The sequence below is a fragment of the Phyllobates terribilis genome, unplaced genomic scaffold (assembly GCF_046119375.1).
Source record: "Phyllobates terribilis strain yellow unplaced genomic scaffold, ASM4611937v1 Scaffold_5__5_contigs__length_657084704, whole genome shotgun sequence".
Taxonomy (NCBI): Eukaryota; Metazoa; Chordata; class Amphibia; order Anura; family Dendrobatidae; genus Phyllobates; species Phyllobates terribilis.
The window spans coordinates 83,760,142-83,821,089 of NW_027362765.1; the positions used below are offsets into that span (position 1 = coordinate 83,760,142).

The 60,948-nt window shown below is 44.4% G+C and overlaps 2 protein-coding genes across 4 annotated transcripts; both read left to right on the forward strand.

Moving 5' to 3' along the window:
* The first annotated feature begins 13,445 nt into the window (after nt 1-13,445).
* Nucleotides 13,446-23,120, forward strand: MFSD6L (major facilitator superfamily domain containing 6 like). Its single transcript, XM_073680983.1, has 2 exons — nt 13,446-13,720; nt 21,162-23,120. Exon 2 carries the CDS (start codon nt 21,195-21,197, stop codon nt 23,019-23,021), a length of 1,827 nt encoding a protein of 608 aa, XP_073537084.1. The 5' UTR covers nt 13,446-13,720; nt 21,162-21,194; the 3' UTR covers nt 23,022-23,120.
* A 6,369-nt stretch (nt 23,121-29,489) lies between these two features.
* LOC141272126 (bMERB domain-containing protein 1-like) lies at nt 29,490-60,426 on the forward strand. Of its 3 annotated transcripts, none has more exons than XM_073682472.1 (7): nt 29,490-29,597; nt 29,680-29,831; nt 34,914-35,034; nt 40,673-40,746; nt 40,952-41,066; nt 54,028-54,101; nt 56,620-60,426. In XM_073682472.1, the coding sequence occupies exons 2-7, from the start codon at nt 29,750-29,752 to the stop codon at nt 56,691-56,693; spliced, it is 540 nt and encodes a 179-aa protein (XP_073538573.1). In that variant the 5' UTR covers nt 29,490-29,597; nt 29,680-29,749; the 3' UTR covers nt 56,694-60,426. The 3 variants fall into 3 exon arrangements, with proteins under 3 accessions (XP_073538573.1, XP_073538571.1, XP_073538572.1); XM_073682470.1 differs by having other exon boundaries at nt 56,613-60,422; XM_073682471.1 differs by lacking the exon at nt 29,490-29,597 and having other exon boundaries at nt 29,604-29,831; nt 56,613-60,421.
* Nucleotides 60,427-60,948: the final 522 nt, after the last annotated feature.

Genomic DNA, 60,948 nt, shown 5'->3' on the forward strand with positions numbered 1-60,948 from the left:
ATAGGGTATTGTCAAGAGGAAGATGAGAGACACCAGACCCAACAATGCAGACGAGCTGAATGCTGCTATCAAAGCAACCTGGGCTTCCATAACACCTCAGCAGTGCCACAGGCTGATTGCCTTCATGCCACGCCGCATTAATGCAGTAATTGATGCAAAAGGAGCCCCGACCAAGTATTGAGTGCATCTACTGAACATACATTTCAGGAGGCCAACATTTCGGATTTAAAAAAAACATTTTTCAAGCTGTTGTTATAAAGTATTCTAATTTACTGAGATAATGACTTGTGTTTTCATTGGCTTTAAGCCATAATCATCAACATTAACTGAAATAAACACTTGAAATTGATCACTCTGTTTGTAATGACTCTATATAATATATGAGTTTCACTTTTTGTATTGAAGAACTGAAATAAATTAACTTTTTGATGGTATTCTAAGTTAGTGAGATGCACCTGTATATATGTGTGTATATATATATATATGTGTATACTATTTCAAGTATAGTATATTTTCAATATACATGGTGGTCCAAAAGTAGGTGGACAGAAAACGTAATAAGGTTATGAAGGGTGAGATTTATCAAACATGGTGTAAAGTGAAACTGGCTCAGTTGCCCTTAGCAACCAATCAGATTCCACTTTTCATTCCTCACAGACTCTTTGGAAAATGAAAGGTGGAATCTGATTGGTTGCTAAGGGCAACTGAGCCAGTTTCACAGATCTAGTTTTCACAGATAGATCTCCCCCAAATCTGTTTTTTCTTTTCAGATAATTCCGATAACACATAATGGCAAATAATTTAAATACAGATCAAAGAAAATGGATTTTAACAGAGTATTGGAAATGTCAAAATGCTGAAACCGTCAGAGCAAATTGGGTTGAAACATTTGGTACTCAAGTCCCAAAGAGACAAACCATTTACCGCATTCGTGACAAATTCAATGCCACTGGCTCAATCCTTAATGTTCCAAAAACTGGTCGACCCAAAACCGCCTGTACAGAAGATAATAAACAACTTGTTGCTGAAACATTTGTTCAGAGTCCAAAAAAGTCCACCAGAAGAGCCTCTTTGGAATTGGGAATTTCACGAGCTTCTATCATGCGAATCCTGAAATCTATTGGATGGAAAGCTTATCGTCCACATCTAATTCATGGTTTATTGTAGGATGATCCAGGCAGGCGGCTGCAATTTAGTGAGATTATGCTTAACGAAATTAAAGAAAATCCAGTAATTTTAGATAACATTATGTGGAGTGATGAAGCTTCTTTCAAATTATCCGGCCATATTAACAGACATAATTGTATTTACTGGCATAATGAGAACATGCATTTAACATTAGAGCAACAACTAAATGAGCCATGTGTCAATGTTTGGGGTGGTATTTCAAGTTTTGGTGTTTTAGGACCAATATCTTTTGATGGAACAGTCACAGGAGATAAGTATCTCAAAATTCTAATGAATCAAGTTGTTCCCCAGTTACAGCAACCGCCTAATTCAAATGACCTTTATTTCCAACAAGATGGGGCCCCTCCACATTATTGAAGAGTAGTCCGCGAGTATCTTGATGAAACATTTCCTAATAAAGGGATTGGCCGAAGAGGCCCACTTGATTGGCTAGCACATTCACCAGATTTGACCCCAATGGATTTTTTCTTTTGGGGAGTACTCTAGGACAAAGTTTATAGTCGAAAACCAAAAAGTGTCAGTGATTTGAAAAATTACATAAGAGATGCATTTCAAGAAATTAATACCCAAAGAGACTTGTGCAAAAAAGTTTGTCGAAGCATAAGAGGCGACTTCAAAGCTGTGCAAATTGTTATGGAAAACAGTTTGAGCACCTGCGTTGATAAAATTTAAGGGCTTTTGTATTATTGTTCAGAATAAAATTTAATTGTCAATGTTATGCTTGTGTTAGTAAATATAATTTTATATATAAATCAAAATAAATGTTATTATTTTCTGTCCACCTACTTTTGGACCACCCTGTATATATATCAGTTGAAACCAGAAGTTTACATACACTATATATGTAAATACTTTTATGACCAAAAATGACAAAAGTATTCTTGGAGTGATACCTTGAAGGTAAGCCCAATTTACACAATCAGTTTAATACATCGCCCTCTGTTGTGAACCTCTCACAATATGAGCCAAACACAGGAGAAATTAATGTTTTATCAAAGGGACTAACATTCTGTCCTACAAAACAACTTGATACGGCTCAGTTTTGTAGTGATATCGAGGAATTCTTCCGCAGATTACGGCTTAAAGAATTCTTTTACAACCATGCAGATACCACATCACAAAATAATCTGAACAACACATCAGAAAAGAAAAAGAGGACAAACTGGACCTCACAACCTGGGCACAACCAAACTCTGGATCACTACATAGACTGTTTCCGTAAAAAAGTTAAATATGACATTTTGGACAGACACTACAAAGTGCCACACAATATCAGCATGGAGGAAAGAAAAGCCATACAATCTTTAAAAGCGAACAACAATATCATCATCAAACCAGCAGACAAAGGAGGAGCTGTAGTCATTATGAACATGTCAGATTACATCCAGGAAGCACACAGACAAATCTTGGATATAAAATACTATATTTCACTTCAGGAAGATCCCACCAAAAAATACACAGAGGAACTAACACATATCATCAATGGGTTTGATACTACCTCATTCTCTCTACTGGAACTAATATCAGACAATCCCCAAACAGGTACCTTCTACATGTTACCTAAAATACATAAAGAAGGTAATCCTGGAAGGCCAATCATTTCTGGCATTGGGACATTAACGGAAAATATCTCAGGCTGGGTGGAGAACATTCTGAAACCCTTGGTGAGACACACATCCAGCTATATCCAGGACACCACGGATATTCTCTGCAAATTGTCAGCCCTGGGCCCACTTCCGAGGGACACAATACTAGCCACCATGGATGGAGAGTCTCTCTACTCCAACATTCCTCATGACGATGGGATTGTAACATGCAAACATTTCCTACAAAAAAACAATCTGGCCACAGAACCAACTCTGCAATTCATCAGGTTTGTGCTCCATCACAATTATTTCTCACAATTTATACCAACAATGTATGGGCAGCGCCATGGGAAGCAAAATGTCCCCACAATATGCAAACCTATTTATGGCTAAACTAGAGGAGGAGTTTTTGGCATCTTGCTCTATTAAACCTCTCGCATATATCCGCTATATTGATGATCTGCTAATAATCTGGACAGGCTCAAAAGATGATCTGCTCACCTTCCACGATAACTTCAACAGGTTCCACCCAACCATCAAGCTCACCCTCAACTTCTCAAAATTCCAAATACATTTTCTGGACATGACCATATACATCAAAGACAACACCATACAAACATCAATTTACCATAAGCCCACAGGACGTCCAGCATATCTTAGATGGAACAGCTTTCATCCAAGACACACAAAAAAATCCATCATCTACAGTCAAGCTCTGAGGTACACTCGAATCTGTTCAGACAGCAAGGACAGAAAACTGCAGCTACTATCCCTGAGGAATACATTCCTACAACAAGGATACCATCCACTGGTAATAGATGAGCAGATCCACAGAGCTACAAGAATCCCAAGAAGTAGCCTCCTGAATTATAAAGGGAGGACAACAACAGGGTACCTCTTGTGGTCACATACAACCCCCACATGAACATCTTGAGGAAAATTGGTGCTGATCTCCAACCTATATTCCACAGAGACCACAAAGTGAAAGAAATATTCCCAGAACTACCACTTTTCTCCTACAAACAGCCCCCTAAATTAAGTAATCTCCTTGTCAGAAGTGTCCTCTCATCACCATCATTGACGGGCACATTCCCATGTAAAAACAAAAAATGCAAAACTTGTACCCAAATATCACCATCAAATACAGTCTGCATACCTAACACAAATCAGGACTACAAAATCATGGATGTCTTTTCATGTATATCCTCCAATGTGGTGTACATGATACAATGTACAAGGTGCCCAAAAGGAGTTTATATTGAAGAAACTATGCAAAGGCTGCAAACAAGAATGAATTTACACAGACACAGAATTAAGAATGAAGTGGACACACCTGTGGGAAAACATTTCTCTAGTCAGGGACACTGTATGAAAGATCTAAAAGTTTTAGTACTAAAAGGTCACTTTAAAGATGACTGGGAGAGAAGAACGTTGGAATTCAAACTGATAAAGATGTTCAATTCACTGACAACAGGCCTCAATCTAACACCTGGGTTTATGACTCACTACATGGCGTCAATGCACACCTCCACCAGATGGTCTCAAAATAATTAAGCATTCCCACAGACATCTCTTGGACTTATCATTAGGAGGCATCACCCCCTCCTCCTCATGAACAAATGTCGTACTGTAACATCTCTTAAATGTTGTGTCCCTTGTCTTATGAATTCATTTGTAATATTGCCTGACGAAGGAGCCTCTGTGCTCTGAAAGCTTGCACATATACATTTTCTTCTGGTTAGCCAATGAAGGTATCACTCCAAGAATACTTTTGTCATTTTTGGGCATAAAAGTATTTATATTGATTTTTCTGGCTAACACGGTACCCAATATAACTTTGTATTGTACATCATACACTATATATAAAAGACACATATGCATGTTTAATGGGGGGCCCCACATACTCCTCCATACAGAACAATGGGCCCCACATACTCCTCTATACAGAACAATGGGCCCCACACCACATACTCCTCCAGACAGAACAATGGGCCCCACATACTCCTCCAGACAGAACAATGGGCCCCACATACTCCTCCAGACAGAACAATGGGCCCCACATACTCCTCCAGACAGAACAATGGGCCCCACATACTCCTCCAGACAGATCAATGGTTCCCACATACTCCTCCAGACAGAAAACTGGGCCCCACATACTCCTCCAGACAGAACACTGGGCCCCACATACTCCTCCAGACAGAACAATGGGCCCCACATACTCCTCCAGACAGAACAATGGGCCCCACATACTCCTCCAGACAGAACAATGGGCCCCACATACTCCTCCAGACAGAACAATGGGCCCCACATACTCCTCCAGACAGAACAATGGGCCCCACATACTCCTTCAGACAGAACAATGGGCCCCACATACTCCTCCAGACAGAACAATGGGCCCCACATACTCCTCCAGACAGAACAATGGGCCCCACATACTCCTCCAGACAGAACAATGGGCCCCACATACTCCTCCAGACAGAACAATGGGCCCCACATACTCCTCCAGACAGAACAATGGGCCCCACATACTCCTCCAGACAGAACAATGGGCCCCACATACTCCTCCAGACAGAACAATGGGCCCCACATACTCCTCCAGACAGAATAATGGGCCCCACATACTCCTCCAGACAGAACAATGGGCCCCACATACTCCTCCAGACAGAATAATGGGCCCCACATAGTCTGTCTGTCACACCCGTGACAGGCAACCTACAAACCTGGATCAGTTACACCAGTTTTGTCAGGAGGAATGGGTCCAAATTCCGACCAACTATTGTGAGAAGCTTGTCTAAGGAGATTCACTTTAAGGGCAATGGTACCAAATACTAACTAAATGTATTTAAACTTTTGACTTTGCAGTAAGTAATAAAAATGCCTTAAAGCATTCTCTCTCTCTCTCATTATTCTGGCATTTGGCAAATATTAAAAATTATGATAATCCTAATTGACCTAAAAAGGGAAAGGTTTATTCTTATTTCATGTCAGATATTGAGAAAAACATGCATATGTGTCTTTTTATATAGTGTATGTAAACTTCTGGTTTCAACTGTATAATATATATACACTGCTCAAAAAAATAAAGGGAACACTTAAACAACACAATGTAACTCCAAGTCAATCACACTTCTGTGAAATCTACCTGTCTAGTTATGAAGCAACACTGATTGTGAATCAATTTCTCCTGTTGTTGTGTAAATGGAACAGACAACTGGTAGAAATGATAGGCAATTAGCAAGGTACCCACTATAAAGGAGTGGTACTGCAGGTGGTGACCACAGACCATTTCTCTGTTCTCATCCTTTTTGGCTGTTGTTTTGGTCACTTTTTCATTTTGCCATTGCTCTCACCCCTAGAGGTACAGTAGCATGAGGCGGTGTCTACAGTACAACCCACAGAAGTTGCTCAGGTAGTGCAGTTCATCCAGGATGGCACATCAGTGCGAGCTGTGGCAAGAAGGGTAGCTGTGTCTGTCAGCACAGTGTCCAGAGCATGGAGCCGATACCAGGAGATGTGGAGGGAGCCATAGGAGGGCAACAACCCAGCAGCAGGACCGCTACCTCCGCCTTTGTGCAAAGAGGAACAGGAGGAGCACTGCCAGAGCCCTGCAAAATGACCTTCAGCAGGCCACATATGTGCATGTGTCTGCACAAACGGTTAGAAACCGACTCCATGAGGGTGGTATGAGGGCCCGACGTCCACAGATGGGGGTTGTGCTCGCAGCCCAACACCGTGCAGGACGCTTGGCATTGGCCACAGAACACCAGGATGGGCAAAGTCGCCACTGTCCCCCTGTGCTCTTCACAGATGAAAGCAGGTTCACACTGAGCACATGTGACAGACGTGACAGAGTCTGGAGACGCCGTGGAGAGTGATCTGCTCCCTGCAACATCCTTCAGCATGACCGTTTTGGCAGTGGGTCAGTAATGGTGTGGGGTGGCATTTCTTTGGAGGGCCGCACAGCCCTCCATGTGCTCGCTAGAGGTAGCCTGACTGCCATTAGGTACCGAGATGAGATCCTCAGACCCCTTGTGAGACCATATGCTGGTGCGGTTGGCCCTGGGTTCCTCCTAATGCAGGACAATGCCAGACCTCATGTGGCTGGAGTGTGTCAGCAGTTCCTGCAAGATGAAGGCATTGAAGCTATGGACTGGCCCGTCCGTTCTCCAGACCTGAATCCGATTGAGCACATCTGGGACATCATGTCTCGCTCCATCCACCAACACGTTGCACAACAGACTGTCCAGGAGTTGGCGGATGCTTTAGTCCAGGTCTGGGAGGAGATCCCACAGGAGACCATCCGCAACCTCATCAGGATCTTGCCCAGGCGTTGTAGGGAGGTCATACAGGCACATGGAGGCCACACACAATACTGAGCCTCATTTTGACTTGTTTTAAGGACATTACATCAAAGTTGGATCAGCTTGTAGTGTGTTTTTCCACTTTCATTTTGGGGGTGACTCCAAATCCAGGCCTCCATTGGTTAATAAATTTGATTTCCATTGATGATTTTTGTGTGATTTTGTTGTCAGCACATTCAACTTTGTACAGAACAAAGTATTCAATGAGAATATTTCATTCATTCAGATCTAGGATGTGTTAATCGAGTGTTCCCTTTATTTTTTTGAGCAGTGTATATATATACAGTACAGACCAAAAGTTTGGACACATCTCATTTAAAGATTTTTCTGTTTTTCATGACTATGAAAATTGTACATTTACACTGAAGGCATCAAAACTATGAATTAACATATGTGAAACAACTGAAAATATGTCTTATATTCTAGGTTTTTCAAAGTAGCCACCTTTTGCTTTGATGACTGCTTTGCATACTCTTGGCATTCTCTTGATGCGCTTCAAGAGGTAGTCACCGGAAATTGTCTTCTAACAATCTTGAAGGAGTTTCCAGAGATGCTTAGCACTTGTTGGTCCTTTTGCCTTCACTCTGCGGTCTAACTCACCCCAAACCATCTCGATTGGGTTCCGGTCTGGTGACTGTGGAGGCCAGGTCATCTGGCATAGCACCCCATCACTCTCCTTCTTGGTCAAATAGCCCATACACAGCCTGGAGGTGTGTTTGGGGTCATTGTCCTGTTGAAAAATAAATGATGGTCCAACTAAACGCAAACCGGATGGAATAGCATGCCGCTGCAAGATGCTGTGGTAGCCATGCTGGTGCAGTATGCCTTCAATTTTGAATAAATCCCCAACAGTGTCACCAGCAAAGCACCCCCACACCATCACACCTCCTCCTCCATGCTTCACGGTGGGAACCAGGCATGTAGAGTCCATCCGTTCACTTTTTCTGCGTCGCACAAAGACACGGTGGTTGGAACCAAAGATCTCAAATTTGGGACTCATCAGACCAAAGCACAGATTTCCACTGGTCTAATGTCCATTCCTTGTGTTCTTTAGCCCAAACAAGTCTCTTCTGCTTGTTGCGTGTCCTTAGCAGTGGTTTCCTAGCAGCTATTTTACCATGAAGGCCTGCTGCACAAAGTCTCATCTTAACAGTAGTTGTAGAGATGTGTCTGCTGCTAGAACTCTGTGTGACATTGACCTGGTCTCTAATCTAAGCTGCTGTTAACCTGCGATTTCTGAGGCTGGTGACTCGGATAAACTTATCCTCAGAAGCAGAGGTGACTCTTGGTCTTCCTTTCCTGGGGCGGTCCTCATGTGAGCCAGTTTCTTTGTAGCGCTTGATGTTTTTTGCAACTGCACTTGGGGACACTTTCAAAGTTTTCCCAATTTTTCGGAATGACTGACCTTCATTTCTTAAAGTAATGATGGCCACTCATTTTTCTTTACTTAGAATTTGTATTATGGCAAGAAAAAAGCAGCTAACAGTCTATTCAGTAGGACTATCAGCTGTGTATCCACCTGACTTCTGCACAACACAACTGATAGTCCCAACCCCATTTATAAGGCAAGAAATCCCACTTATTAAACCTGACAGGGCACACCTGTGACGTGAAAACCATTTCAGGTGACTACCTCTTGAAGCTCATCAAGAGAATGCCAAGAGTGTGCAAAGCAGTCATCAAAGCAAAAGGTGGCTACTTTGAAGAACCTAGAATATAAGACATACTTTCAGTTGTTTCACACTTTTTTGTTAAGTATATAATTCCACATGTGTTAATTCATAGTTTTGGTGCCTTCAGTGTGAATGTATAATTTACAAAGTCATGAAAATACAGAAAAATCTTTAAATGAGAAGGTGTGTCCAAACTTTTGGTATGTACTGTATAGAATATATATATATGTTTTTGCATTGCCACATTCTGAGAGCTATACATTTTTCATTTTTACGCCGGCAGATCCTTCTGTGACCAATTCATAGCTTGGGTCGTTCTCAATGTAACAATAGGAATTACGTTTACTTTTTGTTGCATATTTTACATATAACCTGCGTTTTTAATGGCAAAACATTTTATTGTTTATTTTATTTTTTAAATTTACCAATTGTTTTCATTTTTTTTTTCACTTAGTCCATACATGTCAAACTCTGGCCTGTGAGGCAAATCTGGCCCACAGGGTGATTATATTTGGCCTGCGACAAAAGAACCGTCACCATTATGTATGGAGGACTATGTGGGGCCCTTATTTTGTATAGAGGACTATGTGGGGCCCTTATTCTGTATAGAGGACTATGTGGGGCCCTTATTCTGTATAGAGGACTATGTGGGGCCCATTATTCTGTATGGAGGACTATGTGGGGACCATTATTCTGTATGGAGGACTATGTGGGGACCATTATTCTGTATGGAGGGCTATGTGGGGACCAAGGACTATGTGGGGCCCATTAACTATGTCGGGTCCATTATACTGTATACTGGATGGCCCGCAACTTTGTCCAAGTTTTTTATTTTGGCCCTCTGTGTTTTTGAGTTTCACATCCCTGACTTAGTCTCACTACGGGACTTGATCACTTTGATCGCTGGTGTAATAGACAGCAATAGTTCTTTACTGCAGTGCATCAGACCTGGTAGTTTTAGGCTCCGTTCACACATCCGTGTGTTACCATCCAAGAGAAACGGTCCGTTTATTTTCAGGTGTCCTCCTAGTTGTATCCTTTTTATTTTGACCTTCTGACCTTTTTATATTTTACTGACTCTTAGTTAAAAAACAAACAAATCAAATACGGAGGGAAAACTGAAGTACAAAGTCTGTCAGTGTCATCTGTTTTACACAGATCTCCAAAGACTTTAATGGCCGAGTCTGCTCCACAGAACACACGAGAATACAAACTACTCTAAGGTCGGTTTCACATGTAAGTATATCTCCGGTACCGTAGATGTCCGTGTCCCGTGTGTCCGAGTGTGTCACACGTGTGGCAACCGTGTGCCGCATCAGGATCACACGGACAGGCGCCTGGGAATCAGCGCTACAGGTAGCGCTGTTCCCAAGCGCTGATGCTGAACACTACCCTCATCATGGTTTCTTGCCGGTGCTGCGATCAGCACAATCAGGGACCATAATGAGGGTAGTGGTAGTTTGCTCCCACAGTGTCCCCACCTGTAAAAATAAGAATAAAATAACAAAATCCATCTACTCACCTCTCCTAGGTGTCCGCCGCTGTAATCCATGCGTCTGCTGCTGCCGAGGAGCCAGGGAGAATGAGCGGCTCCGGAGCTGCAGCTCAGGAGCTGTGTCCTGTCACTTACTGAGCGCAGCTCCGGAGCGGCTCATTCTCCCCGGCTCCTCTGTGTCAGCGGTCGCATGGATTACAGCGGGGGGCACCTAGGAGAGGTGAGTATATGGATTTTATTATTTTACTCTTATTTTTACACAGGGACAATGCGAGAGCAGACAACCACTACTCACATCATGATCCCTGCTGGTGCTGATCGCAGAGCCGGCAGGGAACCATGATGAGGGCAGTGTTCAGCACAGGCACTTGGGAACAGCAATTCCCAGGCGCTGGTACGCGTCACACGGATGACACACGGATGTCATCCGCGTGGTACGTTTTGCGGACCGCGTATCCGCAAAAAAAGGGACTTGTCTCCGTGTGGAGCACACGGACACAAGGTCCGTGAAAACACACTGACATGTGCGCAGACCCATAGAGTTGAATGGTTCTGCGTGTTTCAATGTCTCCGGTACATGTGGAAAGTGCCACCACTCGTACCGGAGACACTGACGTGTGAAAGAGCCGTTAGTCTGATGGACCTGTTTTTCACACTGATGTGTGTATGTATCAATAAAGCTTTATGGGTCATTGTGCTGTCCGGGGACAAAAAAAACAGACAGAACTAGGACGTGCTCGGGTATGTGTGGCACCCCAGGGGTCTGGTTGCCACAGTAATAGAAATATTATGTCTGAGAGCAAGTGGGAGGTTTCTCTGGTCAGGAGCCCTAAGCAAGCAACACTGCCCGCCCAGACCTGGGAGGGGAGGAATCTGCCCTTATAAACTGGGTCTGGGGCGGGATTAGGTCAGTCAGAGCCTAGTGAGTGAAGTGCCAGACAGAGTCAGAGTCTGGGAGTTAGAGCTGGAGAGGGAAAGTAAGAACCAGGAGCTCTGTAGGAACAGTAGCTGAATACCAGGGGCTGGAGCTGAGCAGAGTTCGCCCTGGTTGAAGACACTAATACCGGACACGGAGTCCGAGGCTGTGGGGACATCCAGGTCCAGCAGCAGAATCCAACCGGCAGGGGATTGAATGTCCTCTGGCCATAGAAGCCCGGAGGCACGGTCACAAGCTAGGGACCAGCACTGCCATCGTGAAGCGGAGGCTAATGGAAGGCCCCAAGTCACCAGCCATACGGGTGAGCACCACACGGTATACTCAGGGACGTGGGCTACTTCTACCCGCATAGAGCAAGGTAGCCAGTAAAGAGTGCAGATAGTCGGGGAGGCCTACAACTCCACCTGGCCAGGGGAGATCCTACTTGCTTACAGACTGACCAGGCCCCTACTGCTAACCAGTACTCCTGGGAGGGTCTGCGTTATTCCATCAGTAAAGACCCTGAACTGCACCACACGTCTGTGTTTCATCACCGCACCAGCACCATCAGTATTGGGACGCTCACACCATCACTCCCATCATCCACACTAGCTGCCCTGAGGCAATACTTCTCCCGTGTGGAGTTATCCCATACTTGGCTGCGCATACAACATCAGCCTCGGCGGTCTGCAGCGTAGCGGCGGTCCCCACTGACCGCAATCCACGGGTGGCGTAGTTGGACATTTGTTATCACACTCAGACTGCCACTGGTTTGACCGCCCTGGGCACGGACCGGGTCACAGCCACGGAGGACTACAACCCCCAGCGATCCGGCTCCGGGTATCCCCTGCACAGCACAGGCCCAGGGGGCGCGTCATATGCATGGGTGCTCGAGTGAGATGTTCAAGTACCCGCGGCTGCATGTTTTGTAGCAGTTAGACAGCCACAAAACATGTGGGGATTGCCTGACACACACGGGCAATCCCCTCATGTTTTGTACCTGTCTAACAGCCGCGAAACATGCGGCTGCGGGGACTTGAACATATCACTCGAGCACCCGTGCACACCTGAGCACCCTAGGCAAACTCGAGTAATGAGCACTTGCGCTCATCACTCATGACCATAGCTGGCTGACCACAAAATAAGTACTTGGCATCAGGTTGCTATTGCAACCATCAGATCACAGATACGTCAAAGAGGTGCCGCTGGGGTTTAAGAGGGAACCCCCTCCCTGTGTTAACCATCTTCTGAGGCTGCCATTACTATACACAGCTGATACCTGCCAGGGAGCGCAATTCCTCAGTGCTGTAAAAAGGAGGTGCTTAGTAATAAGGCCCATTAATGACCACCGTAAAAAGGCAAATCAGTGGCCATCAAGGGGTTCATATTGTTTAAAAAATATATATTTATTACCCAGTTTACGTGAACCTCTGATCAATTATTCACTTGTACTATATACCTGAAAGTGGCAGTGCAATACGTCCGTATGTAGAGAATCTCCCGGGCTTGATAACACAATCAAGATGGCGATGGTGCAGATGCCACAGTGACGCACTGGCACCCTGTAATCATGTCTCCGGGGAGGGGGGCGATGGGCACCAAAACGGGGGCGCAGGTGGTAGTTTGTGAGTGGCATCTAAATGGTTCATCGGCAGTGATCAGAGCTCGTGCCGATCACTGCCAACAGAGACCAGTGATGGCTGTGTTGTACAGCTGGCACCTGCCTCTGACAAAAAACATGGCATAAAACCTATTTTTATTTTTTCAGTCTATTTTATTGTATAGAAGCAATAAAACTGTATTAATTAGGGATCGTCATAATCGTACTGATGCTGCAAAAAATATTCTTTAATATTTATCACACATAAAAGGTATTACCATCAACGGTTAAACATGGCTTCATTACACGGCGACCACTCCAATCTTTCAACTACAACTATACCTCAGCGAACCCTCATTTACACAAGAGGAGCTAAACCCACCTGTGAGGAGAAGAGTCTGGAACATTCTCCCCCTGAGTAGACGCCTCAGACGGCAACCAATCAGAACCTTGCTCTCATTCCCTCATCTGCGTTGCATATATGAAATGTATCATCTAGTTGGAAAATAGCGCGTCAATTTTTTTTTTTTCTCTCCTAACAAGTCATTCATCTTGCACTCGCTAGATGGCAGCAGTTATCGCTGTCCTCTCTGTTTCTTGTCTATCCTTTTCTCACCTCTATGGTCTCTGCGCTTCATCTCGTCTCCAAGCGACGGTGACAGGTGACATGTATCGCTGCGGGTCAGGTGTATGAGCAGCGACACCTGCTGGTGGGCGTGGTTAGCAGCTGGGGGCGGTTTGTGCAGCAGGTTGCAGGCCGGTGACGTGTCCGCCACCTCCGGCAGGTGAGGCTGCGGGTGTAACTGTGTCCTGTCCGGAGATGTGGAGCCTCCTCCGGGTGTCATCTGTCCGGGAGACCCTTCCTTGTGCGGGGGAGAGCCCTGTATCATCCTAACGGCAGGTCAGTCTCTGTGCAGCACTGATTTACGTGTATATCACTCCAGTAATGACGTCATCATTAGCACAGAATACCTGCAGCAGTCCGAATAGGCCTGTGACGTCAGAACTGCACCATTATAACCCCTGCTATAACAAGTAGCAGACACATGTGCTTGATCTGTTCGGTGCCTTCTGCCATGTATTCAGCGTCTGCAGCCCCCGGATTAGTCATGGCAATGCATTGGTGACCCCCATAATCCTCAGGATTAGTCCCTAACATTTGCACAAAATGTTTCCATTTACTGACAGCAAGCAGGGAGATGGAAAACGAGGAGAAAAGCTGCAATTAATCTAGATAAAGCCTTTCTATATCACTTATAAGTGGTGATCATTCTTCGCCCCCCTCCCCCACCCCCAAATCTGTCTCCTGTACATCCGCCCCCGGTGTGACTGGTGAGGACAGACTTCGCACAGGAGGCACTACAACCTGCTCAACCTGTCCGAATACCATGACTGTCAGCGGAGGGGGAGAAGGTTAACCCTATCAGTGGCGGAGACTAGAAGAATATATTTGGGGTGTTACGGATGACCGTACCCCTCCCCCGACGTATACAAACCTCATTTGGAATTTTTCTGCGCCGCAGATTTCGAGATCCAGATCGGGTCAATTCCTGTTGCCGCTTCAACATGAAGGATGGAAATCCAATGTAAATCTGCCAAAAAATTTTAAGGTTAATTTACGGCAGATTTTTTTTGGGTTCCCCTCCCCCTGTATGGATAAAATAAATGACCGCACCTTCTTTTTGGTAACATTTCCCGTCAGGTTGGCTGATCTCATTGGGGAGGAGCTGGCAAAATATTACAGGGGTTGTCCACTACTTTAGATTACCCTCCCCCCCCCAAAAAAAAATGTATCCCCCCGGGGTCCAAAAGACTAAGACTTTTTGTAAATACCTTATGTTGCAGATAATGCCACCGATAGCGTTGCTCACAGGCATTATCAGCAACATAAGGTATTTACAAAAAGTCTTAGGGGCCCCGGGGAGATACATTGGGGGGGGGGGGAGGGGGTAATATAAAGTAGTGTACAATTTCTTTAATTAAAGCACTTAATGCCTGGTGGTTTCCGCTCCAAAGCCCCCCTGCCAAAGCGCTAACTAAACTCTCGAAAAAATGAGCATATACATTTCTATTATTTTTGAGGTTTCCATAGATGGCAAGGGATTTAAAAGTGACGGTCCATTTTTCAGGCTGTTTCAGCTCAGAAAACACAGATACTGTACAATACAAGTCAATGGGAAAGCTTAGAAGTCGCTCGCCCAGGTGTCTTTTTGAGCGGTTTCCCTGCATTTTTGCTTGGAAAAACCAGTAGCTGTTTCGTCAGTGTTAAATAAAAAAAAAAAAGAAGACGCTGGAAAAAATTGCCAGTGGTTAAATATATGAAAAAAATTGCTCAGGAAACAGCTAAAAAAGACTCGGCAGAAAAAAAACAACGTCAGCATTTCCTGAAGCCTCTTAAAAAAAACGTGTCCAGTTCACCCACATACCCTATGTCAGGGAACGTCAGGGACAATACCGGGGAGATCACGCAATATCTCACCGCTGCCGTCACTCTGTCAGGATTGAGCAGGGATTCGCGCGCACACGATCCCGATTACTCACTACGTAGCTATCGGCAAGCGAGCAGAAAGTGTATGGCGTACACACCTCCGGATTCCAACGCATGGAATATGTGTATACACCCCCGTACAGTCACTGTCAGCTTCACGATAGCCCAATTAATATTATTCGCCGCCACCACTGACCCAGTTTGAAATATAATACAGGCCTGGTCGGACGCCTGCTTTTTGGTAGCGTATTTGGTTTCGGGGAGGGAATGATTACAGAACAAAAGAAACAGAACTATTAAATTTTATATTTAATCCAAAAGGGAGGCAGTGTTTAGGAAAAATATACTAAGATTTTACAAAAGGGGACAATGCAGTACAGAGTATACAGTTACACAAATAAAACAGGATTAAAGAAGAAACTTACTATAAAGTTTGCAGAGACTACTCAGTATAGCTGGAGGGGGGGCGCCCCAATTTGACCGTTATCGAACGGAATCCTTTGCTTATAGTCTCTATACCCCCCCCCCTCAGCAATGAATACTGACCCCCCCTCCCACTTCCTTCGTTTGGCTGTGTCTTTTATGCCGAAGTGAGAGACCTGCCCACACACCCATGTGATGACTTCACGTAGGCTGGGCTCCAGCCTTCATATTTTTATTAGCATATCTGGTTTCTGCGATAATTTCTCGCTGGTTGATCGCAGAAGCCCGAAAGTGATACCATATTTTTCATTATGAATTTACCTTTTCCAGAGACCACACATGATACAGCTGTGGTCTGTCATTCTGTACTTTTGCTTTACCACTCCCCGGAGGGGCGTACAGCTACGGAAAATTATCCATATTGTTCCTTGGCAGACCCTGCCACTAAAAATATGGGTCCCATTATTATCGGAAGTATAGAACTCCAGATATTCCATAATTCATGTCGGCGCCAGCCAAACTGCAAATCTCTGTTGAATTCTTTTGAAGCCAGGAGCTAAATCTTCCTTAGTTACGTGTAAATTTATCACAAGCCTGTGTCACTGGAAAACACACTCGCATGCTAAATGGGTTTGGTAGCACCCTTTGTGCTAGCATTTGTCTACAAGCTATTTCTCCTGTGTGTTAATTTGCATAGCCGCCACTGGCCAAAGTGTCAGCTCTTCTCTTTTGACAAATACTATAGGGGAGGGGGCGATGAAGAGGGGTCTGGGAGGGAGAAATTCTTAATATCTTTATGACACTCTAATAGTGGCTCTACTCTCTGCTATAGGGGACTCATCGGTGGTCCTGTCTAGATGTAAAATCTTCTATAAGGACATGTTAAATGGGGCTTTCTAAGCATTCTGTACATCGGAGGTCCCCTGTGCAAGAACAATATAGGGCCCTTTGCAGTCCAAAAGATCATCATAATGCACAATTCAACCTGCTTTGGAGGTGGAAGTGGCCCCCTTACCTTTTGAGCCCCTATGCAGATGCACAGGTTGCACCAATGATATGTTCGCCTTTGGTCTTGTGGTCATGTCAGTAGTCCGTGGCTGCCGGACCAGAGCCATGCAAAATTCATCCTACCTGCCGGCATCCTTGGTACCTCTACTGATTAGAAGGTTCGGCATGGCGTCATCATTGTGGCACAACACGCGCATGACTTCTCGCCTTCTAATAGGAAGAGAGGGTCCTGCACATCATTTAGTTCCACTCTAACACTAGGATCGGTGAGGGTCTGGACCCTGGAATTTCTTTCCAGCATACCTTTGAAGTTTGAAGTTTGCAGTTCGGGCTGTGAAGACCTGCTTCCCTCCTCCATGCGTGGATACCCATGAAACTGTACCGGAAAAGTAATGTACCAATAACTGGGTGCCTGGCTGAAGAGTCGGACCCCCACAATTATCAGGTCACCTACTGCATCCATAATGACCCATTCCACTTTTCCATCTGAGATATATATAATATACAGTGCATTGTGAAAGTATTTGGCCTCCTTGAACTTTTCTACCTTTTGCCACATTTCTGGCTTCAAACATAAAGATATAAAATTATAATTTTTTTGGGAAGAATCAACAACAAGTGGGACACAATCGTGAAGTGGAACGAAATTTATAGGATATTTTAAACTTTTTTAACAAATTAAAAACTGAAAAGTGGGGTGTGCAATATTATTCAGCCCCCTTGAGTTAATACTTTGTAGCGCCACCTTTTGCTGCGATTACAGCTGCAAGTCGCTTGGGGTATGTCTCTATCAGTTTTGCACATCGAGAGGCTGAAATTCTTGCCCATTCTTCCTTGCAAAACAGCTCGAGCTCATTGAGGTTGGATGGAGGGCGTTTGTGAACAGCAGTTTTCAGCTCTTTCCACAGATTCTCGATTGGATTCAGGTCTGGACTTTGACTTGGCCATTCTAACACCTGGATATGTTTATTTTTGAACCATTCCATTGTAGATTTTGCTGTATGTTTGGAATCATTGTCTTGTTGGAAGATAAATCTCTGTCCCAGTCTCAGGTCTTTTGCAGACTCCAAAAGGTTTTCTTCCAGAATGGTCCTGTATTTGGCTCCGTCCATCTTCCCATCAATTTTAACCATCTTCCCTGTCCCTGCTGAAGAAAAGCAGGCCCAAACCATGATGCTGCCACCACCATGTTTGACAGTGGGGATGGTGTTTTGAGGGTGATGAGCTGTGTTGCTTTTACGCCAAACGTATCTTTTTGCATTGTGCCCCAAAAGTTCGATTTTGGTTTCATCTGACCAGAGCACTTTATTCCACGTTTGGTGTGTCTCCCAGGTGGCTTGTGGCAAACTTCAAACCAGACTTTTTATAGATATCTTTGAGAAATGGCTTTCTTCTTGCCACTCTTCCATAAAGGCCAGATTTGTGCAGTGTACGACTGATTGTTGTCCTATGGACCGACTCTCCCACCTCAGCTGTAGATCTCTGCAGTTCATCCAGAGTGATCATGGGCCTTTTGGCTGCATCTCCGATCAGTCTTCTCCTTGTTCGAGATGAAAGTTTAGAGGGACGGCCGGGTCTTGGTGGATTTGCAGTGGTCTGATACTCCTTCCATTTCAATACGATCGCTTGCACAGTGCTCCTTGAGATGTTTAAAACTTGGGAAATCTTTTGGTATCCAAATCCGGCTTTAAACTTCGCCACAACAGTATCTCGGAGCTGCCTGGTGTGTTCCTTGGTCTTCATGATGCTCTCTGCACTGGAAACAGAACCCTGAGACTATCACAGAGCAGGTGAATTTATACGGAGACTTGATTACACCCAGGTGGATTCTATTTATCATTACCAGTCATTTAGGACAACATTGGATCATTCAGAGATCCTCACTGAACTTCTGGACTGAAAGTAAAGGGGCCGAATAATATTGCACGCCCCATTTTTCAGTTTTTAATTTGGTAAAAAAGTTTAAAATATCCAATAAATTATATTCCACTTCACGATTGTGTCCCACTTGTTGTTGATTCTTCCCCAAAAAATTTGAAATGTGGCAAAAGGTAGAAAAGGTCAAGGGGGCCAAATACTTTCACAATGCACTGTATATATGTAAAAAATTTTTTTTTTGTATTAGTCCCTACAGTGGACTTGAACTTACGGTTGCTTGTGAAATACATTCAAATACCTCTGTATTGCAGTGTATTGTACTTATAGCAATACTTTATTGGAGCAGAAAATGGCAGACACAAGGGTCTTCAGGAGGCCCCTGGCTGCTATGAAGACCAAGTGGGACCCTCGCGATTGCGTCATGATGGGATAACAGAGAGGATCCCCTGTCTAACCGCTTAGATGCCACGGTCTTTATTGGCTAAGGCATCGAAGGTGTTAATCTGCAGGTAATGAAGCTCCATACACTGGAACCCACAGATGATGCGGATATAAATCACATGTCGGGAAGAATTGGTTTCCAGCCGTAAGCATCGATTACCTATTGATAGGACATGTCCGATCATTGGAGATCTGACCTCCATCCTTCACCAATTCCCGGCTCCTTATTCTGGCAATCAGGTGATAGTTTGGTGAAAATTGCAAATACAGTGAGACCTCTTTATGACGACCACTTGGGGGGTGGTTTCCTCCTCGATGACGTGTATGTATAGTATATTGAGCCAAAAATCTGTCATAGGAACTCAGGATAAGGGGGTGCTCCTGAAGGTGGGGAGTGCTGTATACAGAGTGCAGAACTAGTTGGGGAGTACCTGATGGAGTTTTGGTGGGTGGCTATGAGCAGATGGAGGTGACCTCATGGGTTTAGGATCTCCAGCCCCCCACCCCCCTCCCCAATAGAAGGAATCTATAGAAGTGCAGCACATCGCACCCAGCAAGCAATCACATGTACATGCTCCTTACTATAACATGTCGTGGGGAGGGGGGAGTCAGCCGACAGAGCTCATTATCACACCAGGAAGTTATGTCCTGCTGAGAGAGCAAACACTCACACCCTTTCAAGACACTGGCTGCAAAGTACCAAGTATTTTCCTGCCAAGTTCCTTATCTTGACAGACGGACATTTTTTGTTACAATGCCAAGATGATAGGACGTTGATTTTTCTTTTCTTTATAAGTAGAAAATACATTTACACCCAAATGATCCACCTCGGCTGTTTGTCCCTAACGCGGTACCAGGCTCATATGGCGCAAGTTTATTCCTCTACGTGCAATTTGCACTACTTTTGTGGGCTGTCATGCGGCAGATGCACAGTCTCCATTGTGGTCTGTAGAGACGATGCAAAAACGTGTCGGCACAATGAAATGTTACATGTGCTCCGTATTTAAGAAAGTCGTGTAGCACTTAAAGGGGTTTTCTTTAGTTGTTAGAAGAGTCCCTTGACTACAAGCTGATCGCACGTACATCCTGGTAAGACCCCTAGTGATCAGCTGTAATATGTAGGGAAATATTGCTTAAGTGTTCAATTTCTTTGCAGCGCCACCACTGGGAAAATGAAGCATTGCACCGCGTCCGTTCACATCAGTGGGGTATCTGTGTGATACAGGACAGGACAGGTCCTCCCGGGGAGGGAGATGCTCTTTGAAGCTTTTCATTTTGGCCAAGAGAAGGATCCTTAGCGGACACCCCATTAAAAAGGTGTATGAAAATAGGTGTCCCTTCATGGCAAAAACAAATTTTTGCTAAAGGGGATCAGGACACATGGTGACAAGTTATTAAAGGGATTGTACAGGATTAGAAAAACACCTGTCCATGAGTGGTATTACTTGCAGCTTATTAACAAGAATAAAACTTCAGTCACAAGTCCCTTTTTTTTCCACATACGAGAAAACCTGTCTCGTTCGAGTTTCATAATCATGGACTATTGTACGTGAAAAACGGACATGTGCATGAGGCCTGAGGCTGAGCTGCAGAACCAGACAGCTCTAATTTTATACTATCCCTTTAACTATGGCAGTAGTGAATGAGACTAGCGATAAGCGAATAAATTTGCAGGACCCTGGTATTCTATGGCTGCGGGATGGGAGTCCTGCAATCTGCCTCATGCCGCAGTCATCCCCAGCGCCTCTTCTGATTTGTAAGCCCAGCAGCGACGTCATTGTTTCAGTATCACGCCAGGCTATCCAATGAGAAGAGACGCCGGGGATGCCAACAGGTAGGAGGAGGCCCAACAGACTACTGACGTAGCCACTGGACCAGAGTCCCGGGAACCGATTTGTTCATCTATAGATGTGACCCTAGGAAATGCACATATTTTATAGCCTATGTGATAAAGTAGGTTGAACAAATGTAACACATTCTTCATGGTCATATAATCTATTGAATTCCGATACAATTATCTGACTTGTTGTTAATATATATCATAGTCCACTGATAACAATATATGGGGAGCTTTCCTAACCCTTGCTCTGTTATGTGTTCACAGGACTCCTGGAAGAGGCTCTTCCCAACTAAAAACATGAGTGTCACCAAGCAGTGGGACATCAGCAAGGCTCTGGCCATTGCGGGCCTTTTCCATTTCTTCCACGGCATTGGAAAGTTCTGCCTTATCCCTTTCTTCACCATCTTCTTAAGACACCTGGGACTAAGTCCTCCTCTGGTGGGGATAATAATAGGCCTGAAGCACATGATCCATGTTTTTTGGGCTCCTTTTTGCTCTTATATGGCTAAAACGAACAGTAAGAGAAGGATTCTCATCACCACTTCTCTGTTATTGTCAGCCGGAGTTGGCATAGCCTTCACTTTGTTTCCCCCGTTGGAAAGAGATATGGTCCTGAGATACTGTAACGTTAGTCTTCCCTGGAAGCAGAAGGTGACCACCCCAGGTGCTATAGATCTGGAGCTGTTTGGACCTGAGGACAATACAAGTTTTCTGCTTCCTGAAGGTTCTTCGACATCTCAGCCAGAACCAGTCCTGTTTACAGAACATTGGACTATGGAAGCCACAACCGTGGAAAATAATGACACCACAGAGACAACATTTGCCCTTTCCACTTTAACAACACTTCTAGAAACCAACACTCCAAGGCAGAAAAAGCTTAAACCAATGACTAAACCAACATCCGCTAAGTCTAGAGAGAAAACCACTAGCCATAACAATGAGCTTTTGGGCAACTCTTCTCAAGTAGGCTCAGGTTCTACTCTTATACCATCTCCGAAACGTAAACCATCCAACCATTCTGTACATAAGAAAGTCCGAGATGTCAGCTTGGGTATTCCGGTTCTGGAACATCTCCTGGATAATGAACATAAGATATTCCTGGTTGTGTTGGGCATGGTCATGGTCTGGTCCATCTTCTCGGCTCCACTAAAGTGGACAACAGATGACAGCCTTTATGAATATCTCGACTTTGTAGACGCCACTGACCGGCATGGTAAAGTCTGGATTTGGAGCCACATGGGAGCTTGCATTGGCTCCTGTGCCGTTGTACTGTTGATGGAGAATATCAGTTGCTTCCTGACAGCAGACATCCCCAGAATCTATCTTCATTTCTACGGCTATTCTGCGTTTATGATCATCACTATTTTCCTTGCCACTTTTTATCCTATACACGTGTCAAAGAAAACTGAACACAGCAACAAGACCATGAAAGCCTTGGCTCTCATTGGAAGCGACGGCCAAGTCATCCTGTTGACCATCACCGTCTTTTTGACTGGTGCCATTTGGTCCACAGCTCACAACTTCTTGTTTTGGCAGATGCAGGATGTGGGCAGCACAGAGCTCTATATGGGAATCTCCGTCGGCCTTGCTATTTTCTCCGAAGTCGTGCTTCACTTCTTCAGGGGTAAAATGTTGAGAGCCTTATCGCTCAAATGGACGGTAGTCACCGGCCTCAGCTGTCTGGCATTACAGATGGTCTATTACTCGTTCTTATGGATACCTTGGGCTGTATTGCCCATTCAAGTTTTGAGTGCCTTCAGCAACGGAGCCCTCATCTGGGCTGTAAATGCCCAAGCCAATGACGTGGCCACGCCAGGGACGGAGAGGGCTCTGCAGCTGGTTCTGCACTGCTTGTCACATGACTGTGGCGCCAGCCTGGGCAGCTTTGCCAGTGGTTTCATCGTCAACAGTTTTAGCCTTCCTATACTGTTCCAAGCATGCAGCGTAACTCTGCTGCTCTGGATCGCTTTGTTCTTGTTGGTCCATCCCAGACTTCCTCATATAAAGAAAATTAACTATTCGCGGCTCCTGGCGGCAGACAACAGTGACATGAGCGACACTGATGACGACCAGGAAAGAGACTGGCTTGTTAAAGCTATGAAAGATGATTGCAAACAATGGTAGCTTGTAATAAAATGCATGACTTTACAGCATCATGGATCTAATCTTTAATGTAATATGGCTCACTATGAAAATGGTGATAATATATAATATTTTATTACACTCCGTGTTTTTTGTTTTGTTTTTCTTTACCTTTCGATTCCTTGGCGAGTTGCTTAAAGATTAGGCAGCTTGCCAGAGGCACCTAGGCTATTAATTACCCCACATTACATAAAAGTATATCTGATAGATGCAGTCTGTTCTGCAGCATCGCGGTGTGAGGTCACGACATTGGAGGGGGATCGCGGCGTGAGGTCGCGACATTGGAGGGGGATCGCGGAGCGAGGCAGATTCATCTGAGGGGGGATCGCGGTGCGAGGCGGCGACATATGTTTACTATTTGGTGACTTGTCTGTATTGATACGCTAAAATAGTCATGCCAAAGGAAGTTGCACAAATGGTTTTGGTCGCGCCACAGCATGTGTGAGACAAGGCGAAAAACATTTGTACAGCATGGTCTATGACTCAATTTTGCTGTGCAGCTTTTGTCTTTTAAGCCACGTTCACACATTCAGTATTTTACATCAGTATTTGTAAGCCAAAATCAGGAGGGGAACAATTGGAGGAAAAGTATAATAGAAACATGTCACCACTTCTGTAATTTTCACCCACTCCTGATTTTGTCTTACAAATACTGAGGTAAAAACTGACCAAATACTGAACATGTGAACGTGGCCTTAGGCTGATACTACAAAACTGGACCCATAAAACCTTTTTTAAGGAGTCAGTAATGCAACAAAAACCTATTCTAACATTGAACTTGCCCCCCCCCCCTCCCCCCCGGTACATAAAATAGAGCTTCTATTGGTAGTTACAGCTGGGTCCCCGCCACTTTACCTCTCGTTTCCTCCCCAGTAGTTGGAGCAGATTACCAGCCCTATGTAGTCACAGCACCACTCCTACCTGTGAGAAATGTCAGAAGAGCTTTCACTCTATTAATCAAGCAGTCATGGTCATTCTCTCCTCTGAAATAGACAATGGGGGGCTGCATGAGCCTTCCTGACCTCCTCCACTAACTCATACATGTCAAACTCTGGCCCGTGGGCCAAATCTAGGTGGTTTTATTTGGCCCTCGACACCAGAACCACCACCGCTATGTGGTGCCAATTATTCTGTGAGGAGGGCTATGTGGGGCCCATTATTCTATGTGGAGGACCATACTGGTTGGCCCGCGACTTTGTCCAAGTTTTTCATTTTGGCCCTCCGTGTTTTGAGTTTGACATCCCTTCACTAACTGTATCTAGTTGGTAAAATGTTTACAACGGCCATATTTAGTAGCTATGGAGCCGACATTGCATCACAAAGTCTTCAGAGCAATGTTCTCACCCAAATGTGGCCTTCTGAAGGGGTCAGAGAATGATGTCAAGATTACCAAACGGCAAATTCCTACATTGGCATCATCCCTGGTATAGTGTTTGGCACTATTGCCTTGCAACAATGGGGTCCTGAGACTCAACCTGACCAAGTTCATCTGCATGGAGACTCTGTATGTTCCTCCCATGTTTGGGTGGGTTTCCTACAGGTTCTTCAGTTTCCTTACACTATACTGAGTTTATTTGGCTTCCTGTGAAATTGGTGTAGACTGTGAGCCACAGTGGGGACAGGTATGTGCATGAGAGACACCGATACGTTGGTGCTATACGAGCAATAGAAATAAATGGCCACATCTCAACCTGCGAAATAAATACGACAGTGAATCCATATAGTCCAGGTTTTCAACAATTGTTTGCCTCTTGTGGGTGTATGATAAATATATGGCAGCCCAGTATGGCAACATTTGTGGCGTTGGGTAACACCATCAGGCCCTGTAGTAGGCATAAGATCAGTTATGCCCATTCTGGAGGGAGATTTGGCAAACAGCACCAGCTAACAGGCAAGTGCTCTGTGCCGGCCACGGCCATCAAGGCCGCAGCGAGATGCTTGCCTGAATCCATAAATTTCATCTACTCTCAATGGTTACTATAAAGGGGGTTATCCCATCTGGTTTCATTTTCTGTCAGTTTTGGCGCTTCCATACAAGTGAACACAGAGAGCCGCACCTGCCTGACCGCATGGGATGGCGCCCCGTTCTCAAGGACCTGCATCTTGTGTGGATATGCCATAGAATTCCCAGATGGCATAACCCCTTCAAGTCAAGGAGTACACGATATTGTTACTTCACACCCTTAACGTTAACGGTCCATATAGACTGTTTGTAGGAAAGCACGATCCAAACCATTGGCCTTTCTAAACAGACCAGCAAAAGAATGGTTGTGTGGTTTTGTAAGTCAAACAGCAAGATTAAGTGACTACGCAGGAAAAAAAGTGGCTCAAAACTGCGTGTGAACGCAGCCTTAGTTGGGAACGAAAAGAGTTGCTATAAAAGCTTGTCCTGGATCATTGGCTCATCTAGGTTATGTTCACATCATAATAATAATTTATATTTGTATAGCGCCAACATATTCTGCAGCACTTTACAATTTTATGGGGGGGGGGGGACTTGAACAGACAAAAAGACATTACCAAATAAGCATAACTCAGATATTAAAAGGAGTGAGGGTCCTGCTCGCAAGCTTACAGTCTATGAGGAAATAGGGGGGATACAAAAGTTAAAATGTACAAATATTGTTTAATACAGCCATAATACGCTAAATAGGGCAAGTACATAACACTACATGAACTAGTCGCCAGCCAGTATGTGTGCAGTCCAGACAGAAGCTATTAAGTGCATGGATGGTATGAGCATGATTTTGAAGAAAATTTTGATATGGGCCAAACTGGGACAGTTAGACAAGTGTGTTAAGGCGATAGGCCAGTCTAAAGAAATTAGTTTTTAGGGCATGCTTAAAGCTGTAGGTATTGGGAATTAATCAAATTGTCCTGAGTAGTGCATTCCAAAGAATTGGTGCAGCACATGAGAAATCTTGGAGACGGGAGTGGGAGGTTCGGATTAAGGAGGATTTTAGTTTTAAGTCATTAGCAGAACGGAGGGCATGGGAAGGGTGGTAGACTGAGATGAGGGAGCAGATGTAGAGTGGTGCTGAATCGTGTAGAGCTTTGTGGGTAAGAGTGATAAGTTTATATTGAATTCTGTATTGGATGGGCAACCAGTGCAATGACTGGCACATGGAAGAGGCATCGGTGTAGCGGTTGGCGAGGAATATGATCCTGGCTGCTGCGTTAAGGACGGATTGGAGAGGGGAAAGTTTAGAAAGAAGGAGCCCGATTAGTAAAGAGTTGCAATAGTCCAGACGAGAATGAATAAGAGCTACAGTAAGAGTTTTTGTCGAGTCAAAGGTAAGAAAAGTTTTGATTCTAGAGATGTTTTTGAGGTGTAGATGACACGAGCAAGTGAGTGATTTGATGTGAGGAGTGAAGGAAAGATCTGAATCGAGTATGACCCCAAGACAGCGGGCTTGTTGCTGGGGAGTAATGGTGGAGTCACAAACGGGAATAGCAATATCGGGCACAGGTAGGTTCGTGGAGGGAGGAAATACGAGTAGTTCAGTTTTTAACAGATTCAATTTTAGATAGAGGGAGGACATAGTGTTAGAGACTAAGGAAAGACAATCGCTGGTATTTTGTAATAATGCAGGGGGTGATGTCTGGAAAAGAGGTGTATAATTGGGTGTCATCAGCATAGAGATGGTACTGAAAACCGAATCTGCTGATTTTATCCAATAGGAGCTGTGTATAAGGAGAAAAGAAGGGGGCCTAGGACTGATCCTTGAGGGACCCGACAATAAGGGGAAGGGGAGAGGAAGAGGAGCCGGCAACAGACACAGTGAAGGAGCGGTCACAGGGGTTGGAGGAGAACCAGGATAGAACAGTGTCCTTGAGGCCAATAGAGAAAAGCATAGTGAGCAGAAGTTGTTGATCCACAGTGTCAAATGCTGCAGAGAGATCTAGGAGAATCAGTAGGGAGTAGTGACCATTAGATTTAGCGGTTAGTAGATCATTAGAGACTTTGGTGAGGGCAGTTTCAGTAGAATGTGAAGAGCGGAAACCAGATTGTAAAGGGTCATGTCACGGGTGTGTCGGAGATGACAGACAATCGCCCTGCAGTGGCTTGTAGGAGATCTCCACGTTTGGCATTGCAGACAGCTTCCTAGATAGGAGGCTGTCTTTAGGACCCAGCGACTACCTCCCTATGGCCTGGGTGTATATATACCTGGTCTCTCCAGGTGGGCATCGCCGGTTATACTCATTCCTTCCTGGATCTTGGCTGTAGCAGCACCACTTTCTCTCTGGAGTCTTGAGGCCGTGTGCACTGTTGGAGTTCATCTAAAGCTAAGCCGTTATTCCCTTGTTTTGTCTTTCCCTATTGTCTTTAGTTGCTAGTGGAGATTGACTAGTGCTCATCTCCTTCCACCCCTAGTTGTAGCCTTTCGCAAGGAACAGCAGGCCGAGGCACATGATCAGTGACAGGGGGAGTCAGGGTGATGCTAGTCCAGATTAGAAGGTCACCACTCCCCCCTTTCCCTAATGTCTGGGCTCCCTTCCCCTCTGTGTTGTACTCACACCTGGCGTTACTCTGTATTGCACTCTCACCTGGCGTGACAGATCAAGAAGAAAATTATCTGAGAGACAGCGGATTAGACGGGACTGGACCAGGAGTTTAGAGATAAAGGGAAGATTGGAAACAGGTCTGTAGTTAGCAGCACAGTTCTGGTCGAGGGATGGTTTTTTAAGTAATGGATGTATGCTGGCGTGTTTAAAAGAGGAGTGAAAGATACCAGATGAGAGGGAGAGGTTGAATATTTTAGTTAGGTGAGTGGTCACAGCTGGAGAAAGGGACTTAAGGAGATGTGAGGGAATAGGGTCACTGGTGCAGGTGGTAGGGCAAGAAGAAGCAAAGAGCCTGGTCACTTCTTCTTCCGTGACTGGTTCGAAGTCAGAAAATGAGCAAGATGCACTGTGGGAGGGAGGAGCATGAATAACATTTGGGGATTGGGAGAAAATTTCCTGTCGGATATGGTCAATTTTTTCTTTGAAATAATTGGCTAGATCGTCAGCGCTGAGGTCGGTGGTCGGGGTCTGTGCTGTTTGATTAAGGTGAAGTGAAAAGTGTAGTTTAGGATTATTGGACAGTGAGATGATGAGGTTGTTAAAGTAGGTTTGTTTGGAGAGGTGAAGGGTGGAGTTATAGATTTTAAGCATTAAGCATAAATTTATAATGGAGGAAATCTTCGGGCAGATTAGATTTTCTCCACAGCCTTTCGGCACACCTAGAGCACCGCTGGAGAAAACGTGTTTGAGGCGTGTGCCAGGGTTGTCGCTGTCTTTGCCGAATTGTTCTCTGTGTAGGAGCTGCGGCTTCATCCATCGCGCATTGCAATGTTTCATTATAAAGCTTCAGTGCAGAGTCAGGACATGAGAAGGAGGAGATCCGGGCCAATGATAATTGCAACATTTTCATAAATTTCTGGGTGTTAATGACGCGTATATTTCTCTAGGTGTGGAAAGTGGGGGTGTCTTGAGCAGGGAGACAGTTCTTGACAGAGAAGGTTGTGATCTGAGAGAGGAAGAGGAGTAAAGTCATGTATTGAACAGAGCCGGTCAAGAGTATTTCCATCTTCATGTGTAGGAGAGTTAGTAAGCTGTGAAAGGCCGAAGGAGGAAGTTGGTGATAAAAGATGAGCTGCAGATGGGGAGAGGGGATCGCCAATTGGGATGTTAAAGTCCCCCATGATGAGAGTGGGGATGTCACAGGAAAGACAGTTTGGAAGCTAAGTGTCAAAGTGATCCGGAAACTGACGGGAGGGAGTCGGAGGGCGATACACAACTGCCACTCGCAGGGAGAAGGGCCGGTAGAGTCTGACTGTGTGGACCTCAAAAGAAGGGAAGATAAGGGATGGTACTGGGGGGATAACCTGAAAAGTACATTTTGTTGAAAGGAGCAGACCAACACCTCCACCTGATCTGTTGTCAGGTCGCGGGGTATGAGAGAAATGTAGGCCAACATAGGAGAGATCAGCAGCAGCGGTGGTGTCCGACTGCTGGATTTTTAAGATCTCCAGTCAGTAAAGGGAAATCTTATTTATTTTGCATGCAGAAGCTGAAAACCCTCAGCCTGATCCCGACCAACTAACACCCATGTGAGCAAAAGGAGGTTTCACCCTTTCGATGTAAACAAGAAAGTTTCCATGCGCTGACAGCAAGCAGAGGTTTTGAAAAGGACGCAGAATCAAGTATGTCAGAAGAGTGCAGGAAGTTTCCCTTTACACTAGAATTAGAAAAACACGGCTGCTTTTTATTTTTCCCCCTCCCAGAAATGGCACCACACCTGTCTACAGGTTGGGCATGGTATTGCAGTTTCGCCTCATTCATTTCAGTGGTAATACCAGATATGGACAGGAGGGAGTGACACTTTTTTGAGGGGGGAAGATGCCATATTTTTTCCTAATCCTGGACTTTATTTACACTGCGGAGTCACAACTGCTTTCATTGGGATCCTGCAGACAGAGTGCAGATGCATAGAAGAGCCACTAGAGGGCAGATTTTCGCCAGCAGTCCAGAATCTCCCAGCTGATAAGTCTCCAATGGTTTGGTAGCAGCCAAGTGAGTGTCTGTGCAGCCCCCCCTCCTCCAGCCTCGCTCTCCGAGCCCCTCTGCCATGTAGTTATTTATTTTTCTCTTGCAGTGATGCTGCGGTCGGGGGACATCCATCTGCGCACATAGATCACCCCGGGGGGCTTCCCTGGCTGCTGACAATGGAGAAAGAACACAGATCATCAAAGCAGTACGGATCCCTGGAATCCACCGTGTGGCAAGCCAGCGAGCAGCAAGCCACAGGTGAGTGCCTGCATGAGTCCTAGCATATCCCGCCGTAATGAGGACGGCCAGCGTCACTGGAATTAATACAAATGGTAGTAAAATCCCATAGAATTCTCCTAGTGAGCCGTCAGTCTGAGCATGGGGCTGGCACACGGGCACCGTACCCTAGTGAGCCGTCAGTCTGGGCATGAGGCTGGCACACGGGCACCATACCCTAGTGAGCCGTCAGTCTGGGCATGAGGCTGGCACACGGGCACCGTACCCTAGTGAGCTGTCAGTCTGGGCATGAGGCTGGCACACGGGCACCGTACCCTAGTGAGCCGTCAGTCTGGGCATGAGGCTGGCACACGGGCACCGTACCCTAGTGAGCCATCAGTCTGGGCATGAGGCTGCCACACGGGCACCGTACCCTAGTGAGCCATCAGTCTGGGCATGAGGCTGCCACACGGGCACCATACCCTAGTGAGCCGTCAGTCTGGGCATGAGGCTGGCACACGGGCACCGTACCCTAGTGAGCCGTCAGTCTGGGCATGAGGCTGGCACACGGGCACCGTACCCAAGTGAGCCATCAGTCTGGGCATGAGGCTGCCACACGGGCACCATACCCTAGTGAGCCGTCAGTCTGGGCATGAGGCTGGCACACGGGCACTGTACCCTAGTGAGCCATCAGTCAGGGCATGAGGCTGGCACACGGGCACCATACCCTAGTGAGCCGTCAGTAAGGGCATGAGGTTGGCACACGGGCACTGTACCCTAGTGAGCTGTCAGTCAGGGCATGAGGCTGGCACATGGGCACCGTACAGAGCTGTCCTTGCATGCCACAGCTATCCTGCAGGGGGGATCAGCATGCGGCTCCCCCGCTCTGCACAGCTCCATTCATAAAACGTCTCGGCAGCGGCCCCCGCTCACGTGCCATCCTCATGAATGAGGGAGAACTTGTCACCGTCCTATAGTGTCTGAGATCGTAGGCTGAGATACACCGGCTCAGCAGCAGAGTATCACACGCGTTCATAGAACATACAGCAGACAGTATCACACATGATAAGATACACCAAGTAGGTAAACACGATAACATATCATAGGTTTAGATACCGCTAATTAACAGGTAGTATCGCACATGATCGAATTAGGTACACCAGCTCTACAGATATGGTCACACATGAGAGACTAATAGACAGGCTCAGCTGGAAGTATCACACATGATAGGATTAGATACACCGACACAGCAGACAGTATCACACATGATAGGATTAGATACACCGACACAGCAGACAGTATCACACATGATAGGATTAGATACACCGACACAGCAGACAGTATCACACATGATAGGATTAGATACACAGCTCAGCAGACAGTATCACACATGATAGGGTTAGATACACAGCTCAGCAGACAGTATCACACATGATAGAATTAGATACACAGCTTAGCAGACAGTATCACACATGATAGGGTTAGATACACAGCTCAGCAGACAGTATCACACAGGATAGGGTTAGATACACAGCTCAGCAGACAGTATCACACATGATAGGATTAGGTACACAGCTCAGCAGACAGTTATTCCACAGGATGGGATGAGATACACAGATCAGCACCACAGTACCACATTTGGTAGAATTGGATACACATCTCAGCAACACAATATCACACATTTTACAGTTGAATACACATCTCAGCAGTACGGTACCAGACATGGTAGGATTAGATGCATCGACATAGCAGACAGTATCACATATATGATAGGGTTAGATACACAGCTCAGCCTACAGTTATTACGATGAGTTTAGATACATAGCCCATCAGCAGAATATCACACAGAATAGGGTTAGATACACAGCTCAGCAGACAGTATCACAAATGGTAGGATTAGATACACAGCTCAGCAGACAGTATCACACAGGATAGGATTCGGTACACAGCTCAGCAGCACAGTGCCACGCATAGTAGGATTAGGTACACAGTGCCACGCATGGTAGGATTAGATACACAGCTCAGCAGCACAGTGCCACGCATGGTAGGATTAGATGCACAGTACCACGCATGGTAAGATTAGATACACAGCTCAACAGCACAGTACCAAGCATGGTAGGATTAGATACACAGCTCAACAGCACAGTACCACGCATGGTAGGATTAGATACACAGCTCAGCAGCACAGTACCACGCATGGTAGGATTAGATACACAGCTCATCTGCACAGTGCCACGCATGGTAGGATTAGGTACACAGTGCCACGCATGGTAGGATTAGATACACAGCTCAGCAGCACAGTACCACGCATGGTAGGATTAGATACACAGCTCAGCAGCACAGTGCCACGCATGGTAGGATTAGATACACAGCTCAGCAGCACAGTGCCACGCATGGTAGGATTAGGTACACAGTGCCACGCATGGTAGGATTAGATACACAGCTCAGCAGTACAGTGCCACGCATGGTAGGATTAGGTACACAGTGCCACGCATGGTAGGATTAGATACACAGCTCAGCAGCACAGTGCCACGCATGGTAGGATTAGATACACAGCTCAGCAGCACAGTACCACGCATGGTAGGATTAGATACACAGCTCAGCAGCACAGTACCACGCATGGTAGGATTAGATACACAGCTCAGCAGCACAGTACCACGCATGGTAGGATTAGATACACAGCTCAGCAGCACAGTGCCACGCATGGTAGGATTAGATACGTAGCTCAGCAGCACAGGGCAGTAGTTTGGTCTGGCAGCGCTCTCGTGGTACGTCGGGAACCATTGCAGACTTCACTGAGCCCCTGATGGAGCCCGAGAGCGGCTTGTTTTACGCAGTCCATCAAGTGTCAGTACATCCTGACACCCCACTGTCCCCAGAGATCACTCCTATCGTCTGACAACTGTTGAGATGAAGGAAAGAGTATCAGCAAGTAGGGTCTGTTTCCTGGTGATCCCACCAATACCATGATGTCTGATATTCATATATACCATCATCTATAGCCTGAAATATACTACCTGTAATGTCCACATCTAACACTGCACCTTATGTACAGCACGTCCATACTCCAATCACATCCAGAGCTGCATTTACAATTCAGTTTGATTTCAGTTTGCTATTATGCTGGTTGGTGAGACATGAACCTCCAATGCGTCCAATCTCAGCCAAGCTGTTATATTCCAAGGAAAGCTTCATTGTGAATGCAGCTCTGGATGTGACTGGAGTATAAGTTCTGATGTTTAATAGAACTTGTCACCCCTCTCTGACTGTAAATTATTGCATTCCGAATAATATCACTATTTTGTTCTTAAAACTCTACATTGTCACGCCCCTCTGTTATTCCTCTGGAAATGGATAAATAAATTGACAACTGGGTGTTAAAATTCACTTTGTCAAAGAGGTGTGTCCTCACATAGTTTGACACTGCCATAAATGATTAGACAGCATCAGGACACACCTTCATTTGGTAACACCCAAGTTCAGGCAGCAGAATGCAGAATTGTGATCACAGCTCTGGAGGAAATGTAACACAGGATCAGCAGAAGAGACATAAAGCTACTGAATTTGTTACAAATCTTTTAGCACAGCAGACAATGTCAATACACAATTTCATCTAGTAACACCCAGTTGTCAAATTATTCCTACATTTCCAGGAGGAATAACAGAGCTGATGTTTATTTCAAGAAGAATACAGCAATTATATTAAAATGGGTCCTATATAAATAAGATCTTACTTCTGGTTCATTGTCAGATCCGTCATTGGTAGCAGATTGTCATACTAGGGAGCAACTGTGATGCTCATGCTCAGCATCCTGATACTTGCATACAATGAAAGCATTATAGTAAAGGAATATGAAAACCGAGAGTGCAGAATTGTGAACACAGCTCTGGAGTAAAGGAAAAAAATGTAAGAAAAGTCTTTAGCAGCGCAGATCATGGAGGGTTAGTTTAACGCAGCAGACAAGATCAATAATCTTCTATTTCCTGTCTTACCCCTCACAAGTCTGGACAGCACCTGCTGATTGGTTGCTGGCAGGATTTATATGGAAAACATCAATCTAAACATAATAGATGATTCCACCTCCATAACCTTAGGAATATCAGATCTGAGAGCAGAGGCCATGATCCACTTCTATATAGGCCATTGTTGTCGAGAAGAATAGACCCTACGGAGAGCGGAGGCACAGCGTGTACTAATGTGCGAGGACAAGTGCCTCTATTATATGCACATCCTCCTGGAAAAGCCATAAACTAGAGCCAAGGACTATTACTGTGCCGCACAAAACACATTCAAAATATTTTATATAGATCCAATAATCACAAAATTACTTTACCAGCCTAAAAATTACCAAAAAAAATCAATTAGCCTTTGTCGCCATACGAAATTGTTGTTTCAGGTGTTCCATAGCCATCTTTGGGCTACATAGTGGAGGAAGAATAAAGATAGGGGAATTGTTGCTTTTTTTTTTTCTCTTGAAACAGTGCCACTCTTATGCACAGGTTGTGTCTGGTATTGCAGCCGAAGGCCTCATTCACACATCAGATTTTCTCGTAAGTGGTTTTCATGGATGATATTCCAAGAGGCTGTACACATGTCCGATATTTTTTTTTAACTCGGACTTAGTGGTCTTCAGAAAATATCGAAGACATACCCGATTTTGATTTGATCAAAATCGGCAATGCGAGTCTATGACTCCGTGAAAAAATCGGATGACTGTCCAAAATGGAGTTCTGGAAGACATTTTGTTTTTGTTTTTTTTTATTCCTCTGTGCATTAGAAAATCAGATGATACTCGAACCACACTTGTCAGTCTGTTTTTCTTGTACATGGAAAAATTGGACGTGTGAGTGAGGCTTTACTCCCTTGAAGTGACTGAGGCCGAGCTGCAATACAACACACAACCTGTGAAAAAGTGTGGCGCTGTCTTTTTTTCCTTCTGCCTGTGCAGTGCTGGTATAATATATACAGATCAGGATGCTGAGCATGAGTAACACAGTTGCTCCCTAGTATTATAATCTGCTACCAATCTGGGAACAAAAATAGGCACGCAGTATGTAATTTTATGGGTTTGCGCCATCGCACGAAGATTGTTTTTGGGTATTTTTTTCATCCTCTTTTGTCAGCTGATGATGTTATATCCATGGCCGATTCCACAACCACAGTGGATGATATTGAAGATGAGCTGTTCAAGATAGAAAGGATCCGGGAAATTTTGGTCAGAAGGGAGTCCGAGCTGCGATACATGTGAGTACCATAAAAAATAACAATGATGGAGTCTAGGAGGTGTAATCCCCTAATAATACCCAGAGAAAGCTCATTCAGAGTTCAGTGATCTTACTTGCATGCAAAAAAAAGTTGATTTTATCATTTTTTTGGGTTAAGATTTTTATTAAAATTTGGTCACGTGTCAGTTCTTACCATCAAAGTTTTATCAGTTTTTCTCGCATGAAAAAAAAAAAAAAATATGGAGGCTTCTCAAGCTTCTTCTATCAGTCACATTTATTTATTTTCCATTTTCTATATATTTTTTTATTTTGTTTCTTTGTTCCAAGAGCCATAACTTTTTATTGCTCCGTATAGGGACTTGTTTTTTTTGTGTGTAGAGTTGAACTATGCCATCCATTTTACCATAAAATGTACTGAAAAAATGGGAAAACAATTACAAGTGGGAGGAAATGGTGGAAAAAATGCAATTCAGCCATTCTTTTTTTTTGGGCTAAGTTTCTACAGAAAATCATTGTACGATAAAAATAGGCTGTCACATTGATTCTCCAGGTCAATATGATTATGGCGATACTAAACTTTTATGTGTATAAATATATATTATAATATAAATGTATATGTGTGCGTATATATATATATATATATATATATATATATATATATATATATATATATATATATATATATATATATATACAGTACAGACCAAAAGTTTGGACACACCTTCTCATTTAAAGATTTTTCTGTATTTTCATGACTATGAAAATTGTACATTCACCCTGAAGGCATCAAAACTATGAATTAACACATGTGGAATTATATACTTAACAAAAAAGTGTGAAACAACTGAAAATATGTCTTATATTCTAGGTTCTTCAAAGTAGCCACCTTTTGCTTTGATGACTGCTTTGCACACTTATGGCATTCTCTTGATGAGCTTCAAGAGGTAGTCACCGGAAATGGTCTTACAACTATCTTGAAGGAGTTCCCAGAGATGCTTGGCACTTGTTGGCCCTTTTGCCTTCACTCTGCGGTCCAGCTCACCCTAAACCATCTCAATTGAGTTGAGGTCTGCTGACTGTGGAGGCCAGGTCATCTGGCGTACCACCCCATCACTCTCCTTCTTCGTCAAACAGCCCTTTCACAGCCTGGAGGTGTGTTTGGGGTCATTGTCCTGTTGAAAAATAAATGATGGTCCAACTAAACGCAAACCGGATGGAATAGCATGCTGCTGCAAGATGCTGTGGTAGCAATGCTGGTTCAGTATGACTTCAATTTTGAATAAATCCCCAACATTGTAACCAGCAAAGCACCCCCACACCATCACACCTCTTTCTCCATGCTTCACGGTGGGAACCCGGCATGTAGAGTCCATCCGTTCACCTTTTCTGCGTCGCACAAAGACACGGTGGTTGGAAAAAAAAATCTCAAATTTGGACTCATCAGACCAAAGCACAGATTTCCACTGGTCTAATGTCCATTCCTTGTGTTCTTTAGCCCAAACAAGTCTCTTCTGCTTGTTGCCTGTCCTTAGCAGTGGTTTCCTAGCAGCTATTTTACCATGATGGCCTGCTGCACAAAGTCTCCTCTTAACAGTTGTTGAAGAGATGTGTCTGTTGCTAGAACTCTGTGTGGCATTGACCTGGTCTCTAATCTGAGCTGCTGTTAACCTGTGATATCTGACGCTGGTGGCTTGGATAAACTTATCCTCAGAAGCAGAGGTGACTCTTGGTCTTCCTTTCCTGGGGCGGTCCTCATGTGAGCCAGTTTCTTTGTAGCGCTTGATGTTTTTTGCAACTGCACTTGGGGACACTTTCAAAGTTTTCCCAATTTTTCGCACTGACTAACCTTCATTTCTTAAAGTAATGATGGCCACTCGTTTTTCTTTACCTAGCTGCTTTTTTCTTGCCATAATACAAATTCTAACAGTCTATTCAGTAGGACTATCAGCTGTGTATCCACCAGACTTCTGCACAACACAACTGATGGTCCCAACCCCATTTATAAGGCAAGAAATCCCACTTATTAAACCTGACAGGGCACACCTGTGAAGTGAAAACCATTTCCGGTGACTACCTCTTGAAGCTCATCAAGAGAATGCCAAGAGTGTGCAAAGCAGTCATCAAAGCAAAAGGTGGCTACTTTGAAGAACCTAGAATATAAGACATATTTTCAGTTGTTTCACACTTTTTTGTTAAGTATATAATTCCACATGTGTTAATTCATAGTTTTGATGCCTTCAGTGTGAATGTACAATTTTCATAGTCATGAAAATACAGAAAAATCTTTAAATGAGAAGGTGTGTCCAAACTTTTGGTCTATACTGTATATACACATTTTTATTATTATTTAATTTATGAAAAAAATCTGAAATTTGTAAAAAAATAAATAAAATTACTTTGTGCTGCCATATTATGAAACCCGTACAGTTTTTATTTTTCCATTGATGGAGCTGTGCGAGGGCTCTTTTTTATGTGACAAGCTGATATTTTCTTTGATACCCTTTTGGGTTTGACAAGACGTGTTTAATTGCTTTTTTTATAGTATATTCAGGAAGGTGTGGTGATTGAAAAAAAACCTAATTCTGGCCCGGTTTTATATATTTTTTTCCTATTAACAGTGTTTACCATAATATAAATATATAGAATTTTTTTTAACTAGATAAAAAGTGGGGGTGATTTGATTTTTTTAAAATTTTTATAAACTTTTTAATTATTACTTTTTTAGTGTCTTGGGGGAGTGGAACCTGCAATCCTTTTTGATCACTTATACTATATACTGAAATAACACAGTATTGCGGTATATAGTGTAAATCACGGGTCTCCTATGAAGCTCAGGCTGTGGCTAGGCTTCTGACTGCCATGGTAACCCTTCCTTACCCAGTGATCATGTACAGTAGCCCATCAGTACCTGGTGCGTGTGCACTGGCTAGTGTTCCAATTAATTATCTCCATCAGAGATAGATAGCAGCAACTAAGTGGTTAACAGCAGCCATGGGATGTCACCTCTAGCGGCTCCGGTTACAGGCTGATGCCGACATTGTAGCACAGCCATCATCTACTGTGAGTGGAGGAAGCCCTCTCCACACTTTTGGTCCTCGGGGCGGATGTACTAAGGGGTTAAATCTGTAATTCACCGGAAGAATAGGGCAGCATGCAGCACTATTTTTCCCGTTGTAATAATGGACACTATGGCAGAACCTAACGGACCCATTTTAAGTCAATAGCGGTCCGTCAGGCAGCATTACTTTTTCAGATGCAGATGTGCGACATGTGACAGAGCGCCACAACCAGGAACAGCAGACCCGAATTTGCAGACATGACATGACATGACATGACTGTAGCCGAGCCACCTTCTATTACTAATACTATAGGGTTGGTCGGACATTACAGATGTGATAATGCGGCTGATTCTGGCAGCGAGGGGTTAAGCGGGCATCTTCTTCTCAGATGGGAGCAGATGCAGGTGTGAGTCACCAGGATGAGTCACTGCTGCCCTACTCCATGGGTTGCCTAGCAACAGTCAGGATGCAGCAGTGCTGTGAAGGCCTGTCCGCTCCTATTAGCTGTCCGCTAACTACACATGTAAATCGCAATTGTACCGCCGACAGCTCTGCAGACGAGGGCCCTTCCAGGTGTACAGCAATTTATAATGGCTGCCTGTTAGGAAGGGAACTGTGACTGCAATGCAGAGGACATGAGGTGTCGTATCACATTAGGAGGCTGTACGGGACCGGTTGTCATAAAGCTGTCAGGCCATGATGGGAATTGTAGTTTTGTAACGGATGACGGATTGGACGCCTATTTTAATATTCACGCAACTTAAAGGGAACCCTTCAGCCGCTTCGACCACCATTTCCATCGTTTTATCGATTGATCAATTGTATCGCCCCTATACTTAATAAAAAAGTACTTTGAAAAACTCCAGTACATATGCAAATGAAGGCTTAGGAGTCCATTGGGCGTGTCCTGACCATTTTGAGGATCCCACACACTTTAAAGTCATCTGAAGCCACGGATATCGTCAGAAGTGGACAGCTGACAATGGCGTCATTTAAATCTTATTCAAAATCTCCAACAGGGCCCCCAGATACCAAAGGTCTTTAATATTACTGGTCTCTAACATGGGCAAAAGGGATTTTTTGAGCCCTCCCCATGTCTTCAAGGCTTTGGTGTGACTATGACATTCAAGAGGGGCTTCCAACCTCACCCCACCAACAGAGAAATGGGATATGTTGCCTCAGGTGTCTGACAGCATCTTACTCCCGCATGCAAGGTCAATCCAGTGGGCAAATAGGTCCGATGACTGACCATAAATATTTAATTATTTTACCTCCCGTAAATGCCACCATTCTCCCGAATCCGGCGATGTTTTTCTTTTGTTTCTGCGACTCTCCGTTCCTGAGATATGGCCTTCTCTTCCCTATGTATAGGGTATGTAATTCTACCCTTATTTGCCAACTGGGCGTGGTCCTCATATCGTCTCTGATCAAGCCCTCTTGACTACCAAGACAAAATTTATATACAGGGAAGAGAGGGCCATATCTCAGGAATGGAGAGGCGCAGGAACAAAAGAAAAACATCGCCGGATTCAGGAGAACAGCGGCATTTACACCGGTTAGAACAATTTTATGTTCATGGCGAGTGGCAGGTTTTGGTTGTTAAGCTTTATTTAGCCAACTCCTGGACTATTGATTGACACAGGTGTAAGAAACAGTCTGTGCACAAATGGGCCAAGCATGGATTCAGGAAGAAAGACCAAGACACTTAAGCGGTGCCGTTATGTCTAGTGGACCTGTCACCAGACCCGAAGTGGACAGTTTTTGTTTTATTCCCGCTGCTCCTTTGAGAATTCTGTTTGTTAGTTTTTAAATCCGTCATAGAGTTTCAGACATATGGGCCTCTTTTTTTCTTTTTTTTTTAGTGCAAATTCTTATGGTCTTACAAAGAGGCGTGATTTACAGGATCCTCTGGGGCGTGTCTTGCAATAAATAAAAAATCCCACATCTCTGGAACCGTATGTCGGATTAAAATAAAAGTACATAAACAGCAGAATATACAGGCAACCACAGGTCACATGACCACAGGTTGCCGATGGTTTGGCATGACAACTCGGGGTCTGCAGGAGACCCCTGTGGTTTTCATTACTGGGATGCTATGAGTGCCGCCCAGCGGTCGGCGCTTATATCAAGTGAGCATTTCTACTACACACCAAGCGATCAGACAATCGCAGCTTCTAGTCTCCCATGGAGAAAGAAAAAAAAATTTAAGAAAGGTAAAAAGTTTAAATCACTCAATGACCAGGGGGTGAAGGGGTTAAAGGGCAGTTCCATTCACGGTTGATATCACTGTGAATTTTGCAGTAAATATTCTTAAATTATATTAAAAAGCTATTTTATAAAATATGTTTTGGAAAATTATTCTATTATAGTTTTGCATGTCTCTCCCATCTTGCTTCAGAGTAGAGAACAGGGTTCAGCTCTTCTTTGTTCTGGGCAGAGCTTTGTCTTGTGCTCTTTGTCGCCCTCTACTGTGTAAAATAGGGAAATAATTATGTAATATAATAAAAGTAAAATAATAATTGCGCTCAGCTCTGGATTTATCATGGTCATTTTAATTTTTCTATGTTTTTTTTCGGTGGGGTTGTGTTCTTTTTATAGGATGGATGATTTTCAGTTGTGTCAAGAAATTACTCGGCTCAAGAAAGATCTTCAGACCCTGGTGTCCAAACCCGGTAATTACAATTATGTCAATAATTGTTAAAAGTGGAAAGTTCTCTCGTGATGTCCTTTGTCTGCAACCAATATGATGACAACCCCCGCAATCACTGCAGGAGGCGGCATATACTTATATATTAAAAAAAATATGGAAATAGAAACAGAGTAGTAGAAATAGTCATTACCAAGTAAGATATATTATATATTATCTTCTCCTTGTAGATAAGGAAAAAACCCGGGAAGATCGGCAGAAAGAAGAGGAGCTCTTGCAGCGCATCCATAAATTGGTGGAGACCCGGGATTTCCTAGTAGATGACGTAGAGTTTGAGAGGTTACGGTAAGTACCGCCCTTGTTCCTAAATCTGAATACTTAATGGCCAAGTAATACCAGTCTGATCTATATTGCTAGATGACAGAAAATGTACCCGGGTTATACCAGCATGGTCCATATCACTTTATACAAGATGTATAACTTATACCAGCTGTATGTATACAATTATATACAGAAGATACCCAGGTTATACCAGCTTCTTTGTGTAGCATTATGGGAAAGTCTAAAGAAATCAGCCAAGATATCAGGAAGAGAATTTTGGACTTGCACAAATCTGGTTTATCCTTGGGTACAATTTCAAGATACCTGAAGGTGCCTCGTTCATCTGTGCAAACAACAATGAAGTGGCTTAAGGATAACAAAGTCAATGTTTTGGAGTGGCCATCACAAAGCCCTGATCTCAATCCTACTGAAAATGTATGGGCAAAGCTGAAAAGGCAGGTGCGAGCAAGGCGACCTACAAACCTGGATCAGTTACACCAGTTTTGTCAGGAGGAATGGGCCCAAATTCCGACCAACTATTGTGAGAAGCTTATGGAAGGATATCCCAAACGTTTGACCCAAGTCATTCAGTTTAAGGGCAATGGTACTGACGTCACTGCTTTTTGGGTCTTCTATCCTTGGATTACGATATCGGAGAGAATGAGACACAGGACAGGATGTATGTGTTAAACAAGCTCTAACTTTATTACAAAGCCTAGGGTTTATATACACCCTGAAGGCAGGAAACGGATTTACCATATATGGTCCGATTATACAATTTAGCACACAAAGACTGGTTTCTGTTCTCGTGATGCTTATGCTCGTGTTGAAACATTTAATCAGATACATTCTGATGACTAGCAAGGACACGTTAGTCTCTATTGATACAAGGAAGGAAAATTTAGCTGTTGTTTTGACCTAAAGTAACTGTCAGACTTATATAGCATAGATGGGGCCTTTAAACTTGAGGGACCTCATCTTCTGCTATAACATTCCGTCCTTTTGTTCCTTCATTTATCAATATGAATTTCTATATTTTCTTTTAGTACAACGCTGAATACACATTAGAAAAAACTTAAAAACCAAATAAACCGCAAGACACATTAGCAAAACCTGAAAAATAGCTTGCACTATACCAGCCAACCACCCACCGATACCTTTAAACCAATTAACGGGATTTAGAAAGGAAAAGGTGTTTGCCCACCAGGAATCCTGATTCTTGAGGTTGGCCTCATCATAAAGTCTAATTTTTGTTTTGTTACGAGGTACCCACTCCCCTCCTTTAAATGCTATATACAACCTGGGAATTATTTGACCCGTCAGGTTCCCTTGCCACCAGGGAAATTTTGTCCACCCTACTACGGAAATCCCAACAGTGGTATTCCACAATCTCTGTGTGGCATTATTGGCCCAAGTATCTGAACAGTTCACCCAAAAGTTTATCTCTTCCCATGAGACTGGAACAGCGAGAAAGGGTATGCTAGTGGATGTCACAGGGGCATGTGTACATATCCAACAATTAGCAATAGTCTGGTTTTGCTCCTTTAGTCCATCGATTAGAGCAAGATGGTGTTTAATGAATCTATTGTCGCCTCCATCTGTAGTGCCCAACGTAGTCCATGCACCTGTGGTCGCAAGGATGCAGGTGAGTATAAACAATGTCTTCCTTCTTTGTCCGCTGGTTCTCCTAGTATCTTTTTGCAATGGGACGCGTGGATCCAGGCCTCTTTTCCCTCTAGCTTAACGGCTGTGCTTGTCGTCAGCAGAACTTGAAAGGGTCCGTCAAACCGTGGATCTAGGCTTTTCCTCACGTGTCTTTTTATAACCACCCAGTCTCCACGTTGCAGCGTATGGCTGCTAGAGTCTTGATCTGGATCTGGAAGAGAACTGAAGACATTTATCATGTATTTGCTTAATCTTTTTGTGTAAAGCCCTCACGTAGGAACTTAGCACATGGTTGTTCACTTCTAATGCTTGCGGATAGAAACACCCTAGGCTGGGTACGTTGCCAAACAATATCTCATATGGAGAGAGTCCAGTCTTTTTATTGGGCGTATATCTTACTGAAAACAGAGCAAGCGGTAAACAATCCGGCCATGGTTTTCCTGTTTCAGCCATGGCTTTCTGAATTTTTAATTTCAATGTCCCATTCAGTCTTTCCACTTTACCACTACTTTGTGGGTGATATGGGGTGTGGAATGCTTGTTGAATTCCTAGAGCTGACATGACTTCATTCATTATTTCACCCGTGAAGTGTGTACCTCTGTCACTCTCAATTACCTCTGGTACCCCATACCTGCAGACCACCTCCGCAAGCAGTTTCTTTGCGGTTGCCGCAGCCGTGGCTTTGGCAATCGGGAAAGCCTCTGGCCATCCTGAGAACAAATCAATACAGACCAACACATATTCCCATGATCCTGACTTTGGCAGCTGAATATAATCAATTTGCAGTCTCTGGAATGGATAGAGGGGCCTGGGGGTGTGTTTGGGTGGTGTTTTAACTACTCTACCCTGATTATGTGTAGCACATATCATGCACCCTTTTATTAGTTGTTCAATACAGGTGGAGAATCCTGGTGCCACCCAATGTTTCTGCATCACACTTATCACAGCCGTTTTAGATTGGTGTGTCGGCCCATGTAGCATCTGGGCAGCCGCTGGGTACAGTGCCCTTGGAAGGCATCGTCGTGTCCCTTTCCCCCATACCCCATTTGCTTCATTCAGGCATGCACCTTCCTTTAACCACTTATCAACCTCCTCCTTTTGAGCCTGAGCCTGCATTTGGGATAAGATGTCCTGCGACACAAAGGGGTTTTTAGGGGCACTTAACTGACGTACTGTTGGCCCTTGTTGCGGCTTGCAGGCTGCTGTTTTTGCTGTTGCATCTGCCATCGCGTTTCCTCTACTCACCTGGTCGGTGCATCTGGTATGTGCTCTTACCTTTATGACAGCTACTTTTTTGGGTAGTTGTAGTGCATCAATTAACTTCTGGACCGCATCAGCATTCTTTATGGGGTGTCCTGCTGCCGTCAGGAAACCTCTTGACTTCCATATGGGACCAAAATCATGCGCTATACCGAATGCGTACCTAGAATCCGTGTAAATGTTAACAATACTACCTTCTGCTAGTTTACAGGCCTCGGTTAGGGCCCTAAGTTCGGCCTCTTGAGCCGATTGGTGTGGGAGCATTGGTTCTGCCTTGATTACTGCATTGAGGGAGACAACTGCATATCCAGTATGGAAAGTACCCGAATCGTCCTGATGACGGGATCCATCTACAAAAAATTCAAAATCTGCATTTTCTAATTCGTGTTCAAATACAGTAGGTAAACCTGCCGTTTCTTGTGCCATCATTTGTACACAGTCATGAGGAACATCCTCTCTTGGATCTTCCTTAAAAAGCACAGTACCTGACCCCTCCTTTAGATCCGAGAGAGGTAACAAAGTTGCTGAGTTCAAAGTAGTACACCTCTGTAAAGAAACATTGGGAGGCATTAACAGTGCACATTGTAACCTGAGATGACGTGCTGCTGAGAGGTGAGCGGGTTGCACTTGGTTCAATATAGTGTAGACATCATGAGGTGTTAGAACGGTGAGCGGGTGGTCAAGAACAATGTCTGCGGATTTATGGAGTAATAGTCCAACAGCATGCAGAGCACGTACGCAGGATGGTGCACCTCTGGCTACCGCATCTAATCTGCCACTAAAGTAGGCAACAGGTCTCTGATTATCACCGTGTGTTTGAGTTAAAACTCCTGCTGCATGTCCAGCTTGTTCATGAAGGTACAGAGTAAATGGGAGCTCATAATTAGGGGTACCCAAAGCTGGAGCGGCCAAAATACGTTTTTTAAGAGAATAAAAACAGTCTATTGCCTCTGATGTTAGTACAAAAGGTGTAGGGGGTAAGACAGTCATAAAGGGGCTGCATCAAAACAGAGACGGCATGAATCCACTGTCTGCAATAGGAAACAAGTCCAAGAAAAGTTCTGAGGGCTGCAACATTGTTAGGGACGATGAATGCCTGTACTGCTTGTTTGCGTGCATTTGTTAAATGACGGGCTCCTGGTGTAATGCAATGTCCTAAAAAGGTGACTGAAGATTTACAAAACTGAAGCTTATCTTTCGACGCCTTGCAGCCAGCGCGATAGAGGAACAACATAAGCGATATAGTTGCACTATGACATTGTTTCCTGGAGGGGGCACAAATGAGCAGGTCATCGACATATTGCAAAACAACGATATGTGGTTCAGACCATCCTTCCAGTATTTCCTGCAGACTTGCAGTGTACATGGTGGGGGAGTTCTGGGCACCCTGTGGCAACACTGTCCATGTATATTGACTACCCTGGAATGTGAAAGCAAACAGGTACTGGCAGTCAGGATGCAATGGTACACTGAAAAATGCATTTGCCAAATCGACCACTGAAAAACAAAGAGAGTTAGAAGGTATCTGTGACAGGAGAGTATGCGGGTTGGGCACAACTGGTGTTAGAAGTTCTGTGGCTTTGTTAACCAACCAAAGGTCATGGACCATTCTATATGCGCCTGGTTGTCCTGGCACGCTCTTTTTCTTTACTGGGAACAGGGGAGTGTTGCAAGGGGACTGGGTTTTGACTAGGACTCCCCTGTGTAGTAATTTTTGGACCTGCTGGGCTATGGCATTCTCCTGAGCCGAGCTAAGGGGATACTGCCTCTGTTGAGGTAAGATTGCTCCTGGTTTTAATTTCACCATTACTGGTTGAACTCTTAACCTACCAACATCTGTTTTGTCCGAGGCCCAAAAATCATGTGGTACAGCCTGCTCCAATATCGGGGGAAACTCATTTTTCTCTTCTATTCCTGCAATATCTAGCGACATAATTTTGCAAAGGGTACTTGGTTTTAAACCTGGGGTCATGGTGACAGTGCCATCGGGATGATATTCAATATGTGCTTGTAATTGGGACAACACATCATTTCCCAAAAGATTACATTGGCCTCGGGGCGATACCATGAGCTGGCTATGTACAGTAGCTCCTTGAATTTGCAGGGGAATTCTCTTGGTGACAGGGAGCAGGACAGACGGGGAATTGAAGGGGGTGGCAATGACATGATGTGAAAAATCAGTGTCAGTGTATGGCCAATCACCTCGCGTAATTACTGAATTGTTGGCCCCCGTATCTACTTGGAAATCGATTTCATGTCCCCTTGGTAGGTTCACCTGCACTATACAACTGGGAGTTGGGGGTAAGGAGATGAGGGGGTTCATGTGCAAGCTACCCTTATCCTATGGGGGTGTTGTTTTGTCGGCTGGAGCATTAGGATACGGGTTGGTCCTACAGTCCTTTCTAAAATGTCCTGGCTTTTTACATCCGTAACATAGTCTCTGTCCCCCTCCTGCAGTCCGTCCTTTGTCTCTGTTGTTTCTAGGGGTAGTCTCTACTATGTGTACTCTGGCAGCTCTCTTTGCCTGCGCTATGTCATGCTGTGCCCCCTGGGCTATTCTAGCCAAATCCTCTGCTTTCACTGATCTCCAGTCTGGTCTACTTGCTTTTACCTTCTCTGCAATCTCCTTCTTTAGTCCATTCATGAAAGTACTTGCTAATACCCTCTCACTAGTCTTATTTTCAGGAATAAATCCCATTTCTGACCAAGTTCTCCTTAATGCCCAAAAGTAATCTTTGGGGTCTTCTTCCTTACCTTGAACCCGGTCTTCTAGTGTAACCTGCCTCTCTGCCTGTCTGTCTTTACATGCCTTTACCAACGCAGCTGCGAATAGGACTCCGGCTGCTGCATCATTATATTCTGCATCTACGGGTCCGGTCCTATTGGCATACTGTTTTTTTGTCTCCTCTATCAACCTATCATAGCGGGCTTCATCTGCCAATTTTCCCTTAATTACCCCTTGTAAATCCAACCTAGTTGCATTCTGGCAAAACCCATCGGGGACTGGGACGGATCTCGCAACTGGGAAATCAACGCCAATTGTTCTGAGGGACTCCATGGTCTATACATTAACATTGTACTGGTTTCTTGACCTGGAACAACTGCGTCCCCTACTGCTGCTGCTACTGCTCCCGATGCTCCTGGCACAACTACCGTTCTCATTGGGAATAGACTAGCTGGGTGGGGTCTCGGTCCTCCACATGCCACACAGATGTCTACTGTCAAGGGGTTCTGCTGTCCACATCTGGGGCAAACCCAGCAATTGGGTTCCTAGGAATTCTGGTACTGGGGTGGGGGTGATGTCGGGGGCAGACAGGGAGAAAAATCTATCATTCAGGTTTTTGTCAGTCTGTAACATCCGTCTCCTAGTTCTTCAATCTTTCCTTCAAAATGAGCGCATGCATTCATCCATACATCCACTGTCTTCAACAGACCCTTATCTTTCAGCCATCCATGATAGGAGTTAAAGAAGGATTTCCATTTCTCTCCGTTCATCTCTCCATTTTCATTCATTTCCGCTTTTCACAATATTTTGTCAATTCCAATCAGTGCCTGTTTCCCTTCTCTGCGTACTACTTAGTCTTTGGCAGTAATGCCTTCTGTGGCATTTTGGTTCCCCATTCTTTCGGTTCTCCTCACTTAGAGAAGACTCCTCAGTCACTTAGACAATGGGCCACAAAGGTTTCTGAACCACACCACTACTAGCCTTCCAGGACTTATATGCCAGCCAGAAAAACAGACCAAAAACACCGATCCCGAGACACACCCACAACACAATCATCGGATTCATGCTGTCATTCTTAAGTTTTTCCAAAGGATAGAAGGCAGGACTGACCATTTATCTGAGGGGATTCTACTGGTTCAAAGGGACCTGAGCCAGACAACAATCTGTGAATTACCTGGGAGCCGACCGCTTGGGGGTGAGGGAGTCTCTTCTAGGTAATGATATACTTTAGGTAGAATATAACAGTTATTCTTACCTCAGCGCTGTATATGTCACCAACAGAGAGCTTCACTCGTCCCACGTCTCGGACCGGTCGAGCACCCCTGGGTAGATTAACTCAGGTCCCTGTTCGGGCGCCAGCTGACGTCACTGCTTTCTGGGTCTTCTATCCTTGGATTACGATATCGGAGAGAATGAGACACAGGACAGGATGTATGTGTCAAACAAGCTCTAACTTTATTACAAAGCATAGGGTTTATATACACCCTGAAGGCAGGAAACGGATTTACCATATATGGTCCGATTATACAATTTAGCACACAAAGACTGGTTTCTGTTCTCGTGATGCTTATGCGCGTGTTGAAACATTTAATCAGATACATTCTGATGACTAGCAAGGACACGTTAGTCTCTATTGATACAAGGAAGGAACATTTAGCTGTTGTTTTGACCTAAAGTAACTGTCAGACTTATATAGCATAGATGGGGCCTTTAAACTTGAGGGACCTCATCTTCTGCTATAACAGTACCAAATACTAATGAAATGTATGTAAACTTTTTACTTTGCAGTAATAAAAATGCCTTAAACATCCTCTCTCTCTCATTATTCTGGCATTTGGCAAATATTAAAAATTATGGTAATCCTAATTTACCTAAAACGGGAAAGGTTTATTCTGATTTCATGTGAGATATTGAGAAAAACATGCATATGTGTCTTTTTATATAGTGTATGTAAAGTTCTGGTTTCAACTGTATATAATTATATACGGAAGATACCGAGGCTTTACCAGCTGTACATGTATAATTATATACAGAAGATGCCCAGGTTATACCAGCTGTACATATATAATTATATACAGAAGATGCCCAGGTTATACCAGCTGTACATATGTAATTATATAGAGAAGATGCCCAGGTTTTACCAGCTGTACATATGTAATTATATACAGAAGATACCCAGGTTATACCAGCTGTACATATGTAATTATATACAGGAGATACCCAGGTTATACCAGCGGTACATATTGTAGGGTTTTACTCACTCAGCTGCGATTGAGGTAGGCACAGGAAAACTGTTTCGTTAAAATGTCCAGGCTGGTTTATTAGAACTTCATAAACCGCTCAGCAGAAGTAAACAAAAAGTCAGCCTTTTTCCAGCACAGAGTGAAAACAGAAAATAAATAGTCCATTCAGCGAGGTTCGTCCGCTCAGGTCAGTGTCCTTTAGCAAACACATTGGAGTTCTCCACACCTCCAGTCACAGACACTGAATGAGACACACAGGGTGGAGATATGTGAGCAGCCACTCCAACCATTATTTGACTGCTCGTAAAACCCAGCCCTAATTCGCCCTATTAACTCTCACAGCACTATACGTGCTGGAGCATGCTTTCCTGGGCTTATATCACCGGAGCTACCAAACTCGATGATACATATCTCCCCTCAAGGACCTGTCCGGCGGCCATCTTGCATGCACCACCTCTGCCCAAAGTCGGGGGCTTGGCACCTTCCGCTATCAAACAGTGGATTCTCGACAGTGCATCAGTATTGCTATGCAGTTTCCCGGGTATTCTTCCTGAAGTGCTAGGAACCACGTGGTCACTCAGGCATTGTTCCCCTTCTTCTCTTTCATCCACCTCAGTGGGGTATGGTCTGATACTAGTCTAAATTTCCTGCCTAAGAGGTAGCACCTTAGTGTCCAATGCCTACTTGATGGCCAAACATTCCTTCTCCACTATGGAGTAATTCAGGATGGTAGCTTCCAACATGGATACATTATGGGGTGCTCTTCCACGTTCACCTCTTGTGATAGGACAGCGCCCAGCCCAACATCTGACGTGTCCTTCTGGACCACAGATTTCTTAGAGAAATTCCGTGCCTCCAATACTGGCTGTTTACACAGGGCTAGCTTCAGTTCCTGGAAGGTCGTCTCAGCTTCTGGAGATCACTTAGCCATAGCTGACTTTGTCTTTTTTAAGGGGTTGTGGCCAACTCTGGATCGCGTCAACTTTATTGATTTGGGGCTTTACTTTGCCCCTGCCTACGATATACTGTAGCCCAAATATTCAGCTTCCTCCATTCCCATGGCACATTTCTTTGGGTTTATGGAAAACCCTGCCTTCCATAGAGCATCAAGTATTGCCTGGACTTTGCTCAGATGGCTTCTCCAATCCTGGCTGAACATCACAATGTCATCCAGGTAGGCCGCTGCGTACCTCTTGTGGGGAGTTAGGATCCAGTCCATGGCTCTCTGAAAGGTGGCTGGTACTCCTTATAACCCAAACATCATCCTTGTGTACTGGAAGCATCCGTCTGGTGTTGAGAAGGCAGTCTTCTCCTTGGCGTCTTGGAACATGGGAATTTGCCAATACCGTTTTGTGAGGTCAAGGGTGGTAATGTAGCGGGCCGGCCCTAGCCTTTCAATCAATTCATTGACACGGGGCATTGGGTACGTATCGAACTTGTAGACCTCATTCAGCTTCTTATAGTCATTGCAAAACCGCCATTCTCCATATGGTTTCGAAACTAAGACTATGGGACTGGACCAGCCACTCTTGGACTCAATGACTCCCAGGCTCAGCATCCACTTCACCTCTTTCGAGATCACCTCTCGGCGGGCTTCGGGAATTCGTTACAGCTTCAAGTTTACCCGGACATAAGGCTCCATAAGAACCTTGTGCTCTATAATTTAAGTACAACCCGGTAGTTCTGAGATCAGGTCTCTGTTCCGATGTAGCAACTCTTGGCACTGTTGCTTTTGGGCACATGACAGCGACTCTGCCACCTTGACCTCTTTCTCATCGGCTTCAGACTTAGCAACCAAACTTGGAGTCTCCACGGGCTTCCTATCTTGCCATGGCTCAATCAGGTTGACGTGGTACACCTGGTAGGGCTTCCTTCTCCCTGGTTGGTGGACTTTATAGTTGACCTCGCCAACCTTTTCAACTACTTCATAGGGGCCCTGCCACTTGGCCAGGAATTTGCTTTCCACTGTGGGTACCAGTACCAGTACCTGATCCCCAGCACTGAAGTGTCTCACCCTCGCCGATCTATTGTACACCCTCGACTGAGTCTCTTGTGCTTTGAGGAGATGTTCTTTCACAATGGGCATCACCTTGGCAATTCTCTCTTGCATATGTGCCACATGTGTTCGATTACACTCCTGTAGGGTGTAGACTCCGCCTCCCAGGTCTCCTTCGCTATGTCCAGGAGTCCACGGAGGTGTCGGCCATATAACAGTTCAAAAGGGGAGAATCCAGTAGAGGCCTGTGGGACTTCTCTGATGGAGAACAGAAGGTACAGCAGTAGAGAGTCCCAGTCTCGGCCATCCTTCTCTACGACTTTCTTCAACATGGCCTTCAAGGTTTTATTAAACCTTTCCACCAAGCCGTCCGTCTGTGGATGTTAGACTGAGGTCCGGAGATGTGTGATTTTACAGGGTTTTGCACAACTACCTCCATCACCTTTGACGTAAATGGAGTCCCTTGGTCCGTTAGGATCTCCTTAGGCAACTCTATTCTAGAAAAGATATGGACCAATTCCCGGGCTATACACTTGACGAATAAGTTTCATAGTGGTACGGCCTTCAGATACCGTGTAGCATAATCCAGTACCACCAGGATATACTGATACCCTCTGGTGGACTTGACCAGGGGTCCCACTAGATCCATGGCTATGCGGTCAAATGGCACCTCAATGATAGGCAACAGCACTAAGGGGCTACAGAAGTGAGCCACCAGGGAGGTCAGCTGGCAGGTGGGACATGACCTACAAGAATTCACAATTTCTCTGTGACAACCAGGCCAATAAAACCTCTGGAGGATCCGTTCCTGGGCCTTTTCTACCCCCAGATGACCACCTAACACATGTGAATGGTCCATGTCTAACACCTTGCATCTGTATGGCCCTTGCACCAGTAACTGCTCGATTACCTCCCCTCTCAGCTTGGTGACCCGATATAGTAACTCCCCATTCACACCAAAATACGGGTATCGGGTGTCAGCCCCCGGCTCTTGAGCAACATCATTAAGTACTGACACATTATCAAATGCCCCTTTTAGAGTTAAATCCCTGAGTTGGGCAGTTCCAAAGTTTCCCCTGGACACCTCCAGATCAGTGAGGTTGGCCTCCAGGGATTCTGCCTCATCCTCATCGCCAACAAGCACACAAAAGGGAAACCTGTCAGCTGCGACCTGCAACAAGGTTTCTTTAGGAGCGACCTGGCTGTCGTCCAGGCATCCTCCCTTTCCCCCACAAGTCCCAAAACAATGCAACGTCCCGCCTTATTATAACAGGGTGTAAAAGGTCCTTGACTATGCCCACCTCATAGTGCCACAGTTTGTATCTATGACCACTCGGACCACAGGGTAGTCTTTAGCATCTCCATGGATACAGCAGACGCCCACCATCTTCCCAGGAATCAACCAATGAGGAATTGTGGCCCTCACTAGGGTTACCAAACTACCCGAGTCCAACAGACCAGTTATTTGCACTCCGTTCACTAATACAGGGCATGCCTGCGGTCCCTCGCCCGGTTGAGAGACTGCACTGCAGGCGGGATATGCAAAATACGAGCAGCGCCGTCCTATGCTGCAGTCAATTGGCTTGGTGGTCATGGGGTAACGGGTGGCTATGTGACCTGGGGAATGACACCTCCAACAAATTACACTATTAGATGGGGCCTTTGACAATAACTCAGACGCCTCCAGGGCTCTTGGACGCCCCCCAGGTGTGGCACTAGTTCCCCTCTTTTGGGTGTTACCCCTCATTTGGGAACCCCAGTACAGAGATGCTAAGACCCCTTGCTTCCCCAAAGAACTTTAGATTGCCTAGTACCTTTCCACTAGGCCCACCAGGTCATCGGCATTACGGGGATCTTCCTGGGCAACACAGTATTGTACTAACCTCGGAAGCCTCTCCACCATTTGTGCTGGGGAGGAAAATTCAGGTTGCAAACATTTTTGGACCAGGTGTAGGAGGTTGAACATATGGGACCAGGGAGGTTTGTCACTGCAATGGGCCCAGTGGTGTACCCTTTGCGCCCTGACAGTCACTCCTAAGTGCGCCAAGATCTCAGTTTTCAACTTGGCGCACTCTTATGCATCCTGCAAAGCTAGATCATAATAGGTCTTCTGTAGTTATCCTCTTAAATATGGTGCAACAACCTCTGCCCACTGTTCTGGAGGCAATTTCTTTAGTTCCGCCACCCTTTCAAAAACGGTCAGCAACGCGTCGATGTCATCACCTGGGGTAATCTTTTGTAAGGCTCTCCTTACCATCTTTCTCACGTGTGAGTCATCACCTCGACTTGGGGGTGGGGCGGTTGCAGTGCCACGGATTGCCTCGACTAAGACTTCCATCTGCTGCCTGTGCTGCTGCTGCGTCTGCTGCTGCTGTTGCCACTGCTGCTGCAGCTGTTGCTGCTGCCACAGCTGTTGCTGCTGGAGATTATCCTGCACCAGTTGCTTTATCAAGTCCTCCATGTTGTTGGCTTTTGCTCCTGCAGTCGCTTTCACCCAGAACATGTGGTATCTCTGCAGCAGTCAGACTGCCACTCGGGATTCGGGGTTTTACTCACTCAGCTGCGATTGAGGTAGGCACAGGAAAATGGTTCCATTAAAATGTCCAGGCTGGTTTATTAGAACTTCATACACTGCTCAGCATAAGCAAACAAAAAGTCAGCCTTTTTCTGGCACAGAGTGAAAACAGAAAAGAAATAGTCCATTCAGTATTGCGGGTTCACCCGCTCAGGTCCATGTCCTTTAGCAAACACACTGAAGGTCTCACCACCTCCAGTCACAGACACTGAATGAGACACTTGGTCTCCATTTTATCTGCCAAATCACGCCTTTGGGGTGGGGATATGTGAGCAACCAATACCACCCATTACTTTGACTGCTCTTAAAACCTGGCCCTAATACGCCCTATTAACTCTCTCGGCACTATATGTGCTGGAGCATGCTTTCCCGGGCTTACATCACTGAAGCTAACAACCTCGATGATACATATCTCCCTTCAAGGACCTGTCCGGCGCCCATCTTACAATATACAATTATATACAGATACCCAGGTTATACCAGCTGTACACATATCATAATGAGTGTTCTTCTTTTCTCAGGGAACGTGAGGAGGACAAAGAAATGGCTGAATTTCTACAGAGTAAACTCTCTAAAAGTTACCTGAAGAAAGCAGGTGAGTGTCTGCCGCAGGTCAGTGATTTCAGAATGGAGGACAGGGTGACATGATTTCCTGCCAGCCATTTTGACTAGTAATCCTCCGTCTGGGTGAGGAATACAATATATATATAGATTGGGGTATACTGTATATATATTTAGGAAACATTAAATGGTCTAGAGTCCTCAAAACCAACAATTAATCAAAAACCTTAAGACACAAATGTTATTAAATACTAATAAATATACTTAAAACCACCACTAATGACATATGATGCAGCAGATAAATACCTGCAATTTAATACACCGATCGAGACAATATGGTGCTATCACATGATAAAATGCCAATGCCTTATGTATGTATAGTCATGCAAAAATAGCTGATATCTGCACATGAAACACCAGCCGATAAGAATAATAAGGCGCTATCGTAAAGTGCCAGTGCTTTATGTTTGTAAAATAGCAGATGCTTGCACATAGGACATTCACAAATGGCGTCAAAAAAGGATTTCCACAATACAGTGGAGAAAAACAGCAAATAAAGTGCCTATGCTTTGCTTATAAATACAGATGCATCTCAATAAATTAGAATATCATCAAAAACTTGATTTATTTCCGTTTTGGAGTACAAAAAGTGAAACTCATATATTATATAGAGTCCTTACAGAGTGATCTATTTCAAGTGTTTTATTTCTGTTAATGTTGATGATTATGGCTTACAGCCAATGAAAACACAAAAGGCATTATCTCAGTAAATTGAAATAATTAACAAAAAAACACCTGCAAAGGCTTCCTAAGTTGTTTAAAAAGGTCCCTTAGTCTGTTTCAGTAGGCTCCACAATTATGGGGAAGACTGCTGACTTGACAGATGTCCAGAAGGCAGTCATTGACACACTAAGTAAATGCGAAGTAAATTTTGCATTTCATTTGGAAATCAAGGTCCAAGAGTCTGTAGGAAGAGTGGAGAGGCCACAATCCAAGCTGCTTGAGGTCTAGTGTGAGGTTTCCACAATCAGTGACGGTTTGTGGAGCCATGTCATCTGCTGGTGTAGGTCCACTGTGTTTTATCAAGACCAAAGTCAGCGCAGCCGTCTACCAGGAAATTTTAGAGCACTTCATGCTTCCCTCTGCCAACAAGCTTTTTGGGGATGGAAATTTCATTCTCCAGCAGGACTTGGCACCTGTCCACACTGCCAAAAGTACCAGTACCTGGTTTACAAGCAACAGTATCACTGTGCTTTATTGGCCAGAAAACTCGCCTGACCTTAACCCCATAGAGAATCTATGGGGTATTGTCGAGCGGAAGATGAGAGACACCAGACCCAACAATGCAGACGAGCTGAAGGCTGCTATCAAAGCAACCTGGGCTTCCATAACACCTCAGCAGTGCCGCAGGCTGAGCGTCTCCATGCCACGCCGCATTGATGCAGTAATTGATGCAAAAGGAGCCCCGACCAAGTACTGAGTGCATTTACTGAACATACATCTCAGTAGGCCAACATTTCAGATTTTAAAAACATTTTTCAAGCTGGTGTTATAAAGTATTCTAATTTACTGAGATAATGACTTTTGTGTTTTCATTGGCTGTAAGCCACAATCATCAACATTAACAGAAATAAACACTTGAAATAGATCGCTCTGTTTGTAATGACTCTATATAATATAGGAGTTTCACTTTTTGTATTGAAGAACTGAAATAAATTAACTTTTTGATGATATTCTAAGTTAGTGAGATGCACCTGTATACTGTGTATGTATGTATATATATGTATACAGTACAGACCAAAAGTTTGGACACACCTTCTCATTTAAAGATTTTTCTGTATTTTCATGACTATGAAAATTGTACATTCACACTGAAGGCATCAAAACTATGAATTAACACATGTGGAATTATATACTTAACAAAAAAGTGTGAAACAACTGAAAATATGTCTTATATTCTAGGTTCTTCAAAGTAGCCACCTTTTGCTTTGATGACAGCTTTGCACACTCTTGGCATTCTCTTGATGAGCTTCAAGAGGTAGTCACCGGAAATGGTTTTCACTTCACAGGTGTGCCCTGTCAGGTTTAATAAGTGGGATTTCTTGCCTTATAAATGGGGTTGGGACCATCAGTTGTGTTGTGCAGAAGTCTGGTGGATACACAGCTGATAGTCCTACTGAATAGACTGTTAGAATTTGTATTATGGCAAGAAAAAAGCAGCTAAGTAAAGAAAAACGAGTGGCCATCATTACTTTAAGAAATTAACTTTTTTGTTAAGTATATAATTCCACATGTGTTAATTCATAGTTTTGATGCCTTCAGTGTGAATGTACAATTTTCATAGTCAAGAAAATACAGAAAAATCTTTAAAGAAGGTGTGTCCAAACTTTTGGTCTGTACTGTATGTATGTGTGTGTGTGTATGTGTGTGTATATATATATATATATATATATATATATATATATATATATATATATATATTATATATATATATATGTGTATATAATTAATACGCCATATTTGTACATTTATAATCATTCTTCAGTCCGCAGGAAGGAAAAGACTGCCAAGGTCACCTCTCGCTCACAGCAAACCTCCAATCCCTACGTCACCAAAACGGGGTTAACGCTCCTAAAGGAGTGCTGTGGATTCACCTGCTCCATCATGTAACCCCCGACTGCTCGTTTCAAGATGGCCACCCACAAGAGCTTTATTCTGATTGGCCCGGGCACGTTTGCGGCCCCCTGACTACCAGCGGCCACGTTTTTGCCTTTTTGTATATATATATACATGCTAAAAACTGTATAACAGAGATGATGGTGCACAAAGTCTCACTGGTCCTTTTTGGGCTGAAAAGACCCCACCAGTTATGTAAACGTCATATGTGTGTATTATATTCTAGGCTCCTCTCCATCATAATCCTTTTCAGCTATAACGGAGAGTCAAGACTGATCACGTGACACCCTTCCCTGCAGCTCTGACTCCTATGGGTCTCATTTCAGAAAAGTCAGGGAGGCGGAGCTTCCCACTGTGAATGACCCTTGACCCCTTTGCACTGTATTCTGTGTATTTCAGGTTTGTTGTTCTCTTGTGCTGTAATTTATAATGTAAAATTATATTATATCGAGCGCCAATGTTTCATTGGTTATAAGGTGTGTATAAATATGAAGTGTGTCAAATTTATGTAAGTAAAATATGTTTCTGTAAAATAAGTGTACATCTACAGTATATACAGTGCATGTTGGCCTTGTGATGTTGGAAACCACCACCAGGGGGAGCTTAGGGAATAAGTGTTTATATTTCTCCAGCTGGGAGCTGTATACATTACTATGTAGTGAGCTCCCCCTTGTGGTGGCTGTAGGCAAACAGAACTGGAATAATTGGTTTGGTCTAAAACTACATCAGAACATCAGATTTTCACACAAGTCCTAAACGTAGATAAAGACAAATCAAACAAATGATTCATAAATATTATACTTTTTTTAATGATCCAATATCACATGTCTGTGAGTGGCAAAGTATGTGAATCTTTGCTTTCAATATCTGACCTCCTTGTCCTGCAATAACTGCATTTAAACCTTTCTGGTAATTGTAGATTTGTCCTCCACTTTGACTTGGAGGAATTTTAGCCCATTACTCCATGCAAAACAGCTTCATCTGTTATGTTGGGGGTTTTCTCCAATGAACTGCTGACGTTGGGTCCTTCAGCAACATTTCTGGACTCGACCTTCCCAACACTTTAACTTTATTCTTCTTTAACCATTCCTTGGTAGAACGACTTGTGGCTTTGGATCATTGTCTTGCTGCATGGACCCGTGTTCTTCTGAGATTCAGCTCATGGACTGATGTTCTGACGCTTGCCTTTATAATTTGCTGGTGTAATTCAGAATTAACGGTTTCATCAATGATGGCAGATGTCCTGGCTGGGGTACAGCAAAACAGGCCCAAACCATGATACTACCACCACTGTATGACACAGATGGTATGAGGTTTTTATGCAGTGTTTTATTTTCTCAAAACATAAAGCTTCTCATTTAAACTAAAAAGCTATATTTTGATTTAGTTTTATGTCATACATCCTCAAAACATTATTCCAGTAACCTTCTGACTTGTCCAGGTCATCTTTGGTAGACTTTAGACAGGTAGCAATGTTCTTTTTGAAGAGGAGTGGTTTTCTCTTTGCAGTCCTGCCATGCACACCATTGTTGTTCAGTGTCCTCCTGACTGTGAAAGTAGCACCGGTGTTCTTGTGGGCCTCCGCACCCTCCACCCAGCAAGGAAGCCGAATTACTCACCGTCCTAGACATCCGTCCGCGTCTCCTGCCTCCGCTCCCACTCCCCAGGGTCTGTGCACGTCTGGGAAATCTCCTGGCAGCACTATTAGGGCTTGCGCTCGTTCTTCCTGTCTTTTAAAGAGACAGTGCGTACTCTCCTATAGCGTCCCCAGCCAATAGCTGGGAGACACTTACTACTTAAGGCACCTCCACCTGTTGGGAGGTGCCTGAGCAACGTTTGTGCAAAGTTAGTTTATACTTGCCTGCCTGCCATTAGGTTCCCTTGTCTGCTTTGTTTAATCTGACCCTGCTTTGTTTAACCTGTATCCCGCTTGCATTCATGACCTGTCCGCTATCCTGAAACTGCACAATCTGAGCTTGTCCCAGTGGCCGTCCTGTCTGCTATCCAGAAACTGCACAGTCTGAACCTGTACCAGTGGCTGTCCTATCCTGGCTGGAGCACACAATCCAAACCAGCATCTCTGATCCTTGGGGTCAGCTGGTAGTGCTCTGGATACTGCCCTGGAATGGCACCTGGCAGCTACCTGCCGCACAAGCCTGACCTCACCATCAGAGGGTCCAGTGAATACCAGGTAGCTGCTAAGTTATGCCCCTTCAGGGTAAGCCCGGCCGTAGTGCAGTGGGTCCATGAAAAACATGTGTTACTGTGGACTCATGAACATTAATATTAGCTAATGTCAGAGAGGCCTTAGGTTGCTTAGAGTTTACCTTTGGTTCCTTTTTGACCTTGCAGACTATTTTGCACCTTGCTCTTGAAGTGATATTTGTTGGTCAACCACTCATGAAAAGTGAATTAATGGTCTCAAGTTTCCTCCATTTTTACACAATCTGCCTGACTGTAGTTTGTTTACAAAACCCTCTGTAAAGAGTTTGGACATCTTTTTCAGCTTAATGAGCATAAACAACTCTTCTTCTCAGGTCTTCAGGAATCTCCTTTGTTCGTACCATGATACACTTGTATTGTGAAGATCACACTTTCATAGACCACCCCCATTTCTTTAACTAAAACAGGTCCCCCACTCCTACCTGATTGTCATCCTATTGATTGAAAACACGAGACTCTAATTTCTCCTTCCAATTATTTGCTAATCCTTGCGGTCACGTGCCGACTAGTCTCATCTGTCTTCTCTCAGTAGAATTGTGAGAAGCGTAGGAGTCTAGTCGGCACGTTCAAATCACATTCATACAGCCACGTGAACTCCCACGGAGAGTACAGAAGATTCATAACTGTGAGATCCATCAGTCTGGAGTCAGAAAAAGTGACTACAGACTTTTCATGTCAGCCTGGACCACCCCCTTTAAATCACTGCAAGAAAGGCAGTCTGTCTTGTCATCATACAATTACTGGACTTATAGACCACCCTACACCAGTCCATCTAAAAGGTTTATGGCACAAAGCGTGTTATTCTGGACCAGATGCGCTCTTGGCGCAGCAGGTAAGAGCTATCTGCTATAATTTACTTGGAAACTCAATTCTCCCGGGGGGTGCAGGAATCTGATCTGCTGCTGACAAAGAATTAGATGTCTGGACGCGTACTAGTGATTGGGTGACTCATCGGTGCGATCTGTGCAGAATGTTAATGTGAGCCGGTCTGGGTGCTGGGATCCTCACAATGGTTAACCACACACTTCTATTATATGGCTCAGCGACTGCTAAGTGAAATATAATTCATAGAAATGGCTAATTCTTGGCACCCAGGGTTCCACTGACCCTGAATGATTTTATATCCGGGGGGTTCAGAATAATTAAAATGGCTTGTCTGCGACTACAATATTAATGACTGGGTTTAATATCTTCGAGTGTGCCTAATCTCATTGTTAGGCCGGGTTCACATGAGCGTATTTCGCTGTCCGTATCCTGATCGCAATGCCCAGACTGACGGCGAGTCTCCCAAACTGGACAGACACATATGAGGCTGTAAGTTCGTGTCGAGAGACCTGCCGTCCGTCCGGGCTTTACAATCCATAAAGGGGCCGTTAAGTACACTCTTTAGGCTGTTGTAGTGATTATGAGAATACTAAAACAAAGATCTGATGAGGGTTGTGACTAAGCTGGGTGGACACATGGAGTGTCTTGTACTTATTATGCTGCTGTGAATTCTGATATTTGCCTTTATGTAAGAAACGCCTAAATAAATTTATGGAACAGCGATATTCATGAAGGGTATAAATATACGAACACTCCGGAAAGCCCCTGGATATTGTCGGAAATCACATGCCTGTGTATTTCTTCTTTTCTCACTAGCAGTAAATTGAATCCCAGAAACTTCTACATTGGAGTGAGGTTCACGCTAAGGCCACATTCACACGTTCAGTATTTGGTCCGTACTTTACATCAGTATTTGTAAACCAAAACCAGGAGTGGATGATAAATACAGAAGTGGTGATGTGTTTCTATTATACTTTTCCACTGATTGTTCCATTCCTGACTTTGGCTTACAAATACTGAAGTAAAATACTGACCAAATACTGAACATGTGAACGTGGCCTAAAAGTGACCTATCCTAATGATAGGTCATCAATATCAGTTGGTGGAGGTCCGATGCCCAGCACCAGGTCCCTACGCAAAAGATTATATTTCTATTC

Bases quoted from the DNA above. Each gene is read 5' to 3' on its own strand.
- LOC141272126 (XM_073682470.1), top strand. From the start codon at position 29,750: ATGGAGAAAGAACACAGATCATCAAAGCAGTACGGATCCCTGGAATCC. The intron at 35,035-40,672 runs GTGAGTACCATA...TTCTTTTTATAG, and splicing joins GAGTCCGAGCTGCGATACAT to GATGGATGATTTTCAGTTGT. The intron at 40,747-40,951 runs GTAATTACAATT...TTCTCCTTGTAG, and splicing joins GACCCTGGTGTCCAAACCCG to ATAAGGAAAAAACCCGGGAA.
- MFSD6L (XM_073680983.1), top strand. From the start codon at position 21,195: ATGAGTGTCACCAAGCAGTGGGACATCAGCAAGGCTCTGGCCATTGCG.